General features: G+C 52.8%; 1 protein-coding gene across 1 annotated transcript; it reads right to left on the bottom strand.

Moving 5' to 3' along the window:
• Positions 1-1,582: 1,582 nt before the first annotated feature.
• Positions 1,583-48,154, bottom strand: LOC144720466 (E3 ubiquitin-protein ligase TRIM33-like). The gene is made up of 20 exons (XM_078597268.1): positions 46,764-48,154; positions 29,675-29,790; positions 26,743-26,890; positions 25,575-25,707; positions 24,829-24,945; positions 23,543-23,657; positions 21,451-21,597; positions 18,856-18,973; positions 17,337-17,938; positions 16,705-16,920; positions 15,030-15,099; positions 13,300-13,424; positions 11,364-11,502; positions 10,392-10,455; positions 8,620-8,863; positions 6,533-7,005; positions 5,993-6,086; positions 4,802-4,876; positions 3,808-4,008; positions 1,583-2,336 (listed from the first exon to the last, which is right to left on the bottom strand). Exons 1-20 carry the CDS (start codon positions 47,569-47,571, stop codon positions 1,818-1,820), a joined length of 4,524 nt encoding a protein of 1,507 aa, XP_078453394.1. The 5' UTR covers positions 47,572-48,154; the 3' UTR covers positions 1,583-1,817.
• Positions 48,155-51,680: the final 3,526 nt, after the last annotated feature.

The raw sequence follows: 51,680 nt of genomic DNA, 5'->3' as shown, positions 1-51,680 counted from the left end.
CGGCTGTACCGGTGGAAAAAGTTATTTGAGAGCAGATCCATCGCCGATGACCACCGGGGTCCATCTCTGACAGGAAAAACATCATGGGACCTCCTTTGCCAGTAACAAAATATGATAATAGGTTTTTCCCCTTTTTCTGGCAAACAAAACAGGTGTTAAGATGTTAAAACACCGAACTGAAACCTGACGCCAAAAGGCGTTACACGCCCTTTGGCGTTCTCTGGTCTAACACCGTTTGAGACGAGGCTAAAAAGAAAGCTGCCTCTGGTGTGGACCAATCAGTTTCAAGGACAATGCATATATTATCAGTGTTATTTGTTTGAATTCTGAAAACAAGCATTGTGCAGACACGATTCCTTGTAAAACGTTTCAGTTTGGTGTTTTTACATCTTAACACCTGTTTTGTTGCCAGAAAAAAGGGGAAAACTCTATTATCAGGAAAAATACACGGACGTCACTGGGCGAGCCTTGTTTTGGTTCTTGTTATCGACACAAACACAGTCTTGCAGTTCAATTACCCCCCCCCCCCCAACTAAAAACAACGCTTAAACCAGAAACAAGCTCCTGCTGCAGCCACCGACTACGGTAGAACCGTTCCGCGTCGCGCTCTGCCAGCGTCACACCACGAGCCGCCAACGATGCCGCAGAGAGCGCGCCGTGAGGACGCTTAACTAGCCTGCGCCTGCGCGCGCCAGTCCGTGTGTGCGTGGGCTTGTGCGTGGGCTTGTGCGTGGGCATGAAGACGAGGCCAGGGGGGGGCGGGGGAACAACGGTCGACGAAGGATGAGCCACGGGAGATGAAGGATCCTTTCGTCATTCAGAGAAGTCTCTCTCACCTGCAGCCCCGCGGTGGAGGTACGGGGGTGGGCGAGTGTGTGGGCGGCCGTGCAAGCGAGTGGGCGGGCGGGCGAGCGGGGCGCTGGCTCTCGTTGGGATTCATTAGTTCCAGGTCCGTTGGGAACGCGCGACGAGGTGATTCGAAGAGAAGCCAAGTGATTTCTCTGCCGAACGTCGTGATGGCGGGGTGCCGTACCGGAGGACGGCCGGCACGTGCGCACGTGTAGTAGCCGCAAGCTTGACCGAATCGAGTCCGAGTCTGTACATGGGAAGACGAGGCCACGAGGCCCCCCCCGCCCCCCGCTTGGCTCACGTCGCGAACTTCAGGTAAAACCCTGAAAAAATAAAAAAAGTTACAACCCGTCTTGGTCGGGGGACACGGCCGCTCTCCTCTTGGAACAAGGACGTGCCGGTGGGCGCGCTTACCCCAGCTGCACGGCAAGATAAATACACTCCCACCCAGCCCTGCAGCAAGATGGTGATAAAATAAATACAATGATGATAATAATATTAAGAATACAACTACAAAAAACCTTGTAACAATCGCACGGCTAAACACACACTTGGTCATGCGTTGGGCGCTAAATGTGACGAACGGTGCCGCTCTTCGCCAAACCTCCACGCTGCTCGTACGCTTTGATCGGGGTGGGCAGGAGGCCGCGGCGGATGCTTCCTGTGGCGGCCCCGCAGTCGCCGCTGCCGCGTCCCGCGGCCCCCCCCACCCCACTCCCGGGGAAGCCCCCCCCCCCCCCCCCCTACATTCACGCCGTGCAGCTCCCGCAACGCTCGGCAGCACTCGCTTTGGCACTTGGTTTTTCCCAAAATAGTCGCGCGTCCAAAAACTGGGTCTCGACGGGACGAGCGCAGGGTTCGGCGACGCGCACGGCCACTCGCACTTCTCGAGACGATCGTCAACCGCGGCCGCGAGATGGTTTCCCGCCGGGGTTCGTTGGGTCATGTCGCTCGGCGGCTGACAGCCGCTAGGGGCTCGGTTCGGCAGGATCCAGCCTGGCGCGCTTGGATTTCGGTTCGCCGCATTCGGCGTCGCTGTCCCCGCCCCCGTCGCCGCCCGCGGACGTCGAGACGTCCTCGGCGGCCTCCGCCGTCTCCACCTCCACTTCGGCGTCCTCAACCACGTCGGCTCCGGCGCCCTCAACCACGTCGGCTCCGGCGCCGGCGTCCGCATCCAGCGCGCCGCCCACGTCCGCGCTGCCGGCGCCCACGTCGGCGCACGCGCCTCCGCCGTCCGCGCGCGCGTCCGCCGTGCCGCTCGTCCCGGCGTCTTCGCTCGTCCCGGCGCTCGGGTCCCCGCACGCCTCTGCCGTGTCCACGGTCGCGAGCCCGTCCGGACACACGCCGGCAGCGTCCGCCACCTCCGCTGCTGCGGCGTCCACGTCGGCGTCCTCGGCCAAGTCTGCGCCGCACGTGCCGTGCGTCTCGCTCGGCCCCGGGAACAGCTCCCCAAGCCGGTCCGTGACGTGAGCCTCCAGCGCGCGGTGCTGTGGGTAAGCGAGGACATCCTTATTAGCCACGAGAAATCCACTGCCGGATGAAGGCCCGTCTCCAAGCTGTCACCATCTCGCACGGTCTGGCGCCCACATAGAAGCGAATTTCATCGCTCCATCTCTTCGCGGTGGTCGTCATCTCGGGCGAGTTTCATCCTCCCGCCATCATGTAACCTCCGCAAGCCCATTAACTTTTCTTGACAACCTGCGTAGGTTCTCTAATCCACGTGTTCCATTTCTTTCTGTCTGTGCAATCCCATGCAAGCGCGTCTCCATGCGCCTATGCGCACTTTTGAGTTTACGTTTCCCAAAGTCTTTAACCTACAAATGTTTTCAAATGCACGTGTTCCTCTTTCTGTTGCTGAACGTGCCCGTTACACAGTCTTAAGTTAACGACCACGACTTAAAGCAGCGGCAGTCGCACGGGGAGACCGACGCCAGGGGGCGCTGTTCCCTGTGGATGCGACAGACAGTTGGGACAAGTGCTGTGAACAAGCACCTACAAAGGCAGGCACGACACACCCGGCCACCTTTGTCTCCCGAGTGGCGATGTTTATACACTGCACCAGGTACTCGCTTGAGGCTGGGTCTACCTCGGGGAGGCCCAGCACCGGTCACGACCTCTTGAGCCTCCCGGCCACCTCCCACCGGCGAACGTTTTGGTGCCAAGGCAACGATCCCACGACTCTCAAAGCCAGATTAGCTGCTGTGTCACGGCCTGTGACCCGTGGCCTCAAATCACTACCCCCCCCCCCCTTTGACAGTGGAGCTCACTCGCTGGCATAAAAGAGACTGACGCTGAGAGAACACAAAAGCAGAGGCGCCACCCCCTGGGTGAATGAGCCGCTGCTCTTCAGAGACGCGGTCTCGCCGACGCGTCTGCCGTGTCAGCGGAAACTATCAGGGGCTCGGCGCTCTTTGTATGGCGAAGGCAACGACGTGGAGTCGATGGCGCGTTTCCTAGGACCGAGACGCTCTCCACATAACCGCGCAGAAATCTCCCTCCAGCAGTCCATGCCGTCGTCTCCCTGCCCAAGGATCAAGGGACCTTCCTTTTTCCCTCTGCCTATGATGACTCACTGCCTGTCTTTCTTTCTCTATAAAATAAATGTTTCTCTCCAGCATTCTGAGTTGCGCTCACATTCAGGCACTATTAAAATGAACATTGCATTGTATTGTGAGCACCAGCAAACACCAGCACCGGCAGATGTTGAGAGGCTGGGTTGGGGACATCGTGAGTAAACGAGCTACGTTGGCCTGGATGTGCACGGCACCGGTTACCCAGCGGCACTGGTTACCGAGCGATGGTGGCTGAGATGAGGGTATCCCTCGGTTAACGAGCCGTACGGTCTACGTGCGAGTCAACGAGCGCAGCGCGCCAGCGTGGCCGTGCGGCGCCGCGGAGCAGGAGGGGGCCGGGCGCACGTGAGGCTCGCGAGGCGGCGCTAGCGAGGCGAACACTCACGTCCCGGTGTGAGCGCAGGCCCGAGCGCAGCGCCGACACAAACTCCTCGGGGCTGCCGTACGGCTCCGCGGAGTCGGGCTGGAGTCGCAGCCTCACCGCGTCCAGCCAGCCCGGCAACGGAGCGTCGCCACCGTCGCCACCGTCGCCACCGCCGCCTCCGTCGCTACCAGCTTCCGTGCCATTCATTTGCTTTTCAGCTTCCTGCGGGGGGGAGGGGGGGGGGGCGATTGTCAGTGTGTTATCGTGGTATTTTCTTCATTTGAAAACATATTATTCATTCATTAACATGCTTTGGAGAAACCCGTCCTGAAAAAAATGTACGAAATGATGTACTGCTGGATGAAGGTGACGAGGGTTGTTTAACCCATACTTCACCAAGCTGCGCGGTGCAGATTGGGGGGAAGGGGGAGGGGAGCTGCTGGGAAAGATGGATAAATGATCAAAGCGGCCCGATTGTGGCGATTCACAGTGACAGGAGCACCTCCCGGTATGGGTTCCTCACGCTGGATTTTCTTCCTGTTTAAAATGTACCACCCCCTGTCCGTCTACTGCTGGGAGAAGGCTGCCCTGTCAGTCCTGGGGCTAGGTTGATCATACGTCACGACCATGGGTCGCTCTCACGTCGTGTCTGAAAGGGCTTATTTAATCTCCTGGTCAAATAAAGGAGACTCGCAGACTGAGTGACCACGGGTTGGTGAAAGCGAGCGCAGGACCAGTTCACTGATGTTAGTTAGCTGTGGCCAGGAATCGAACTCGGGTCACTAATTTCAAAGGGGAGTGCCGCGAACCTATGCACCACTGCTCCAGCCCACGCTGCAGCAGTTGTGTTGTCTATCTAGAAGCACCCAGTGGTTTACGTGACTCTTTCTGGTGGCTACATCGGTGGACTGAACAGCTGTGACGCTGGCGTGGGCCCTGTGGTGGGCGACGCTGGCGAGCCGGCCGGGTTGCCTGGTGAGGGTCGTTAGCGATCGGTCTCCGCGGGTGAACTCACCGAGACGCCGGTGCGCGGAGCGCTGGGCTCGCTGGTGATGCGGCACAGCACTGACAGCAGCAGCACCTCGCAGCGCTACGCACCACGCGGAGGGGTGATTAGCACCGCACACACGCACAGACACACACTGCGCACAGACAAAGATCCCCCGTACAGCCTTAACAGACTGTTGGGGCAAGTGCTGTCAGCGAGCACCTATGAAGGCCAGAACGGCACATGAGATGGTGGGTGGCCAGCACCACGCCCGACCACCTTTATTTCCCTAGTGCTGATGTTCATCACGGTTGGCTACGTGCAGCGACATTTCACTCCACTATTGTTATATTATTACTCTGCTCGTTTACCCAGGAAAGCCTCACCGACTCTCAAGGCTATTTTCAGGCGAGTCCTGCCACGTTTTCGCAGTAGGGGGGCGATGTTGCTGCTGTGTGTGATCGAGTAATTTGCAGAGTAATCTCTCAGCATACTCTTTGGTTCTTTCGGTAAAGTCACGTATCATCATCATTAGGTGATGATTGCTTGTGTTGCAATCGAAACGTCGTGATTTAATTTATTTTATACCTACGTGACTTTGCCGAAAGAACCAAAGAGTGTGGATCCCTGCAGTCACGAAAACTTCACATCTAGATTAATCTCTCAGCGTTGCGATGCTTTCTCCGATACCAGTCACACAGTGTTGTTGTTTTTAGCGATGGGAGTAGAGTGGAGAACCCGGAGCAAACCCATGCAAAACAGGGGAGAGAGAACATTTAGACTCCACGCACAGAGAGGCACCCGAGTCGGGAATCAAACCCAGGCCCCTTCTTGCTGAGGCGCGAGAGTCGCCGCTAGTTGGGGTACCGCTGTGGCGAGATGTTAACTACCTCGCCTGGTAGACAGGAGGTCATGGGTTCATGGGTTTGACCCTGACCCGGATTCCTGTATATTTGAAGTTTGCATGTTCTCCCCGTGGTCGCGTGGATTTATGTCCGGCTCTTCCGGTTTTTTCCCCTACATTTAGAATTAACGTGTGTATTTGGCTGCTATAAATTTACACACAGTACGCCACTTTATTAAGCTACCATTTGTGGCCAGATCGCTTCTGAAAAAGAGCTACCTGGTAAAGTAAAAAAAGTTGAACAATAGTTTTAAAAATAGTTGTGGGGCTCGTTTGAGAAGGTGAGGAAGTTAGAGGGCGGCTCGGCCACTCACCCTCCGCTCGCCGGCTGTCACACCATCCCGCGCCGTCTCCGCCGCATCTTCCTCGCAGTCCGGGCCGCGGCACAGGCCACAGCGCCAGTCCCCGCTGGACACAGGGACAACATCGGACGTCATGGTGCGCGAATCGCCAACGATCCTCCGCTTCCGGCCGTGTGTATGTTTTTTGTTACCCTCACAATGCTGCTTCAGCTGGGAACAGTGTTTGTTGATTTAGCAGAAAAACAGCTGAAATGCACAAACACATCTGGGCTGCAGAGTGCCAACGGACAGAAACACTTACCAACCACACTCACGGGCTGCAGCGGGCTGCCGACACGAAAAAATATCACGCATATTTCAACAGCAGATGTCTGCACATGGTGTCCAAGCGTGTGTGCGGGTGTCGGTGTGAGATTACATGCATGTTGAAAACTAATTTCTTTAGAACTGCTTCTTGTGTTTAGTTTTTTTCCTTCCCCCGTACCACCGATTAGCACGTTCGGCTACATCCGAGGGTGCGCGTGCGACTGTGCCTGCCACTCCATGCCGTACCCAGGATGCTCGGAGAGGACGGGCACGTGACAGGTCAGGTGATACCGCCCCCCGCACTCCGCGCAGGCCAGCACGGGGGCATCCGCACCGCACACGGCGCAGTCGCCCTCGGCACCCTCGGCCATCTGCTCCGGCGCCGGCTCCTGCGCCGCATCGTCCCCGCCGCCGCTACCGGCGGCGCCGTCGCTCCCCGCGCCCTCGTCTCCTCTCCGCAACGCCGAACTGCTGTCCGCGCCGCTGGCACCCCGGCCGGTGCCCTCGGCGCCGCGGTGTCCGGGCAGGCCGGTGGTGGAGTCGGGCTGGCTGTGTCGGCGAGGGGAGTGGCCGTGCCCGGCGCCGCAGTGCGGCGTGGAGCTCGCCGCGTAGTCGGCGCCGTCGAGCCGCTCCTCCTTGATGCGCACGGCGTGGATGGGCAGCGACTCGCAGCTCGGGTTGGACAGCGGCGGGGTGAGGATGCTGTCGGGGCTGCTCAGCTGTGCACGCACACACGGCGCGCACGGGGGCGCATTTCAGATGTGTACGTAAATACAACCTGCGCGGCTATTTTAAATAAGCCAAACAGGTTTTTATTTCAATAAAAGCAATATTTACTTATGTCCTCTCTCTTATAACCGCCAGACGACGTACAATGGTCCAATAAAAAAAAGGAAGGAAAATGTATTTTGAGAGATTCCTGAGCAGCAGCACCTCATGAGCAGGGCTTAACGTCTCACTGTACGAATTTCCGGGTTGCTGCTCGACTGGAGCAGGTCGTGGTCACGCTACCTGTCACACGACCTACGTGCCCGAAATATCTTTCCAGGTCAGCGAGCCGGACGGAGCTGAGATGACTCCGTGCTAGTGAGAGACATGCCGACCGTTTCCCTTGACACTGCCCCGGGTTCACGCATATTCGCTCAACAGCCAACGGCACAGCGAGCGGATCGCAAGCGCAGGCTTGCGAGGTCACATCCTGGTTGGGGGTTGTCTCTGCCCATGGTTGGGGTTCGACAAAATGATTATCACTTCGTGGGGGAAGTCAACTGCAGTTGTCCTAAGGATAGAATCACCCCCTTCATAGTAGCGTGGAATTTCCGCTACTTGCGGCTCAGGGCTATAAACAGGGAATGAGCACCAATGCCACAATGCTCATTCTGAGCAGAAAATCGCACCGACGTTTCTGAGATGTGGGTAACGTCGCCCAATTATCCCAGGACAGCCCCACCGAGTCTCAAGGCACTGTACAGAAACAGTGGGAATATTTATTTGAAAGCGTCAATCACATGCAGAGGATAACAGGTCTTGATCGAGGGCTTTTCATGAAGATCCAAAGACTTAAATAGAGACTAAAATTTACGAGTAACAGATCCACCATTCACATAGATCCAAAATGTATTGCATCAAGAACCCTCATCCAACACAACGTGGATTCATAAAGAGGGAGCTGCGTAGTGGATCGCCACTTGACATTCAGCCCAGAGGTCGCCGCCACGATTCGATCTCCCCGAGCGGCCATTGGGAAAAATGCTCCAAGCTTGATTCCTAATTCACCCCCCCCCCGCCTCTGTCCACCCAGCAAGCATGAGGGAGTTTACCGCAGCAGTTAGCCTTTGAATGGCATGTCCGATTAGCACGGTTATCATGGTTGGCTACGTACGGTGCGAAAGACGTTCAACACACATACATAGATGTCCACCACATGTGCACACTTATACTATAGGCAGAACAAGGCAATCGGTAGGGCTCGAGCCTGGACTTGAACGGAAGCGAGGAAATCGACGGCACGTGTTGGGCGGCCTTCGCCACACACACTGTACGCACCGCCGCCACTCTCCCCGGCAAGCACCGCCGGCATGGACGAGGCAGCGTGGCACCACCTCCACCGCCCCGTCCTCATTAACGGTGCCGTTGGCCACGACCGTGCAAAGGCGTCCTCTATTTACACCGCCCCCTCCCCACAACCGTTAGTCTCGTGCGTGCACGAGCGAGCGTTTAAATCCTGGGGGACGGAAGCCGCGAGCCAAGCGAGACCGCTGCCTCCAGGGGGGCTCCCCGTCATTCGCCGTCGGCGCCGGCGGCCGCGGTTTCCGCACGCTCCGCGTTCTCACCACGCAACAGGCGCTCCCGGCGGCGCCGCCCCCGCCGAGCGCCGCCTCCTGCTTCACGCTCACGCTGTTGGCGGACGCGGGGGGCGCAGCGGTCGCGGGAGTCGCCGATGCCAACGCGTGGTGGTGGTGGTGGTGCTGCTGCTGCTGCTGCCCCCCGCACGCCGAGCCCCTCTCGGCGAGCGCCGTGCCGGGCTCGTGCTTGATTCGCTCGAGGCGCACGTATGGGACTTTGGGGGACGCGGAGCTGTGGGGTGCAGGCACGCGCACACACACACGCGCACGCACACACACATGCACGCACACACACACGCGCACAATGCCCACGCGCGCACACGGGACGGCCGCGACGTCAACGATGCACCGGTTCGTACGTCAGTTCAAATAAATTGTCATGCACGTGCGCTTGTAAAAATCGTCAACAGCAGCCATGATCAATCCACTGCTGGATGAAGGCCTCTCCAAGCTACCACCCCTATCAGGATCTTGCGATGCAAGAGGCACTGACGATTTATGCGAATTAAAGGATCAGAGAGGTGGTGAAGCAGTGGTCAGTGCACTACGGTGTGAACCAAGTGACCTCAGATTTCTGGCCATGGCTAACATCAATGGTGAAAAATATCTGAACCGATCCCAGATAACTCCACCCCTTCACCAACCCACACTTGGTTTTTCATCACCATTTCAGAGCAGCATCTTCTTCAGCCAAAATGCTACATTAGCATGTAATAATACTAATAATTTATAGCCCTACATCAATCCACTGATGGATAAAGGTCTCTCCACGCCACGTGGGCCATGGGGGTTGTTTTGACCATACTTCACCCTGCTGGTCCATGCGGGTCGGTGAAGGGGTGAAGGGTACCCACGAACCGGTTCAGATTTCGCCCGCCACTGGCGTTAGCCGCGGCCAGGGTTCAAACTCGGGTCACCGGCGGGTTTGAAGCGCGGCGCGCCGACCCAGCGCGTGCCACCACTCCACCGCACACACAACGCAATTTAAAATCAACTCATCCGTCACAGCAAGTCTAACACCGCCCCCCCCCCCCCCCCCAATTTAAATGAATGGTGCCGCTCGACCGCGGGGGCGAATGAAAAGGGACGAGCGTCTCCGGCCCCGACCTGGGCGAGCGTGGTGGTGGTGGTGGTGGGAGGAAGAGCCCCCCCACTGATTGATGAACCCCATGTGCCGTTTGCGGCGGGGGTGGGGGGCTCAGCTCCCGGATCGTGGCAGCCAAAATAAATACGTTGGGGTCGCGGTGTTTAATCACACGGAGGGGGGACTCTCTACACCACCCCCCAGCAGCTGGTTCTCATCGGCAATACACACACACACACAGCCCCTTTGCTAACCGAGTTCGACTCCCAGCCACGGCTGACATTGGTGACGAGTGACGCCGTTAATCAGTCCTGGGGCTTCTCCAACCCGCACTGACCGGCGTGAAGTATGGTCAAACAATCCCACCGACAAGGCACGACGCGGTGAGGCCTTAATCCAGCAGCAGATTGACAAACAGATCCACGTGATTATTATTATTATCCCTATTATCATTATAAATCCCCATTCATTGTATTGCAGAACCTGTAAAGGTGCAAAATGGGGTGCTCCACTCTTGAAGAATCACTCGTGGGTGACAAGCCTGAGCAATTGCACGCGAAGGCAATCGCTCAGACGCAAAATCTCGACGGATCGTTTATTACTCGCGGAGAAGAGGATGGAGGGGGGGGAGGGGCAGGCGTGGGATAGCAGGGCGGGGGCAGCGTGGGGCAGTCACCTGCCGTGGCTGCCAGTGCTGGAGGCACTGGAAGGCCTGATGGGCGTCTGGCTCGCCACCGTCACTGGGAGGGCGGTAGAGGGGGGGGGGGCGAACACACGCACATGGACACGGACGCGGCAGCAGAAGGGTTATTCCTGCAGCGGCTCATTATGCGTTTAGTTTGTTGTCCTCCCCCCCGCACCGTCGCCTAGCATGGTTGGCTACGTTTGTTGCGAAAGAACTTCAACATGCATGCATACAACATGCGCTGGTGTGGTGGTTACGGTGGGTGTGTGTATGCGTGTGACGAGGGTGGTGCTGGCTACCCACCCCCTCGTGTGCCAGCCTTTATAGGTGCTCGTTAACAGCACTTGCCCCAACAGTTTGTTCAGGCTATACGGGGGATCTTTGTGCTGGACAAGCAAGCGAAGGTGCGCCGCTTGATGCATTACGTCAAGTCGTGCGCGTGAGAACCGAGTCGTTTATTCACAGCTCACCGAGTGGCCACACAGTGGTTGGCGTACGGCGCTGCAAACGCGGCGAGATGAGTTCGATTCTCAGCCATAGCTAACATCAGTGGGCAAGTGCTATTTGAACCGGTGCTTGGGCCTCGACAAGGTCGACTCAGCCTTAAATTAATGGCTGGTGCAGCATGCGTGCACACATGTGTTTGTCCGTGCGCCTGGAAGCGCACGATATTGCGTGCGTGCGTCTTCACGCCAGTGGGTGGCACAGCGGGGAGCGCAGGCGGTGCATCTGTTGATCATCTCAGCCAGTTAACCCGTAACACCTGGGTGTGTACCCGTGATATCCTGCCAGCGAGACCTTCCGCACTTTACGTGACAGCCTCAAAATGCATTGAGCCTTGCACAAGTCCTGCTGTTATGTCGCCCCGCCATTTAGCAGTGAGTGGCGGCTGTTGATGTTGCTGTTGCTGCTACTGCTGCTGTGGTTGTTGCTGCTGCTGCTGCCGCGGTGCACGCCACGTACCGGGCGAGTGCATGGCGGACCCCGGGGAGATGGAGAATGCGGGGGAGGTGAGGCGGGGCGCGGGGCTGGGCACACCGTCCGCTAGGGCCCCGTTGGCGTGAACCGCCGCCAGCTTCAGCACCGATGACACGTCCTCAAACTGCACGAGACGCGGGAGCGGCACGCACGCACGCAGGCACGCGAACACATGCGCGCGCACAAACACGCACACACAGATGCACGCAAGCACACACGCACACCGCCGTCACGCGCTCGCTAACGCACCCGACCGGACTGCTGTCCCTGCACGTGATACTCAGTCATACAGAAATGATAAAATAATTCCTATGAAATTGCTTTGATTTGTTTTGTCAATTATAATATAACCGAGCTGTGGGTATCAATTTCCATTCGGGAAAACTTAACAGCGAGCAGTGCACCACCGCGTTGCCAGCCAATGGCCCTGGAGGCTGACGTTTTACAACTCACTGTGAGGCCACTTCAACAGTCCTCTTCTTCCACACCAGGGGGTGGTGCTGCTGTACGTGTGGGCTCCAGCAGCTTCACAATGCCGCGGTATAACGCAGCACAGCGCTGCACCGGTCCTCGCATATATAGCAGAAGAACTCCGTTTTTGTGTCTCTGCCAGTAAGCCAAACAGCCGACGGGCATTCCAGAGCAACACTGTCCAGCAGCGTCTGTTTGGGCACCAGGGCTGCGCAGTGAGGATGTCGTGGGTGATCAAGTTTGACTAAAACTAAAAAGGAGACCAAATTCTGCACAGGTTTCCACTTCATGGGTTTCATCAGCAGTGTCATGTATGTACACGTAGAGGCAGAGAACAGAGTTCTGCTTGTATATGCTGTTACCCAAATGAATTTTGTGAAACAGAAATCCCGGGAGGCAAAAACCGATATTTTTTGTTTCGCAGGAACACGTCGGACGACCAATTAAATGTGCGCCCCGTCGCTGCACCGCGAGCCGATTGCCGCGGTGAAACTGAAGCACTGCCGGCACGCATCGACCTCGGCGGCCCGGGTGGCTGCGGCGGCGCGGTCGGCTCGCACCGTCGATCGCGCGAGCAGGGCCTCGTGCGGCATGGCAGCACGAGGCCCCGATTAGCGTCTCCTCCGCTCGCCCGATTAACATCCGCACGCAGCTGCTCCCCAGCTGCCGGTATGAGGAATCCGCGGGTGAAGACAAATGGTGCGTGGGGCGCGTTTTTACGCGACTGCCAGGTGCCACCGCCGAGCGGGGCAGTCCTGTTTAGTAAACAAACGGAGCACCCCAAACCAATAATTTTTGGAGGCGGCAAAGCATTACGTCGGTTACGATTTGTTTACAATTTATTTTACGTTCATGAAAGATACCAAGAGATCGCTGTGTGACATGCAACGGCCATCAACACGTGTCGGGAAGGTGAGGGCAGAGGAGAGTCAACTCCCTCCTTTACCCCGCGACCCCCTCCCCCTCCTCTGGGTGCCTGCATTGAGGCGAGCGAGGTTGGCACGGCACCGCCGCAGCAGCAGCCTGGCTCTACGAGGCCTCGTCAAACGGAGACACGGGAGGCCCGGCACCAGATAGTATTTAGAGCCCATATAATCTAGAGGGCCGGATCAGCATACTCTTTGTCATTAAAACTCCCCCCCCCGCGGTAGTTTAACTCCACAGCCAGATTGAATCACTCTTCTCGAGTCCGGTACTACCGATACAGACATAAGGCAATTGGAACAAGGTTGCAAGAATCCTTGACCAGATACCCTAACCCTGGATAGTATTCTGACCCCCAAATGGGAGTAATTTTTCCACGAGGGCATGGGGAGTCGTTCTGATGTCATCGAAGATTTACCCCAGGGTTGAAGCAATGAGCAAGCACTCACTCCAGGGTAAGAATTATACGGCAGTGAAAGTAACGACGTCAGAGCGGCCTTGCGCAGGCCTGGGGGTGAGAACCCACCTGTATCTGGGGTATGTGTGGCAAGGAGGGCAAGTTCTCAGGGTTGGTCACAGACGGGATGTGGTCGTAAGCCACCAGGGGGGCTGGCTTGGGGTGCGCGGGGGGCGGGGGGGGGCGGGTGGAGGCTCACCACGGGGAAGGGGCCCCCGAGGGGGACACTGCTGCCGGGGTGCTGCAGGGCAAGAGGAAGGAGGGGGGGGAAGGGAGGGGGCACAGGGAGGAGGAGGATTACATTCGGACATCGTCGCCCACAGGTAAAGCGCACGGTGGATCGAATGCGGCAGCTGCCGTTGCTCTACTAGGCAAGTCGCAGAGACGCACCGAATCATCGATCACGCGCAATGATTTGCGCGTCTAGTGATCGGTAACGTACAACTTATGTGAATGATACGCTGATGTTGCGATGACGATGCGATAGCGAACCAGTATATACAATGGAGACAAGGAATGACAAACATTAGGAAAACACAACATGATTTTGTACAGCGCTCTTCGCGCGCTGAGACTGCTGTGCGTAGCATGACCAAAACGACACCAACGAGTCGGTAAAACTGGCACGAGGCAGAAAATCGATTTGCGGGTCAAATTTGCAAAATCATGCCGTGACAATGGATGGAATTCTCTGCGGGAGTGCATCGTTACATCGTCATTACGTCATCATCACGTCGTGCACCGTGCCACAACGCGACACTGTCACAGCAAATCAACTCCAGCATCTTCCAGAATCAGCCGATTGCGATGCATAGCCTCGCTCTACTCACCTTAATGCGCACTCAGTGAATGACACGATAACACGTGCAGCCCCTTGTGAGCACACTACCTGGATGAAGTCTTCCCGACACTGTGTTAGCCACCGGTTGTTTGACCATACTTAACTACGCTGGTCAGTTTGCGTTCGTGAATGGGGGGGGCAGTGGGGGGGATGTCCAGCACTGGTTCGAGTACCACTCGCCACTGATGTCAGTCGTAGGGAAGTGCACAAATCACTGTGCCACTGCTCCTCATATGAATATGAAATGAAATAAAACGGTATTTTAAGTGGACTGGACGTCTCGGCCACTCCAATGCTCCAAGTCACTTCTACCGTTGTACGCGTGCACACGCATAGCCCCTTCGTCAATCCATTGCTGGATGAGGGCCTCCCCAAGCCATGTGGGTAACGGGGATCGGTGCGGGTCACATGATGGGGGGTGCCAACTCCTGCCCACCAGGTAGCCCCGCAACCACCTGTAACAACCTGCCATGCAAGGCGGTCCGCCCATCCAAGCACTTTCCAAGCTCAACACTATATTGCCAAGATTACAGACACTTAGAATTTCACAAGGGCAAGCAGGAAGTTTTAATGTCCATTAGGGCAACTCGCCCTTGAATTAAGATGAGCCGTGCATTTTTGTAGGTTTATCTTGTTCAACAAATGACTAAACTTACAGATCCACTTATACGGTACGAAGTTTGTCAAGCCTTCGTTCCAAGGCAGACAATGATGTTTCACGCGGAGACCTTACTCGCTTCCGAGCATCGTCAACGCAGAGGGCAAATGCGGGAAAAATAAAAATGAAACGTTACGGCCTTAATGGGCATGGCAAGCAAACCGGTAAGCAGCAGTTAGGTGCGGTGTGAGGGTTTATGGGCGCGAGTACGTGTGCGAGTGCTGGTGCATGGGCGTACGTTTCGCCTCGCCCAACGAAGCGAGACTAAAGTATGCTCAGACCACTCCCTTCCCCCCGCACCCGCCCATTCTCCGCCGTGAGCCCAACGTGCCCCCCGGCGGTGCCCGGGCCGTTGAAAATGCTGCCAAGCCTAACGGGACAAACCGGCGTGCGCTCTCCGCACCCCACTACGCACACGGTCAACCCGGCGGGCACCGAGCGTGCACCGTGCGGGCCTCCGGGCCGAGGAATAAAAGCGCTGAGCAGAGAGCGACGTAACCTTGAGGGTGTGGCTGCGCTAGTGGGTTGATCCCGCTCCCCCCCCCCCCCCCGCGCGAGCGGTCGCGGGTCGAGTACAGCGTGGGGCCCGGCAACGATCCGGCCACGTGAGCGAGAGGTCAGGCGGTCGGGACACGGAATGTCTTTAAATTTGTGAGAAGTGCTCTGTCCATTATTTTAAATGTATATTTTATTTATGTCACATTTCTACATTGAGGTTTTTGCTTGGAATTAATTAAATGTCTGCCAAATCACCATTGTATTTCACAAGCCTTTGTGGAACACGCTGGGGTTGAACCATAAAATATTTACTTCACAACTCAGAAGTTCACGTATTCTTTCAGAGAAAATAACAATCGGCAGCATTTACAAATTAAACGCAACCATTTCAGCATCGACACTGCCGACCGTGACCAACCAGAACCGGCCAAGCTTGGTGAAGCGAGACAGCCCCCTAGATGCGCAGGCAGCGGTGGACTGCAAAGAGGCAGCAGCTGTATTTGTACACGACATAGCAGACGCGCGCCACACACGCGGGTCGCTGCGTAACAACACAAGGCTCCCGTGGCACTCCCCGGGCCCTCCCCTCACGGCGACACCGAGGTGACACCTTGGTGACCCCGTGGTGACCCCGTGGTGACCCCGCGCCCCGTTCTTCTAGGAGCTCCTCCCATGTCCCTGTGAACCGCCTCCCACTTTCACCGCCTCCCCCTCCCCCGCTCGCGCTCCGTGACCTCACCACCCTGGGGGCTCTCCTCGCGTTCCGAGTGGCCGACCACAAGCTCGTGCGAGTTCTTTCACCGAGGGCTCCGATGAGAAGAAGGAACATTTCAACTTTTTTACTTTTACGCCAAAATTTTGCATCCCCCGCTGAACTTGTGGCTACGAATCCCAGACTCAGGCTCGATCTCACAATTTTCTTCACTCGCCACCCCCCCCCCCCAGATTTGCCTGTCAACCCGTCTCTGCTCATCTCCATCCATTCTCTCATTCATTGCCGCGCTCCCGTTCTGTAGAAGGCTCGCTGCACTATGAAGCAGGCAACCCGAGTTCGATTCGCGGCCACGACCAACCTCAGTTGCGCGAGTGATATCTGAACGGCTCCGCGGCGCCCCTCTTCCCCAACCTACACTGACCGGTGTGATGAATGTTCAAACAAACCCCCACGACCAACACAGTATTCAGAAGGCCTTCTCATCCAGCAGTGGAGGTCGACAAAGGCTTGTAATTATTGATCATCATCATCTTCAGCCATGGTCAATCCACTGTTGGATGAAGGCCTCCGCAATCTACAGACATTGCTCGCAATCCTACAATATGAAAACATTAATACACCGAGCACCTGCACAAGAGCTAATTTAATTGTGATTATTGTCATTTTATTTCTACTTCATTTCTACTTACTGCCCCATCTCCCCTTCCCACTGCCGGCAGTTCCTAGCTCTAGCGATCCAAGTCCCCGTGCTACCCTCCTCACCTGTCGGAGCGAGTGTGCCGGGTTTTGCGGGGGCCCCTGTGGTGCCCGCTGCTGCTGCTGCTGCTGCTGTGGCTGCTGCTGTTGTGGTCCCGGAGGCTGCTGCTGCTGCCCCCCGATGCGGACGCTGCCGGCGCCTTGAGCAACGGCGCGAGCTTGCGTGGCCGACAAGTGCTGTGTGGCTCGGTGGAAGGACTGCATGCTGATGAGCCGTGGTGGCTGCACACATGACCGAGAACACACACACGCAAATGTACATGGCAGGCGTCGACATACATAGACGGACGACAAATTTTTGACAAACATAGGTTCCAAATATGCGCTTTTATACACTTTTTGGGGTTATTGAAATGTATCGCGATCGTGCTGTCTGCGTCAAAGAATCCACTGGGATCTCGCAGAACAGTGGCGACCCGTCACGTCACAAAACAGTCCACGGAAGCGGATATCAGAGACGCCATCACAAGAACTGGTCTACACAGCAGAGGGCGGCACACTTTCCCTTCCGCAAAACGGTACGTTTAATTCTCCGAGCTGTCCCAGTTCGATTCAAGCTGCTGAAACTGGCTCTGCACTCTGCCCTCTGAGCCGCTCGGGCATCTCGCACCGTCCCACCCCTCGTAGCGCCCGCGCACCTGCCCGCCGTTGGTCGGAGAGAGAGTGGCGAAGGCCGGCTGCCCGGTAGCAAGGGCGGTAGCGGCCGCCACGGACGCAGACGAAGAAACTCTGCGGTGGGGTTGCAATGGCTGAGGCCTGGCCACCAGACGAAGCTGCTGCTGCTGTTGCTGCTGCTGTTGCTGCTGTTGCTGCTGCTGCTGCTGTTGCTGCTGTTGTTGCTGCTGCTGTTGCTGCTGCTGTTGGTGTTGTTGCTGCAGCTGATGCTGCTGTTGCTGTTGATGCTGATGCTGTTGCTGCTGCTGCTGGTGCTGCTGTTGCTGCTGATGCTGCTTGATGGCCCGCTGCTGCAGGTGCTGCAGACGGAGCTGAGCCAAGTTGATCTGCCCGGAGCCCGGCGGGCCCGGTGGCGGGGGCTGCAGGGGTCCTCCCCCTGATGCCTGCTGACGCATCGGGACCCCCGGCCCCGCGAGCGAGGCCGGGAGAGGGGGGCCCGGCGCGGAGGGGGAGGCCGGCATGTGGGGCACGGTGCCGGGGGGCGGCCGGCCTGCCTGCGCAAGCGCGATGTTGGGCAGAAACGCGTGCACGGCCCCGGGAGGAGGGTTCTCAACCACCAGGGTGCCTGCACGCAGCCGCCGCACACGTCGACGCAAGGACGGGAGGAATCGTTCGCGCAGGGTTTTTCCATTAAATTTTTCCAGTGGGTCCCATCACAACATGTACACGTGCTGGCAGGCCAAGTGACGTTCGTGTCACGTACACAGCCGTTAGAATGTTACGTGGCGTCGTGACGGTCATGACGACTGCACGCGTGTCCGCTAACCTGTACATACGGGCGATCTCTCCAAGATCGCCCGTATGTACCTTGTGTATCTTCACTCAGATGTATCACTCGTCTACAGCTCTCTCATCTCTGTATCTCCATCATCTCAATAATCAGTATCTCTTTACAATCTCAGTGAGCCCTCTATATGACTCGGTGGGCCACTCCGAAGGCCATCCCGAGCCAGATGTGGCCCGAGGACCGCCAGCAACTGTTGCTGGCAAGTTGCCCTGACATTTATCTTTGCCAAAAAGTGTAATTTCCTCAATCTGGACACATTTTATTACAGCTGCCATAGTGTGCAAAAGGGTTGGCAACTTCCAATCACATCACAGACAGTGGTCACATGACTACTCTGAGCCACCCAGCTATCCCATGTTAATAAATCAAAGGAATTAAAACTGCCACCCATCTAAAAAAAAAATCACACGCAAATACTGGTTGGGGGTTGGCTCAGCCCATCATCCCTCCCCTCTCAGTTGTCAAATGGGGGGAGTCAACAGCGGCTGTCTCGTGGAAAGACTCCGCCACCTGCCACAGGAATGTGGAATTTCCGTCACCGTCTCAGGGCTGCAAAGGCGAGACAAGCACCACCTCAGTACTCGTTTGAGCGGCACATCGCTGTGACTTGCCGCACAGCGGCACGGCTCTCGCTCGCTCGCTCTCCCGGATCCGTTCCCCGAGATTTGTTCACCCGCTGGGCGCTGGCGACGTACCGAGGTTGAGGACGTTCTTGGCCCAGAAGGAGGAATCGCAGTGGAACTTGACGCCGCTGCTGGCCACGGGCGCCGGGTCGCAGCGCGCCCTTAGGATGGCACGCAGCTGGTACGTCACCTGCCGTCGACACGAGCGCCGTCAGAAACCGCGAGCGTGGCGATGCGCACGCGGAACGTCCGGACGAGAGGACGCGAGTGGAAGAGACAAGCTTGCGGCGGAGGTGCGCACGCACGCCGATCACAAACTCATCAAAGATGATGAGCGACTCGACACAAATCCACATCAATTATTCATTAATTTCATGTCGTGCCTAGGATGCTGGCCAACTGCCCAGTGACACGGAGAGATGAAATGGCACAGTGTGCCTTTCTCTCACTGCACGCAATGTAACCTACAATAAAGGTGAAGTGATGGTTAGCGCACTGTAAGTTCAACACGGTGACCTGAGATCGATTCCCGGTCACAGCTAACATCGGTGTGCAAGTGATATGTGAACCGGTTCCTGGGCATTCCTCCTTCGCCAACCCGCACTGACCAGCGGGATGTATGGTCAAGCAACGTCCCCCCCAGGTACCCCAGGTAGCCTTCATCCAACAGCAGATTGATAAAGGGGTGTAATTTATTATTATTAATTGAACATTCAAATCGGCTGGTGCGCAGGTGCCAGGGGGATTATTGCACGGCAGGGTTGTGAGGAGAGGGCAATGCTTGGCGATGGCTTCAATCGGCAGCGGATTGATGATGGCCATGACGACGACGATGATAACGATGATAAGTCATTGCACGACAAGGAAGGCGTGCAGCGAGAAGTGTGTGTGGTAGATGCGGGTGGCCGTCTTCCTGCGCTCGGGGTAATTTAGCACCCCGACTGTTTACTTTGGGTGACATAAATTGCGTGGCAGAGCGGTGAGATTCTCTTATCGATTTCTTATTTTCCCGATCACATGCGGTTTCATTGCTTTAATGAGACGAGATTTACTCCCCCCTCCTGCGGGATTTCCCACCGGCTCTATTTCATGACTCAAAAAGCAGTTACGACAAATTTATCACAAAATATCACTTTAAGCTGTAACAATCAATTTGCTTTTTTTTTACCTTGCCACTAAAACTTTCAGCTCGAGTAATTTCAGATAGAATGAAAAAAATAGCAATTTAAATTGAGTAAATTAACAAGCTATTACTTTGTGTCTATTTTTTATTGCATAAGCATAATGCAATTTCTCAAACAGCCCTTCAATTACTGGTTCACACACTAATAGATTAGAGGCTGTTGGGGGAAAGTGCTATTAGATGACGAGGAACGAAGGAGTGATGTGGCCACCTTTGTCTCCCCAGTGCTGATATTAACACATTACAGCAAGAACTCATTTAAGGCTGAGTCGACCAAGTAACGCGCAGGACCGTTTCAAATAATCACAAAGTGATGTTGACGATCGCTGTGAATTGACTTCGGGCTGCTGGGTTTGTAACATAGTGCACGGACCATTATACCACCACTCCCAAACCACACAGCACACACACACGAAACACGCACGCATGCCCCATTCACCGGCCTCACAAAACCAAACCACATCCGCGCGCGTGAATCCCACTTGACGCCACTTTGCCATTTAAAGAGCAGCGACTCCAAGCCTCCTGCGGCTGTTGTTTTTTCTTCTTTGTTTGCCTCCCCGCGCCCCCTCCCCGGCAGACATGTTCTGCGAGCAAGCAGGCGGCGTGCGCGGAAGCGCCCGGCTAGGCCCCACTTTCGAAATGAGGCACGTTTGCTTTTCTTCTCTGGGCACATTGGCGCCCGTTTCGATGTTTTTCAAACGTGGGTTTTTTTCGAGAGGCGCCCTTACTCTGCAAGCCATCCCATATTAGCGTAAGGATACTGCACAGCCCTGTCTTAAAGGACACGACCTCGGCTCTCAATGCAACTAATCCCAGCCTCGCAATTTGGACGAGCCCTGCCCACAACACCATGCCCCGTACGTAAAAACCCTCACCACCGGACAATCTTTGCCGTAGTTTTGGCAACGTTTCGCCAACTCTAGTCCTTGCTACTCACTACGCACTGCTTTTGCCAACTTTTCCCGCTCCAGCCTTCCCATGCCTCCCCCATCACCCAGCTGAGCCTCATCGTCACCCCTCACCAAGCTCTCACGTGTATCAACCGTGCTTATCGGAGGTGTGGGGGGAGTTGCTGCCTGCCCGAGGGTTGCCACCTGTCCTGGTTTTCCCAGGATTGTCCTTTTGCCGAGGCAAATAATAACACACTCCTCTAGACGATGCAATTGCATGTAGTTCTGTCCCCTATTCTACTACGATGAGATGCTTAGTCCTGTGCAAACCGAACCAAGTGTAAATCTGCCAGACGCGTCGTGAAAACAATTGATGAGAGCGAGAGATGAAATCAACTCCGGCGCGGAGACCGAGGTGGGAGGAGAAGCAAAGAGAGATCACGGAAGAGGCGGCGACTGGGCCAGGAGCAGCTGGGGAGCAGAGGGGGCGGAACCGAGAACAACAACAAAAACGATTGCATATTATGTCCCTCACAAGTGGCAACCCGAGGCCGTGCACTCTCCCAACCTGTGACTCCGGGGCCCACTCACCAGCCGCTTGCTGTAGAGCAGGGCGGTGCTGTTGCCGCTGGCGACGGCGAAGCGCGCAAAGCTGAGGACGTGCTCCACGTGCCGCGCCAGCTCGCCAATCTCGTCCCGCTGGCGGCCCAGCTTGGCCTGCCGCTCACGTGTCACCGACTAGGGGGGGGGAGTGGGGAGGGGTGGGGAGGTGGGAGGCAGGGAGGGGGGGGTCATCACCAGAATAATAATGGTGACAAAGTGACAAAGCGGTTTCCTGCGCAATCAGCACGGGTTTGTGCTCATCTGTTGGCAGCCCAGAGCAATTTGTGACAGTTCCATATTCCTTATTGCAGGGGTGAACATTGCCATAGGGACATTATCAGCTGTCAAATATTACTTTTAGAGTTATTTGACATTCCACTGCTGGATGAAGGCATCCCCACGCTGTGTTCGTCATGAGGGATGCTTGAGCGTACTTTGCCACGCTGGTCAGTGTGGGTTGGTAAATAGCGGGACGCGTTCGCATATCAATCGGCACCGATGTTAGCCGTCTCCGGCAATCGTACTCAGATATCGGGGTTCACAGCACAGCATGCAAAGCAATACATGACCCACAAATGTATTTTGAACTTCTTTCGCACCGTACGTAGCCAAACGTGCTAATCGGTTGGCTAATATGAATCTTTAGGGTTAGTTAAGACAACAGGAAGTCCATGAAATAGCGAGAGAACCATCCTCACCCCAGGCGATCTTCCCAAGTCACACATCAGATGCAGCCCAGGATCTGCAACGCACTCAGTGGTTCCCACGTAGGCACAATCGCCACAACTACGGCAATGAACCCTGATAGTGAGGGAACAAAGTGCATCAATTTTGCACCAGGTAAAATTTTGTGGAAAAAAAAGTTTTTTACACAGTTGCTGAGCACAGACATGAAACTCAAACGGCCAGCAACAATCAGTAGCACCTGTGCAAACAGCAGTTTTAACAAAACAAAGATGGGGCAGGCAATAGCACCTCCCGCTGGAGGGAAGCCAATCCCCCGGCAGTGGCTCGGCCCAGCTGTGGTCACGGGACAAGCCGTTTGGTCCTGACCACAACAGGCACTCACTTCACATACGAAGGTCCTTGTTGCCGATTAGCTCCGGGGTTAATAGGTCAATCTGCTCGTGACGTGAATCGAAAAACATTTCAACAAACAATCCCTTTTCTTAGCGTACATTATTCATCTCAGCCGTGATCAATCCACTGCTGGATGGAGGCTTCCCCAATTTGTCACGACCTCTCACGGTCCCACGATGTAATAATCCCCCTCGTGCCTGCATAAGAGACGATTTCACCACTCCATCATTTATTGCCTCTCCATATTTTGTAACGCGCAGCTCCAATGGGGAGAGTTCAAGAGAGGGCTTGCGGGGGGTGGCGTCAGGGAGGGGGACCGAAGCGATGTCGTAAACGCAATGAAACGACGGAAACAACGAAGCCACCGGCCTCCCCCCCAATGCCGTGAGAAAACAAAACATCGGCAATAATTTATTCACTCGGGATCGCGGCGGGACCAGGAATGCAAAGCAACGTTCCGGAAATCCATAACCCAATCGATGCTCCGCGCTTGTCCAACGCGCTCCCCCCAATGTCCCCGCATGGGCGACCCTGAGATTTGTTTACCCGAGCAATTAAATGATCAAAATGACGGCGATGACGCGAGGATCGACCGCCCGGGGTAGCTGCACACCACCAAAGAGGTGAGCAACAACATTCTGTGGCGATGAGGAAGTGAGGTTCAGGGGCGGTGTTGCCAACTCAGCGATTTCGTCGCGAAGTCAAACAACTTTTCGGGTTTCCCTGGCGGGCTTTCTGGGACACGGACACAGTGCAAATTGAGGAACAATTTCTGCTTTGTGTTTTAAGGGTCCTGGATCGTTTTGCCGTGTGTAGAACTTGGCAAAATGCCAAATTACATTTTTGACAAATTGAAAAGGTTAATCTTGTGGCAACTAGCGACTCCTTGAGGTCCGCTTGGCGACCTTCCACTTGAAGGAGGTGGCAACACTGCACAGGGGAGAGTGTGGATGCACGATGTGGCAATGGGGAAGCCGGACGGGCAGACAGACGCAATCACCTCGAGCTGCTGCAGCAGCGACTTGCCCCTCTTGTTGATTTCGTTGACGAGCGTGAAGACGGCCACCCGAATGTCGTGCTCCACCTTCTTGTGGGCCTCCACGACCTCGTTCAGCCTGACACGGGCAAACACGACCTTCCGTTGTCTCGTAGGGCGGCAGGCTGGTGGAAAGGTAGCAACACTCGTGCCTCTGGTAGCAAGAAGCACCTGGGTTGGTTGTCTGTGTCGAGTTTGTATGTTCTCCCCCAGGTTCTGTATGGGGTTTCTCCTGGTTTCCTAGTTTCCTCCCATACTCACTTGGGGTTATACGTAGCAATGTTGCCCCCTACTGCGAAAAACATGTGTCAGGACCCTCCTCAAATAGTATCTTGAGACTCAGTGAGGAAATATAATGAAGTAAATGAAAATTCATGGGTGGGTTAATGTGAAACCCTGAAGCCCACTGGGCCCCAAGGCTGCTGGGCGAGATCAACAGTTAACTCCCAATAATCCGTGGGTAGGTTATTAACGGTGTTCGCAAATTAATAATATATTTAGGAGCGTGCTGGTTTAATTATTCGTCACTCCTAACTCGTCGAGGGTCAGTGACTCCGTCTACATGTGACCAGAAACAGATCGGCAAGGAAACCGATTCGTAAAAAATATGTAAATAACAGACGAGACATTCTGATAGAACTACCAGAGCCTGACCAAGGCTTTCTTGAATGAATTAATAAAGACAATTCGTAACACGGGGAGACATGGCACAGTGGTTGGCGCACTGCACGATGGACACAGCGACCAGAGTTTGATTCCCGACCGCTGTTAATATCGCCCGGTGGGCAAAGGGGGGCGAACACTCAAGCAAGCGCATGCACCAGCAGCTTGAAAGAGTGTTTTAACCTCAAATAAATTGGACCCCGGATTCCAAATACTTGATATTATTTGAACCCTGGGGTCCAAATCCTGGTTCAGCAATGACTCCTCCTCTGGAAAAATTAACCATCCACTACAGCCCACACCCTCCCACCGCACCCTCCCTGCCCCCTGTGGTGAGAGAGCACTCTGTCGGGTTAGGGTCAACGGCTCTATCCAGGTTCCGTGCAATTTCGTTCAGAAATGGCTTGTGGCTGTATTTGGGCGAATGCCCAAATAACCCAATTCGGCTGGTGGTGGGGGGGGTTAAACTACCACCACACACGGGGGGGGGGGGTGGTGGTGGGGGTCAAGTACTAGAGAGAATTTGACCCCAGTGGGATGAGCGCATCGTCTCACGCCGGCGCATCACCGCCGCTCGTGCCTCTCACCTGTTCTGCACCTGCATGGCGGCAAAATGCACGTAGTTCTTCTTCTCCTGCAGCTTGGCCGTAAGAGTCTCGATAATCACCACCTGCTGCTGCGAAGCCTCCTCCACAAATTGGTACCTGCACGCGTCAAAAACGAGGCTGCCCATCGTCCTGGTGGTGCGGCCGACATTCCGCCACACACCGCTCCCCGCGCGCCATTCCCACCTCAACGGGAGCTCGCTAACAGTAACTCCCCCTCCAGCAGTCTATTCTATAGAGCCAGGGTGGGGAACCTCTTCCTCAGGACCAGAGAGGACCTTTGACGGGGACCACAGTTTAACCACGACTCAAAGTGTCTTCTGTCAATGCAAAAGGCCCTGAGTGTTTTTGCTAGGCCAGGCACATCCCCCTCTAGTACCCGATTAGTGCAGTTAAGATGCTGACCGTGTGGATATCGTTTGCGAGCCATTTCCAAGTGGTAGCCCGTAAAAATGGCCCCCGGGGCCGAGGGCTCCCCGCTTCTGTTGTCTACACACGGGATCTTTTGCCTGCTGTGTATTTTATTGGTGCCAGACCGCAGGCCTCCCAGGAGGATGAATCTACGTGCAGGAGGGTAAAGAGGAAGATTACGAGTCGGCGCATTAAGATTAGGAGCGGGAGGATTATCGGGAGCGGGATGAAGATAAGGTGTGACGACGATCCGGCGGTGCAGGAGGATTATGATCAGCAGCAGCAGCAGCAGGAGGAGGAAATCTCTTGTGCCGAACCTGTGCTCCTTGTGTCCCAGCAGCTGACAGTCCCGGCAGGTGAGGCGGTCGCAGGTCTCGCAGAAGAGCTTCAGCGGCTCCCGGCGATGGACTGGGCAGTAGACGGGCCGCAGCGTGGCCATGCCCGCCGCATCTGCAGGCCAGCCGGGCAGGGAGACACGCGCCCGCCAGTCAACGCGTGGGCGGGGCCCCTACCCTCCCACCCTGTCGCCCGCCCATTCCCCCCCACCTCTAGCACGTGCAACCGGTGCTATTTAGACAGCAGTTGGCTCAGGAGGCACGCAGGATTAACACGGAGGGCATAAGACGAGTTGGCAGGTAAGCCTGCTTCTGCACGGCATCACTACTTGTGCTGATCTGCTGGCCGGGACGTTGATCCTTGCTCTGCGCTTACTCATCGAAAACAATATATACAAAACAGGCCATTCAACGTTTTCCCAGTTGTATCTTCATCATCATAACCATCATCATCCATGATTAATCCACTGCTGGATGAAGAACTCCACCTCTCACCGTCTTGGTACCTGCACATGAGCTCATTGCGTCACTTTCCCTTCACGTGATATGGGAATACACATACAAGCAACACTCACGGCCAGTTCAAATGCACCGCTAAAAAGATTGCACACAACCAAATTTTGACAATATTTTGATTGAAACGTATTCTAATCTTCAAAATATTTTCTCATCTATGAGTGGTATGCAGTTGGTTTTCCTAAGCTCTGCGGGCACAAGTTTATACTTTTCGATTTAAAGCTTTCGTGACTGCAGGGATTCATCTTCTTGGTTCTTTCGGTAAAGTCAAGTAGAAGGGAAATAATAAAATAATACAAATAAAACATAATAAAATAAAATTCTCAGACGTTTCGTCCACAACACAAGCAGCCGTCCTCAAGTGAAGAACAGGGCTGTCGGAAAGACAGCGTCCGAAAACGTTTATACTTGCACGATGGTGACGTGATTCATGAACAGGATGAATAATAACAATCCATCGAATAGCGAGGTGGGTGATAGAGCAATTCACATCTGGTCTCGTGATAAAAATACACGCAAGCGGGTATTGGATATTGATGCAAATTAGAGTACGCACAGATTTTGTACCAAATGGGTCGAGCGTCGTGGGTCACGGATCACAGATTTGGGTTGCCGTGGAATCCTGGACACTCACCGTCCTGAGCGTCGTCCTTGCGCCGGATGGCGTGGTCCTTGGTGAACTTGACGCGCTGGTGAGCCTCGATGCACGTGCGGCACAGCCACTCGAGGCACTCCACGCAGAACCCCTCGGCGTCCGCACCGTCGTCACAGCTCGTGCACGGCTGCCCCGTAAATGGCCAAGAGCGGGTCGGAGGTCAGGGGTCAGGGAAGAGCACGGCGTGGCGAAGGACAGGATAAGAAATTGCATGACATCGATATCAACTTATTCACACGAGCGCCTCTGCCATCTATCACACAGTCAATACATCGATTCCTTTGCTTCGTGGGTGCAGAACGCTTGAATAGCACAAGTATTGAGCCAAGCAAACCAGCGTGACCACACCAGGAAGAGGTTGAATTGAGTTCCGTCACAGAGAAGGTCGAAAAACCCCCATGACCTTCACCCAGCAGTGGCTTACAAAAGGGCAGTACATTTTTTATTTTATTTTACATTCTGTAAAAGGCTGAGATGATTCAACGTGCTTACCCAGGAAAGCCTCATAACTTTTCAGGAGGGTCCTGTTAAGTTTTTGCAGTCAGGGGCCATGAATGTTATGAATATTCTAATTGAGTAATGACATTGTGAACTTGAGAACACAGATCCAATTGCGGGCCCACAGGCTTGGTGCCTCCCTACGAGATGAAAGTCACTTTGTCGGCACTCTCGAGTCTGCGTTGTTCTTCACTTTGTGGAGCGGCGGCGCAGTGCTCGGTGGAGAGCACCTGCGGACGTAAACCTGACGGGCGGTCCAAAAAATGTACTCACAAAGATGTGAATGTAAGTTTCATTGATTTGGAGGACTGCTGCGTCTTGAAGAATGAAGCTTTAAGTGCGATTCAAAGCCTGCTTTTCATAGCACGGTCTCCAAAACCTGACAGCCTTTGTGCGCGTGTGCCCACGGTGGCGACCGCGATGACACGCGGAGACAGACTCTCGCTTCAAAGGCAATCAGAGGAGGGTTGCGCTACGCGGCGCAAAGAAAAAATGGCTCCCTTTGTCCAGAGTTGGACCGCGTTCGATCGGAGGTTTTCAATTGTGAGCGACAATCGATCGGCCCGCCCACCTGCCCGCCCGGCCGCGGCAGCACGGCGCACGCCCGGCGACTTTCACTCACGCGGGGATCAAGAGCCACCTCGGGCGGCGGTTTCTAAAAGACAATGAGCCAATCAGCGAGGGCAACAAACCTTCTACTCTGCACCCAGGTCACTCACGTGACGTGGGTTTCGGAACATTTTCCCCAGCAACTGGAGCGCCCCCGATCGGCCCCTGCCCACCCCCACTGTGGTACATTCAGTCGCTTTGGTAACCAATTAATTTTAAGCTAAATAGTGATTTGGTATATAATGCCTCACCGTCGCTGCCAGGTTATTTGATGAACTGTCACGATTCAAGGTCGTGATTTAATTAATGAATCAACTCGTTTTCTTGCCTGTTTGTTGACGCCATGAGCATCATGCGTGTCCCGTAGGTTCTGAATTCTACATTCCGTCTAGATTGCTCTGCCTTCTTTGTTTCTATTAGCCAAGCGTTATTTCACGAGGTGCCCCTGCGCATGTTTTAGTGGCCTGTCGAGAGACATGCCTGGCAGAGGCGCAGAGATGCATTTGAACGAGGTGAACGAGAAATGACCGACAGAAGCAGATGAGAGAGTTGAGCGAGATGTAACAACAACAACGGAGATATGAGGGGCATAAACACAAGGAAGGGGTAGATTTTTGGTCACACGTGTAAACATGATGCCATGTGATATCATAACATGTCACACGTGATATGATGCTGCCAAGCCGTCACACGTGACATGACGCTGCCAAGCCGTCACACGTGACATGACGCTGCCAAGCCGTCACACGTGACATGACGCTGCCAAGCCGTCACACGTGACATGACGCTGCCAAGCCGTCACACGTGACATGACGCTGCCAAGCCGTACAAACTCCACACACTCATTCACACTCTGCAGAACAGGGGGAGAACATACAAACTCCACACACTCATTCACACTCTGCAGAATAGGGGGAGAACATACAAACTCCACACACTCATTCACACTCCGCAGAACAGGGGGAGAACATACAAACTCCACACACTCATTCACACTCTGCAGAACAGGGGGAGAACATACAAACTCCACACACTCATTCACACTCTGCAGAACAGGGGGAGAACATACAAACTCCACACACTCATTCACACTCCGCAGAACAGGGGGAGAACATACAAACTCCACACACTCATTCACACTCTGCAGAACAGGGGGAGAACATACAAACTCCACACACTCATTCACACTCCGCAGAACAGGGGGAGAACATACAAACTCCACACACTCATTCACACTCTGCAGAACAGGGGGAGAACATACAAACTCCACACACTCATTCACACTCTGCAGAACAGGGGGAGAACATACAAACTCCACACACTCATTCACACTCTGCAGAACAGGGGGAGAACATACAAACTCCACACACTCATTCACACTCTGCAGAACAGGGGGAGAACATATACAACTCCAAGCAGAAAGGAGTCCGAGTCGGGAATCGAACCCCGGCGCTTCTTACTGTGGGGTACGAGTGTTACTACTGCGCCACTCTGCGGCCCACGCACAGAAATATCCCAAAGAGGCACTTGGAATAATGGGAAGGCACGTGCTTCATGTCCATGTCAATATATTTGTTCATCTCACTTTCATTGCCGCTCGTCTCTCTGTCTTTGTCTGGGCGAGTCATGATGCTCGGTGGGCCACTCCAACAGGACGTGGCCCGTGGGCCTCCAGTTGAAGAGCCCTCGGCTCACAGAACACATCGTGCTCATTCCGCGCAAAGCCAGCTGCTCAGAGAAGTCAAATTCATTACAATATGAATGCCGGCAAAGCGAGCAGCCCACCCCCCGCCCCCCTTGTTACCTGTGAGCTGTTCTCTGTGCCCGCCACTCCCCCCTCTGAGCCGTCCGTCACAAAGTAGTTGTCCACGATGTCTTTGGGCTGGCATCCTTGGTGGCAGATTGGGCAGCGCACGATGGCTGTGCACGCACGCAAAAGAGTCCACACACACCACACGCATCGATTGTCAAGACGGCATGCGGCGCGCGAACAAACCGCCGTGTCGACTCCCGCAGTTCCGATACACCTGCTTCACCCATCTAGAAATCCAATCATTTGTACATTTGGTGTTCGTGCCATTCTCACAGCGCGGGGTTATCACCAAGGAAGCCGCTGTTCTACAAGCCTGCAGGAGTTAACGCGGTAGGGGCCGATTGTTTCCATGTCGTTTCACGCGACTTTCACATTTTTCACAAATTTGTAGCATGACGCCAGCACGTGTGGCCTACCCTTTTGTGAAAAATCATCACCGGATTTTTGACGGCCACTGCGAAGCAGACGGACCGCACTGTTCACGGCTAATATACCTGCAGTATTAATTAATAATACTCATAATAAGTATTAACCAGAGCGGCCGCTGGGCCATAAACACGAACTGCGCAACCTCTGCGAACGAGCGGGAAAACACGGGACCGCTCCGCCAAGTCACCGCTCCACCGCAGCATCTCCGACAAAGTCAGATGCACACCGTCGCCGAGGCCCGCACGAGCGTACGAACTCGCCGCGCACCATGCAATGGGCCCACCCGAAACCGCGGTGCCCACCGCTCAGACTCCCCACTTCCTGGCCGCCAAGCGACACCATGTAGATGTTGGTCGACTGCGATCAAACGTTACCGGGAGGGGGTTTCGAACGCCCACAGGGTTAATGCTGAAAGCAACAGACCCTGCGCTGTTCAGAGAAAAGGAGGGGCACCCCCCCCCCACCACCACACTGGCTGGGATGAAGCATATTGCAAGTCAGCAGCAGGTGATGTGCACCTGCACGCAGAAGCGGCAGCATTGCGAGCGGACGCGTCGTTCACATCCAACTACGTTTGCACGCTCCGTCAAATGAAGGCGCTTGCAAATGCGCACAGAAAAAAAAGCATGGCGCAGATAAACCCTGCGCACCCTGGCAACCGGGATGTTCCATCTCAAGGGATTTTCCAAGTAAACGTCTTTAATAAAATAAAAATATGATCCTTTCGACGGCAGTAAAGATCTAAACATTGAACTTCACCAGAAAGATAAAATACTAATACAAAAAAATGCAACAAAATAAAACCGGAATAGGTTTAAGTAGCAGACTGCCATTGCGTGGTTTGAACCAATATCTACCCTAAATCACTTTGGCCACGAACATTTGTTAATATGTACACGCGACCGTCGAACTTGACGTGAACCGACTATGACCCACGTCGTGATGGAGGGGTAGAGGGGGTCCTCTGTTTCCCCTGCCGTGGCCTGCCTGCCAATTCCACTGGTGGCAATCACGCGTCGTCATTTGACTCGCCACCTCTCGCTGATAAAGGGCACTGTCAGATTCCCAAACCTCGTTTGATTCAGCATCCTCAGCAGCAGCATTAACAGTATCAACATTGTCATCATTGTCATAATGATATTCTTGGTTCTTTCGGTAAAGTCACGTAGAAGGGAAATAATAAAATAATACAAATATAAAACAATAAAAATTCTCACGACGTTTCGACTGCAACACAAGAAATCATCATCAGGTGTGAAATTTCAAATTTTCTTGCTGTGGATTTCACACCTGATGATGCTTGTGTTTCAGTCGAAACGTCATTATTTCCCTTCTACGTGACTTTACCGAAAGAACCAAGAATATGAATCCCTGCAGTCACGAAAGCTTTGAATCAAAATTCTCATAATTGTAATTTTTGTCAACATTTGTGGCGTTATATTCATCAGCTACAGCGATAATCGTAAAATCGTTACTAGACCAGTGCTCATGGGAAGCAGCATGAAGGCGAGATACCAAGTGGTGGAACGAGCTTCATTACAACTTGACAAAAATAAAAGAATGAAAAATACAGGGGTGATCTATGTATAGATACCCCACACATCTTAAGACACTTATTACATATTTAACTCTCTGCTCTGTAAGATGCAGAGCCATCGCTCGAAAACGATTCAATCGGCTGTGGAGAAGAGAATAAGAGGGGCATTATAAATGAGTGAGGCACCAATACATTTTTCACCCTGGAATTGAAGACATTAACCGCTCAAAACATACGCTACAGATACTGCAACGCACTTGAGGAGCTGTAACAAGAGAACATAATCTCCAAATGTAAGTGATTTTAAAATACGGCAAACAATTGCTGCCCGCTATTCAAAGTGGCAACGAGGTTATGTCTATGACATCACAGTGATATGAATGTGCCACTGTGTATGTGTCATTAACATGTGCAAAGTAATTCATAACGGGACCAGCAAGTGTCGGGAGTTGTTATCAAAGCAATGCGCCACTGCTGAGAAGAGCGAGCCCGAGGACTGACACAGCTGTGGCACAAATTGGAGAAATCGCCACAATTACAGCACAATATTTCACGCGATGTAAATTTTATCATGAGGCTTTAGACACGTGACTAAGATGTAACTTCCTCTCCTATGTTTGTATGCAGTATATTTGTTCATTGTAGTCGTATCCAAAGATTGCATCAGCAGTGACATAACAGGGTGCATGGAGTTGACTTATGTCACTCAGAGCCTCACTATTCACACTTCTGTCTACCAGAGACCCGAGACGCAGCTTTCTGCTCAGAGTCAGCTTGAAACCGCGATATTTAAAAACGAATTACAAGATGGTTCTGTCACTGTGGAAGCTGTGTCTGTAATTTATGGCTATTTTAAGCCAGCCGGTCTTGAAGCGGCAAGAAGATATTATGACCGGATCCCCTCCTACCAACAACCATGGTTTCATCACGGTGAAAGAGCTGCACAGCTCATCCACTTTCTCCAGAATAAATAAAGATTATTATTGATTCTGACGATTCCATCGGGCAGCCCAACCACAGTCGTGACGGCGTACATGGCCTCGCTTTGCCCAATCCGCACGTCGCCCCATCCTGGCACGACAAACGGAGTGCGGCGACGGCGTCGCACCACCCTCGCGTGCCGATGAGAGTGCACACCTGGGCGGTCGAGCCAGTGGTGATGGCCTGGCAGAAGATGGCCGCAATCAAGTTCTCACTGTCGAAAGGCACCTCCTTCAAAGACCTCTGCTCGCTAATCTCCGTCATATGCAGTCTGTGGTTAAGGATACTTGAGAAGGCAAGTAAGTGCCCTGTCAATGCACTGACATGCCAGGATCTGAACCTTCAGAAAAACGCAGCGTTATCAGGTGAAAGAGCATGAACCGTGATAATAGGTACAGGTGTAGCTCTGCAATTTTTCTGTTCATGCCACTGCTGATGGAAGCACCCTCCCCGAGAGGGAGCTCAATGGAGCCCCTCTAGATGGTATTTTGGCCTACTCTTCTACACTGACCAGATATCTTGGAAGAGCTCTGAGTACCCACACTTTACGCCAGCACACGTGGTCTTCCGATTGACAGTGGTGAACCCATTTACACTGTCGGGTGGACAGAGGCGACACTCGCCGTCTCAAACGCTGTGCCGGCAGTTAGATTGCAACAACTTCACCGTACCTACTGATAAACCACGATAGCATCTCAAAAATTACATACATTTTTTCACGTTGATTTTTTTTTTGCATAAATGAGTGAGGTAGGTTACTTGAGGTTGACATGTTTAGGCATGGAGAGAGTGTCAGAGAAAAGCGATGCAGCGGAAAAAGACTGCAAAGAGAAAATTAGCGATCAGCGGAGAGGCCAGGAAAAATTTGCAGCAATGCCGGACGAGGTGCAGCCAAGGGGAGACAAAAACTGTAAAACTGTTTTATACTAAACGGTTTTTATTTTAGCAGGTAAGGCTTACTCAGCTAAAAAGCTCTTTTTCAGAAGCGAGAATGGCCACAAATGAAAGCTCAATTTAGTGGATTATCATGTGGAAATTTATTGCAGCCAAATACTCTAAATGAATGATCCGAAATGTGGACGGAAAAATTGGATAAAATCAAGGCGACTACGGGGAAAATGTGCAAACTCCGAATATATAGCCGTCAGCGTCAGCATCGAATCCACGACCTCCTGTGTGCCAGGCGAGGTAATTAACATCTCACCGCTGCGGCGCCGTGAAGGGACTGGGATACCACCCACACACCAGCACGGAACCACGGAGCAAAGCCACCAGGCACGGGTCACCGACGTCCGTCTCTGGACCGGTAAGCATGGCCCTGGGCCTTCGTTTCTCACTCAGTATTTTTTTTTCATTTAAATGTTTCATGTGAATTGACGTCACAAGCGTTTGTGCATCTTTATTAAAGGCAGTTTATGTTAAGGGCAAGAAAGTTGACACCTAGCACTGACCTTTAGACTATTCACGCACATTTGTTTTGCGCACCACCACACACGCCACCGCAGTACGACGAGGACAAAATGAGGCGAGGTGCATATAGCGTGCCAACATCATTCTCCGGAGCGGTGTCCCGCAATATTCCGCTGAATTTAATTCAATTCTAACCATATCGTAGTCGGATGCACAGTCTCACCCCAAACAGAGACTTCCACAAATTCAAACCGCCGAGGCTGCACCCTTGACTGGAGCCCCTACCCCTCGTGCTGTTGTCTGGTGCCGCTACCCAGGGTAAAACCTACTCCACACAAGCGACCCCGGCCAGCGACAGATGACCATGGACAGTGACCTCCACTTCCAACTGACCGCTGCCCGGCACGCCCTGGTCGCTGCCATTCCATCAGCAGTGGCGTGCTTGTTGTGCCATCGTACTCGCAGCACCACGTTTTCTTTTGGACCACTCATTGATATGCTAATTTTTTCTAACCCCCCTCCCTCTCTCTGCCTCCGCCCCCCCTCTGTCTATTTAAGGCCACCCCACAGAGACGATCACCCCTCACTGTCACCTGTGTTGCTCTCGCTATGTATGTATCTTGTGATATCTGTCTGCTAATATGTCTGTCTATAGTTTTCTGGTTAGATATTATGTCGCTATTTCATTATACCTGATGATGATTGCTTGTGTTGCAATCGAAACGTCGTATTCTATTATTTAATTTAATTTATTATTTTATCTTTAGACGTGACTTAACCGAAAGAACCAAATAATAAAGAGATTGCAGGGGCTGCACCTTTACTTATTTCGATACATTTAAATCGTTGCGTTTTGTTGTCGTGACGGAAAGCCAGAATAAAGCGGAGGACCTCCCTTAATGCGCTGGCTCTCTCGCTTGTTATTGTTCCTAACGAACGACAACACATGTGACGACTCGCTCCACTGACAGACGTTAACATGTCCGCATCACTGTCGGTGGTGATCGACCATGAATCGTGGTCTTTAAAAAAACTGAAAATAGATAAAGCAGGCAACATGTCTCCTTCATATCTGTCTCTCCACTTAAAAAATATTTAAGTATTATTTTCACAACCCATTTGCCACATAGCCTTCTGAGACTGCATAATTTCAGCAGCATTGATTCAGCACAACAAAACCCTTTGGACCGGTTCGACACTCAGCATGCCATCATCAGTGTCAGACTAGTTTGAACCGATGCTGGTGAACTTCCAGATGTTATAGCCAAGGACCCACTCTTCAAGATATGGGTCAGAGTTAGGATACAAAATAATATAATACAAAACACAAAATAATCCTTGGCGTTAAAGATTAGATCACATTATCAACGCACATTTTCCTAACACCGGTTCTTGCAAAAGTCCAACATTGATCCTCAACCCTCACGTTCAACTGGTGGCCTCGGGGCCAAAACGCTCTTGGAGCGGCCCTGTGACCTACGACCCCCAAGACACAGAAATAACAGATTAGAAGCAAGACAACTAAATAAACAACAGATAAACATGTGACAGCAATAGACAAGAATCATTTATCCAGTTTCCTTCCCATTCATGTGCAAAACACTGTCTTCCAGCAGACGGGAAGAGATTTCTAATTAGCTAGGCAAGTGGTGGAAGAGGAGGGGGTTGATGGCTGATTGGCTAACAATGCAAGGAGTAACAAAGGGCCAAGTTCCATTGCTGCTATTCCGGAACAACTCTTGACGGTGGTTCCCCTGTAATCTATGTAAAATCGCAGAATAAAAAAAAAGTAACTTGCCAGAAGGAGAACTGGTGGCACGGTGGTGAGCGCACTGCCCTCTGCACCCCGCAGCCTGAGGTCCACTACCAACCACGCTCACATCAGTGGAGTGAGATATCTGAACCAGAGGTGAGAGCTCCACTTCACCAACCGGCACTGACCGAGCGTGGTGAAGTACGGTCAAAGAACCCCCATGATTGACGTGTGGCAAAGCCTTCATCCCAGCGCTGGCTTAACACAGCGCTGCAAATTAATATTAATTTTGATTTTGCGGCACCTTCAGTTTTTTTTGCCAATGACGTTTATTCGCCCAAATTAGCGCCTTGCCGGTTGAGAAAGTGCCCCTCCTGGATTAGCGTCGCCGCAATCGGGGATGGTGATGGGCGCAGGTGTAGCGCACAGGCGGCACGTACCGGAGATGGGCACCATTACCGCGCTCTCACCTCCACTGGGAATGCTCACACAATTTTATAGGTCGCATTTTAATTTGAATTAAGCGGGCGACTATCAAAATACGCGAGGTGCTTGGCAGCTCCTGGGATGTCACGTGCGCCGCTCTGTACGCATGTCCTCGGTGTGTTGTCATCTATTTAATATTTTTTACTTACAGCCCTTTGTCAATCCACTGCTAGATCAAGGCCTGTCCATGCTTTTCGGTTGTGGAGGTTGCTAGAATATACTTCACCAAGTTAGTTAGTGCGGGTTGGTGAAGATTAGGGACCAGCTCAGACATCACTCACCAATGATGTTAGCCGGCTCTGGTACAAGTGGCGATTGTATGACGGCAACAAACGTGAATAAAAAATACCCAATAATATCAATCGGACACGAATGAAATATTTATCATCACTTGTGAGCGCCTTCATGACTTCCTCAATAAGCTCAAAAGTCCAAAGACAATGTGTGCTGGATTTCAGCACCTCTTGATGTGTAGGTGCTAAAAGATAACTCACTTTCATTTGAGAATGATCACATCTTTAACACCGGTCAGTCACTCACTCACTGGCTTAAAATTAACTCTCCATATGAGACGAGCTATACTTTCTGAAGCAGAAACGAGGCAATATTTACGTTACATTGGGTGACAGGGTGGTGGCACAGTGGTAACACTTGTCCTTCACAGCAATAAGAGCCTGAGTTTGATGTTCGATTCGGGCTCCTACCTGTGTATGTTTCCCCCCTGTTCTGCATGGGTTTCCTCTGGGTTTTCCGGTTTCCTCCCATAAGCTAAAAATATATACAATGTAACGAGGTGCTGGCCAAACATCCCAATGCTAAAAAAATACCTGCAAATTACTCAATTGGGATCACACGTGGATAAATCTCACTCCAATGTGAAAACTTTGCAGGGCCCTTCTGTGAAAGTGGCCGCTGTCAGAGTTAACACATTTGGTACGTGTATTCGGGTTGGTTGGTGACATGTAAAAGCTTTGATGTAAAATGTAATTTTCCTCTATAATTTTTGCCTCATATTTTTTTTATATGGTATACATATTAATAAAAAAGATATCTCTGGATAATGCAGTATATTTATATTTTGTATTGATTGGCATGCCTGTCCCAAGGCCCAATGTTCAATGACCTGAGTTCCCATCTCAGTGAAGCGGACAATAGGCCATGGAGAAGAGATCAATACATGAGCAGGCCAAGCATTGCGGCAAACCCACAGGAAACCCTACAAAAACAGAGAACACCGCGCGTTCTAACATCAGCGCTGGACCAATCTCATCAACGCGAGACATTAACCCGGGACGCTAAGTCCATCTCGTCAAATACACGTGTGGATTAATTGAACAATCTTTGTAGAATTAAAAAAAATCTTAATTATGCCAGTCCGAAGGCTTTGAACAAATTTAATACAATTTAGATTCAAAATAACTACGAGAAAAAAAATCATCGCATCTATTAATCCCCAACATAATCCGAATAACAAAAGCAAAATGTTCGGCTGTCTTCTCTTAAGCCGCGGTTGAAACTGGAACCATTTAACCATTTCAAAGGGGCTCGGCAAATGTTCCATGGCTTTAAACTCGCACTGCATTTTTTATTTCTCAGCTCTTGTCTTGCGCCGCAAAAGGCTTCCCTCAAACGCACCGCACCCCCAGCCAACACGAGCGCCCCCCCCCACCCCGAGCGGCCCATACCACGTGCTCACAGCCCTGGGACACAAACCATGTAAAAAGCCATTGCCTGCGGCAGTCAAATTGGAACCCTGAATTATAAAAAAAAACAGCCATGAAAATCCCAAGGCGGCTGGTGAAAGGGGCTGGAACCTGCGCTGGCTGGACAGTTCCTGTACTGCTGCTGGTGTGTTCGCCAAGTCGTCACCCTGTCACCCACCCCCCCAGGGCACACATCACATGTGTCCAAGGCTATCAATTAGTAACTGAGAACTGGCCAGTGTTGCCCAACACTCCAGAACTGCAGAAAAGCAATTGTTCGAATCAGATTCACAACCTCAATGCCTTTTTTTTCCCAGAAAGTATTTTAAGAGCAAATATTTGTCTGCACTATCCCCTCCACACCCAAGCCAATGCCGTTAATCCATGAATACATTTCTGATGGGGGTGCGATGGGTAACGTCTCAGATTACAACGGGTGCTTTAATCTTGATAGCTAAAGCAGTAATCAGTAATGGATGTTGTTGCTTTGTGGTCAGTAATTTGGTTGAGCTTTAACTTTAAACATTTACAAGACCTTATCATGATGATATCTCAACGATTCTGGGTCACCGCCTCCCAAAACCCCCACCTCCCCCCCCCTTCACTTTTACATCAAGTTCTGCTTTTACGCCTATAGCGGCCCACAACAACGCATAATGAGTTTGCAAACAATCTTTGAGTTTGCATGGAAGCAGGGCCCCGTGTTCAGATGACGTGCTTTTGCCATTAACATCCGGCAACCCGGCAGCATGTGTTTAACGCGCATGACTGCTGATGAGACCCAGAAGGTCGAATCCTGTCCAGATTTCGTATTTAAACAAATGCCTTTTGATAATGTTTGTCTGATGAGCCAATACGGTGTTGGACTAAACAAGTTGTATTGATATGCAGAGATACAGGCAAGAGTTCTGCTTGTATTTGGTTGAGCTGTAACTTTAAACATTTATCTCAACAGTTCTGAGTAATCCCTCCCTCCATCTACTTCACCACCCGACAACGCTAACCAGTGCGGTGAAGTATGATCAAGCAACATCCTCTGACTGACAGCTCAGAGGCCTTCATCCAGCAGTGGCTTGACAAAAGGCTGCACATCACATTCAATAATGTAGATTCGTTATAATTGCATCCCATTTGCAGGCATATAAAAAACATAAAATATCAGAAGAATAAAAAAAGATGAAATTAATAGTTCACTTAAGTTCCGACAGAGTATTTATAATCTGTGACGGATGTGCCACGCCGAGGCGTGAGACAGGCGACGGTGGCGCTGTCACACGGACCGTGCGGTGCCACGTGAGGTGCCACGTGCGTGGCCGTGCAGAGCGGCTGCATCTGACGTGACGGCACTGTACGTACTGTGCCACTGTGCCCTGACTTGTGACCGACGCCGAGCGTGTCACATGAGTAAGCGTCAGTGGTGTAAACATCGTCATCAGCTGCAGGAGCCATGGTCAATTCGCTGCTGGATTAATGCCCATCCGAGCCGTGAACTCTTGAGTATTTTTTCTGTAGGGTACGTTTAGGAGTGAGATTTGCCGACGGCGTGACGATCTTCTTGACCGCATGGTTGATCTTGATGAGCAGCAACAACGACAATTCTACATCGAAGCGGCCGAGCCAGATAACTGCGCCAGGAGTAGCGGAGAGTATCGCTGTGAGGCATAGCAATAAAACATGCTCTGCAAATTTAACCAAGGAAAACATCAACAATTTTAGGTTGTAGAAAAACATGGTAAAAAGATACATCACTTAGTGTATATATATATTTTAAACCAGATGAGAGCTCATCGAGACTCTTTCTCATAGACCCATCCCTTATGCCGATCACAAGTCAGCATCTAAAACAACAAGAGCCGTTTTTTGTCGAATTCGGTAAAAAAAGAAATCAATATTTTAAGAGCGGCGAAGTATGTGAAGACGAGACGGTGGTGCTTGCAAAAGAACGTCGCGAAGCAGTCCTTAAAAGAGCCGCAGGTTGCGACCCCTGGGGACTATCACCTCTGGCAGTTCACCTGTAGTGATTGAAGCAAGCCTGACTGCTGATGGGACACCAAATGTCAAAACCTATTTTTTTGTAATATATTGAATCAATGCTGCTGAAATTATGCACGCATAGAAAGCCGTAAGTCCGTTGGATTGTTGAAAAAAATAATTGATCTGAAGAATAACAATGATTTGCTTTATACAGCATCACCGCTTATGAAAATTCCATCTCACAGTCGCTGAGTAACCACAGCCAAGTCAGACAGCAGCCAGGCAGTGAGCAGGCGCTACCAACAATTGCCCAAGCGCTGCAGTCCTCTATAAATTAAGACATTTTCAGCCAAGTAACGACAGTTAATATACGTGGGAGAAAACCCCTACATGCGAGGGGGAAACACTAGACCACACAGGAGGGATAGATGAAATATTAGTCTGCACTTAGCCATTCCGCCTTCTCCTGGCGAACCAGAAGTGCAGCTTCACAACATGTGTGAGAACCACCAACCCTCACATAAACAGTGCTGGATTACAGGCCACGCGCAGAAAGCAACCACCGCAGCTGATTTGTGTGGCGAGACAGATATATATGACAATGTATTGTCTGCTTATCTCTATTTGCAAGGGAGACCTGGGTAAAAACGGAGCAAAATAAACCATAATACAAGGTCAACAACCTTGTAATCAGTTGTGCCATGGAACTGCTTGTGCAAATACAACTCTTACACATTTATAGTGCCACTAAATAAAACAAACTCAAGCCATTTGGCCATGATAACGAGGTGATAAGAGTCCTATCTGCATTTAGTCAAATATGCCCATCAGAAAAGAATGCGTGCCTTTTGCATGCATGTAACATGTAAATAAAGCATGCATATTGGAACCTACTTGTTGCAAAAAACACTGGCAATGAAAATGAATACAATATATACTGGTTGAAAAAAACATATAACTTGGCCAAACCAGAAAAATCCCCACATTGCTCCGAGTAGTTGAGCTGCACATAGTGCAGGTTTTGCAGAGGAGTTTGGTCAGTGGGGTATGCCGCTACATTTCTGGCTTTACACGTAAAACCATGAGCGAGTGTTTGTGTCTGTGTGTCACCAGGAGATTGAGTGGCTGAGTGATTGTGAGCCCGTGAGCGAGCCTGCTGGCATTCCACCGTGTGTCGGTGTGTGTGTGAGATTGAGTGCTTGAGTGATTGCAGGCATGAGTGTGGCTGCCTGCTCGCTCCAGGGGTGATTGAGTGTGCGCCTGTGTGCCTTGGTGTGAGTCATTTGACTGTCTGTGGTCCTGATGCGTAATGCGGGCACGCGATTGGTTCCCCGAGCGCCGCCCGGAAGGGCTGATGGGATTAGCTTGGCACGTCCGCTCAGGGCGGGCTCCAACCAGATCCAACCGCTCACGACTGGCTCAAACCGGTTACAACCACCCACCGGGGGGAGGGGGTGTGGGGGATTAGGGGGAGGAGCAGAAGTGGGGGGTTGCAATGGGCGGGGGGGAACGTCAGAATATCCTTCCCATCTGCTCTCAACCACCACGGGGGGGGGGGGGCCTCTGGCAATTGGCAGTGAAGTTCTGAACAGATGGGGGGGGAGAGCAATGTGCAGCACAGCCCGGGTAGAAACCACAGCGGGGCGGATTGGTGTGGGGACCCGCACGCGTGAGGACGAGAGCACATGGGCAGCACACAGGTGGCACGCACAGAGGGCCCACGCACGCGACTTGGTCCCCCAACTACTGCGCCAAACCCCAACTCACTAATTATATGGCTGGGTGCTGGGTAAATGCGGCTAATTAAACGTGTGTTAAAAGTTCACACGGCCAATGTGATGACAACATTCATGCAAGTGGAGTACGCATGACAAATGAACCAATTACAACCCCAAAGGGAAATAACCATTTGTCTTACAATGTATTAAAGTAAAGTTTTAATTGTACAAATAGGGTATGGCGACGGGAGGCTAATGTAAGATACGCAGGATGTTTGTTAATTTTGTTGGTGTAATTGCAATTGCTAGACTACAGCTACCAAGCGCAATGAGGGGGGGAATGGTTGTGGACTGCAGTGAGAAGCCGGCCAGCTGAGTTCTAGTCCCAGCCAAGGCTAACACCAGTGGCCAGTGAGATCTACACCGGTTCTAGACCGCTCTCTTCACAAACCCGCACTGACCGCCACGGTGAAGTATGGTCACGCAACTCCATGGCAGAAATGTTTGGGGAGGCCTACATCAAGTGGCCTTCACATTATGATGTATTAATCTTACATTGTGTGGTGATACTGTGTTAGCAGAGGTACACAAGCACAAATAACAACAGACTCAGTCCATAGAGGAAGGCTCCTCTCTGGCCTTTGTATTTTCTGTGAAGGGCCCATATCCCAAAACGTCGCCTATTACACACGTCTCCTTTTAAGGCCACGGTGCTATCGATGGATTCTTCACTTTGGATTGCGCATACATCCACAAGGCGTTATGTAACACCGGGGCTGATGGGTGTTGCTAGTGGAGTCGCACCGATGACGATGCAGCTTGGCGACCTGCCGCGGAGTTGCGATCACAAAGGGCAACGAGACACCGAGCGCCACCACCACCACCACCACCGTGCGTCCCCCGGGGGGTTACGTTTCACAAGTCGCCACCCTTGTGCAACCCACGGCGGCCGCCAGGGCCGTGCATAGGGAGGGTGCGGGCCTGGGGTAAATCGCACCGTGTAGGCAACCCCCCCACACCGACACCTTCAATCTAGTCCAGAAGTATTACATCTGACGCCGTGATATTGAAGCCCCGTGACCCCCCCCCCCCAAGCGCGGGGCCCAGGGCGGTCGCCCCGATTCGCCGTACCAGTAGGGACGGCTCTGTAGCAGCGGCAGCGTCCACAACTGCTGACACCACCAATGCTGCACGAAAGTAATGGGGTAAAGCTCCACCGCATTGCAACGCCAAAAATTCTACAAACGGAGATGGCCGCGTGGTAACACCGGCAAAGTATCTATTAAGGCTGGCACATAAATATTCGAGATGTCAAAAAACCCACAACGAAAACGTTGTGGGCAGCAGAGGGCAGTGTCATAAAACAGTGTTGCACTGTACATTCAAGCTCCCACGTCTCTGCTCTCCGCAATCATCAACCCGAATGAGCACACATCGTGCAGCTCTTTCGGATGAGGGCCTCCCCATGCCGTGCCGATCAGAGGGGGGTGGTATATGAACAAACTTCACCACGCTGATCAACGCGAGTTGGCGAAGCTGGGGAGAGCACAGACATGGAAGCATAGACGTACGGTACAACAACGGATTTTGCTGCCTGTGCCCAACTGTGCTACACGCAAAGTCACCTCGCAGCGGCCTCTAACACCTCTTTGATGCACGGCGGCCACCCATCCGAGCGCTAACGAGGCTCAAACCTGCTTATCTTACGAAATCTGATATTTCTACATTCCAGGTGATTTATTCACACAGAATGCAACAATATACGTGTTACCCGTTATGTGTTTTGACATTTCTAGTATTTACTTGCCAATGGTAATAATGAAAGTTCTGTTGTTTCAATGCAGAATTCCCCGACTGTAAACAGCTGCTGCAATTAATAACTTGGGGGAAGGCGTGTCCACACGAATCAGAATAAGCACGTGCGTGCATGCTGGCTTGAGTCACCCCGTGGCGTGATACGCCAGCGCAGAGGTCAGTGACAAAGCGGACCTGGTCAGGGGTCACTGGACCCATGGTGCACAGGGGTCACTGGACCCATGGTGCACAGGGTAAGGAGGTGAGAAGGTCACGGGGCAAAGCGCACGATGGGTCTAAGCTCCTTCGGGACCGTGAGGTCCCAGGGGTCAGAGGTCTCAGCCACTGTTCAACAACCAGGCAAAGCTGTTAAAAACGAGCAGTGGGGTGTTTTTAACACACGTCACATCGTCATTGTAAAATAGTGTTAACTTAGAGAGTTTTAGCAAATCCACTACAGGATGAAAGTTTCTCCACACCATGTTGGCCACAGGGTTTATTTGACCATACTTCGCCAAGTTCGTCAGCCCGGGGGCTGGTGACGGCAGGGAGCATAGAAGTACAGCTAAATAGATTTTCTGTGCTTTCCACTGCTGCACACCACGTAGCCCCATGCCAGTCTCGAAGACAACCTGTTGGTGCATGGTTGGTCTCCCATCCAAAACTATTCAAGCTTAACCCTGCTTAGCTGGAGCTTTGACGAGACAGAGTTCATTTTGGGTGACTTGGTCACCTCCCGAGTAAATCCTTAACAATGATTAAATACATTGGTCATTTAAATAGTTTCAGTACTGTATACAGGCAGAGCTGTGGCGCAGTGGGTAGCGCGTTGCGCTATGAAACCGGCAAACAGATTTTGATTCCTGGCCACGGCTAACATCAGTGGGCGAGTGATTTCAGATGTCACAAGCGGTCCTGCTTCACCAATCCACACTGACCAGCGTGGTGATGTATGGTCAAAGAAACCCCAGGATCAACATGACATGGGGGGGGGGGCATCATCCACTGGTGTATTGAGAAAGGCTGGAATTTATTATAATTACTTATTGTATATAAGTTTTGCAAATGGAAATTTTACTTTTTTCCCAGGACCCAGTAGTGCTGGGGTCAAGCCATGGGGGTAGACTGAGTGGCACTGTATGTTTGAGTGGTCGTGATGTCCTTGCTCCCAAGAGATTTGTCACTGCCGATGCCAAAACAGCAGACAAGCAGGCCAGGAGGAGCAGCACGCTACCCGCTGCGCCACCACTCCCGCCAACTACATCCCTGCAGCATGGACGCTTGCAACTGCAGTAGTCCTCCATGCGCACTGGCCTGCACCATTACAGAATGTGGATTCTTCTAGCAACTGCATGCGACCGCGTCTCAAGAAGCGGTCCGGACACAGTGGGAATTTCGATTTTGTCAAGAGGCATTCAGTGATACGCAGACAAATACAAGGTAAAATTTGAGCCTGGAATTAAACAGGGGCAGGGAATCAACTGCACAGATGAATTATGGAAGGGAGTTCCTGGCAATAGCGGGAGCAGGGAAGAATGAGCGACCTCCCAATGAAGGGACAACTGGAGGCATTGAAATTGGAGGCATTGAAATTAAAGCCTTGGTTGATGAACCGGAGATGAGAGGGGAGAAGTAGAAGAGTGCATGGAGAGGAGTAGAGTGAGATGAGGGGAGAGGGAGGGGAGAGGGAGGGGAGAGGGAGGGGAGTGAAATGGGAGGAGAGAGATAGGTGAGTGCATGGAGGGGAGGAGAGTGAGATGAGAGAGACAAGCGATAGGCATGGACGAGTCCATAGAGGATCTTGAAGACATCAGTGAGTGCGATCTTTAAATTGCACCGAGGATTGAATTGGGAGGCAGTGCAGGGAATGGGGTGATGTGGCCGCCTTCACGGGCGCTGGTGAGAGGTCTGGCAGAAGCATTTTGGGTCATCACCTGCATCGAAACGACCTGCGAAATGCTCTCTTACAGACTGGTTTACCTGCCACACGCTCACCTATGCAATTTGTTCACCTGCCTCTGTAAACCCTATCACATGCTCACATTCATACGCAAAGACTCAATAAAGAAACTAACACAAATTCCACCACAATGCCCTCCTGATAAGTATATGGACTCTGAGAGGATTTCCCGCTTAGAGATCGGAGAATGAGGATTTGGCGATAATTCCTTGCAGCACAATCACCTGCAGCCACAAGCCCAGCGAGCCCTGCAGCACACTCACCTGTGTTTACCTGGCCTCACCTGGCCATGTGTACGCGTGGGTTATTGCGCAATACCAAGACACATATGTTAAGTGCAGTGCAAGCATAGTCAAGAAAGGTGCACACACACACACACATCTCCCTGGACACACACATCATACTTAACCACCTGAACATACACGTCACGCACACACACCTGTGCACACTTACACCATTCACATAATCACACACACACACACACACCTGGATACATAGACACACCTGGACACAGTACACACAATTTGTACTTGCACACCAGAACAAGCACAGGTGCTGTTCACCACCAAGTGGCGGTGAGGTTACCATGGGGCTTGTGCCAGGCTAGGTGCACACTGTGGATGTCAAGTGAAGTGTGGAAGGCTCGCTTGCTGGCAAGTCAACACCTCGTGCACACAAAGACAAATACACACAAAGTACACCGACGAAAACACCATCACACACACGCAACGCAATGCACACCAAACATTTTAACTGGCTTAAATTATCCGAATATAAAAAAGATGCAAGGAGCATGCTGAAAAAGGTAATTGGACTAAGTGTGGCTTTCTTGTGTAAATAATCATCACACGAGAATCATTCGCATACAACACGTGCACAGTGCACCATACACACCTACACCCACCTGCACGCACTGTACATCTGCACACCGAAAACGTAAACCAATGTGAACATACTTTACATATACAGTACCCCACGCCAAGCACACTTGAATATAGCAACCTAAACACATGCACAGCTCAACATGGACAATCGAAACATCTCAACACAAACACACCACACACACACACCTGTAAACACAAACACATTTGCCGTCCAGGTGCAAATACCATGTCACCACAACAAACACCTTCACCATTACCATCACCTCCACCATTACCATCACGTCCACCACCACCACTACCATCACCTCCACCACTACCATCACCACCTCCCACTACCATCACGTCCACCACCACTACCATCACCTCCACCATTACCATCACCACCTCCCACTACCATCACGTCCACCACCATCACCTCCAATGCGACCCCCACTGACACGACCCCACACACCTTGCACTGACATGGGCCCCACAGGCGAAGGTGGCTGCTGCTGTTGCTGCTGATGATGCTGCTGCTGCTGATGGTGCTGTGGATGCTGTTGTGGGTGCTGCTGCGGATGCTGCTGCTGGTGGTGGGGCTGCTGGTGAGGCTGTCCATTCATGACCGGCCCCGCCATAGGAACGGGGATATGCGGCTGCGGCGGTGGCACGCACACGGCACACAGGGAGTGGAGGCATGGCAGCAGCTTGGGCTCCCGCCTCTGCAGGGCCTGGCCACAGGCAGCGCAAGACTCCAGGAGATTGAGAGGAGGAGGTGGAGGAGGTGGTGGTGGAGGTGCAACCTCCTCGCCGGGCACGGCCTCCTCTTTGTTGCTGCTGCTGCTGTTCCTGCCGTCCTCCTCCTCCTTGCTGCTGTTGTTATTGTTGACGATGTTGTCACCGTCAGACGCTTTCTCCGCGTCGTCGTGTTCAGGCCCCGCGGGCCCGGCCGCCTCGGAGGCCGCCTTTGTGTGGGAGCCCGCGGGGTCCGGCGTCAAAGCGGGGCCCGCCGACAATGCGGCCTGGTCCGGGGGCGAGGCGCGGCCTTTGTCATCTCCTCCTCCTCGCGGCCCCGCGTCGCCCTGGCCGCCGCCGCCGCCGTCTCCCGCCTCCTGCTCGTGCTGCGAGTGGAGGAGAAGCCGCAGCTGCGGGTGCTGGTTGAGGTGGTTGCTGCTGCTGCTGTGGTGGTGGTGGTCGTGGATGTGCTCGGCGCCGACGAGGACGGGCACGGCGATTTCTCCGTTCGCCCCGGTCACGCTGACCAGCACCACGTCGTCCATGGCCGCTCCGACACTCCGGGGCTCGAGGCCGCGGCCTCCTCCGTCTCACTCCTCCTTTCTCCTCCTCCTCCTTCACGTCGTTGTCCTCCACGTGCTCGCACCTCGTCAACCACCACTACCTCCTCGTCGTCGTCGTCCTCCTGCACCGGAGTGGCCGAGCTGAGGCTGGGAATCCAGCCCCGTCGCCCGAGACTCGCACACAACCGCGCGCTCTCTCCGGCTGCTGCCCCCACCGCCGACGCCGCCGCCATCAACGTCACCCAACTCGGCTGCACCCGCGGCGCGGAGAGAGCCACAGCGCCCCCTGGCGGGCAGCGGGGACGACTCACAGACTCCACACAACTCTCAGACTCTCACAGACTCCACACAACTCTCTACAACTCTCACTGACTCTCTCAGACTCTCTGACTCTCCACAACTCTCACACTCCACACAACTCCCCCAGACTCCCCCAGACTCCCCACAACTCTCTCTGACTCTCTTAGACTCTCCTAGATTATCCTAGACTCTCCAAGACTCTCCTAGATTATCCAAGACTCTATTAGACTCTCCAAGACTCTCCCAGCCTCTCTACCACTCTTCCAGACTCTCCCAGACTCTCCCAGATTATCCAAGACTCTCCAATACTCTATTAGACTCTCCCAGACTCTCCCAGATTATCCAAGACTCTCCAAGACTCTATTAGACTCTCCAAGACTCTCCCAGACTCTCCCAGATTATCCAAGACTCTCCAAGACTCTCCACAACTCTCACACTCCACACAACTCCCCCAGACTCCCCACAACTCCCCCAGACTCCCCACAACTCTCTGACTCTCTTAGACTCTCCTAGATGATCCAAGACTCTCCAAGACTCTATTAGACTCTCCGAGACTCTCCTAGATTATCCAATACTCTATTAGACTCTCCAAGACTCTCCCAGCCTCTCTACCACTCTTCCAGACTCTCCCAGACTCTCTCAGATTATCCAAGACTCTCCAAGACTCTATTAGACTCTCCAAGACTCTCCCAGACTCTCCCAGATTATCCAAGACTCTATTAGACTCTCCAAGACTCTCCCAGACTCTCCCAGATTATCCAAGACTCTCCAAGACTCTCCAAGACTCTCCACAACTCTTCCAGCCTCTCCCAGCCTCTCCTACTCTCCACAAACCTCCCACTCTCCACAACTCTTCCAGACTCTCCCAGCCTCTCCACAACTCTCACAGACTCTCCACAACTCTCCCACTCTCCGAAACGATGCCAGACTCTCCACACAACTCTCCCCGTATCTCCCCAACTCTCCAAGAATTCTCCTGTATCTCCCCAGCCCTCTGTATCTCCTAGAATCTCCATACTATCAATGTCTTGTCTATTGCAACTATCTGTCCCGGTCAACCCGTCCTGTCTCTCCCAACGCTCTCGGTCTCTGCCAACTCTCCTGGCTCTCCCACTCCCCGTTCTCCCTCCACACCTTCATCTTCACCCTGTCCCAACGGTGTCGCTGCCGAGTGTGCAGGCGGTGCAACTGCACCGGGGTCCACGGACCGGAATGGCTCAGGCGCCGTGTTTTGAAGGTGTGGGTGGGAAATTGATAATGGGGGCCAAAATCCACCGTATCCCTCTCCACCACTGCTGGACACGCACTCTGCAGTCTCCTCTTGTCCCCGTCGATTCTTCGACCTCCTCCTCCTGGACCCCCTCCCCGCGGACCGCCCTGCAGAGCGGCCATGTAATTGGTAACTCTTTACCCCAGCGAGGTGGCCCGCTGGGCTTCTAATGGACACGTGTGAGTCACGGAGACGTTGACACGCGGCGCATTCACGCCGGGGTTGCCGTTTACCCACCACCCCCTCGGCATTCTCACAGCCCCCCCCCCCCCACAAAGTTACAGTCTCACACTGGGGGTTCCCTGCAGCCGTGTGCGCTAATTGCCCCCCCGAAGGGCCTCATTATGCAAAGCTCTGCCAGCGGGCAGGATGCCTGCATGCCCCCCCCCCCCGCGGCTACTCTGCCGCGGGGGGGGCCGAGCAGTGACCTCGTTGAGTCTCAACACTTTATCAGGAGGATTCCGCTGCTACATCGGCACGCTTGGCCAGTTCCGTGAATACAAACCGCCTGGTTTCGCACAGTGCGGGAGGATATCGGAGCATCCGGTGAACATCAACCAGGCAGAGAAGGGGCCAAAACAGACGGGGCGAGGAACCCACCTACCGCACTGCCACCTACCTGGCCGCCTCGCAGGCCAGCGGGATATATCTCACGAACCCCCAGGTGAACCGGCAACCCTTGCTACAATGCACCGGGCCGGCTCAATCAGGATACATTCTCTACATTCAGGAAATCCCCTTCGCTACCAGGGACGGTAATGGCTAACACAATATTGGACCGCGTTACACATTCCCACAAACATCCTGGACACAAGAGTGAACGTAAGATCCTTTCAATGTTTACACGTCAATATAACACGTGACGTTTGTGTTCAGTACTCTGTACGGCAGTTCCCATCTCATTAAAGACTGATTGTGTCAGTGTGTCCTTGCCGGGTAAATTCAGGTTCACGCCATACGTCCATAATAAAGGTTGTTGGGTGAGATCACGTTAGTATAAATGTGTCGCAACCCTTCACCACCCGACACGGCCAATCAATAAGACATGTGTCACGTTAACAAGACGCCAATTCGTTACTTCTTTAGCCCACCGGTGTGTTTGAAGAGCGAATCCACAACATTTACATTTCAGTCCGATTCACTCTTCAAACACACCGGTGTGACCTAAATTCGAACTAAGACCATTGTGTGATCACCACCACGGAGTAGCCAGGGCTATTCTACTCCTTTTGCAGCGGTTTCAACCTTTTGGGTCTCATCAGTAAAATTCGGAGTCAGGCCGGTTTATTGAACCGAGATGGTCGAACCTGTTTAGAATTTGCCTGCTTCAGTAAATGCCGTGAAACAAGTCCGGAAGGCCCATAGGCTGATGGACCTGAATAACTTTTTTTAGACAGAGAATGATCTTATAATTTTACCCGTAATGCTTTGCAGCAGCACAACATCATCAACAGCCATGACCAATCCACTCCTAAATGGACTCTCCAAGCCATCGCCATCTCGCATGGCCTTGCGATGGTCAACACACCTAGCACCTGCACACGTGGCAAATTTCATCGCTCAATCGCTGGGAAGGTGGCTCTCGTTGTGTTTGAAATCCGAGGTAATTATTGGGTCACACCGCACCTGCTCCGCACCTGCACACCACACTTGCACACCACACTTGCAAGCACCTCTAGTCGTAGACAAACAATGCGAACTCATTTGACAACTCACCCGGTTTTGTACTTGACACCCAACTATCTGACCTGTCTGCGTTTAAAGTTACACACCTACGCAGGCCATGTGTTGTTCATGAGGAGCGCCCTTTATTCTTTCACGGAGAGTCAGGTGGAAGCGTTGAAGGAAAGGGAACCCATGGCAGGTGACAGGTGACCAGGGCACATCCTGAGAGAGCTCATCAGGCGGCGAGGCGTGACAGGGAAGGTGAGGATGTCCGTACAGAGCGGAAAGAGGCGAAACAAACCGACATCAACACCGAGAAGCGAACACAAAAAGTGGAAATGGGTCCTAACCAAGTGCCGCTTGGTTAGAGGTAGGGGGTTTCGGTTAATGGGGGCTTTACTACCAGCTGATTGGTTAGTCGGTTGGGGTTTTGGATAAGGCGAGTACTAGTGACTGGAATGATTAGTTATGATGGTTAAACTAGTAGTGAGTGGGAGGGCTGGAGCTAGTGGCTGGTTGACGAGTTAGGGTTAGATGCCGTGTTTGGTTGGCGAGTGTACTCTACCCCAATCCTGCTTGTTCCTCTTCGCCCCCTCTGGCGTCTCCTGCCTGACCTCCTGCGCCTCTATCGAAATCTCAATGCACTGCCTGCCACTAGGGGCGCCTCAACACTGCGAAAGACGATATGGCATTGTGGATAGCAAGGACTTAACAATACAAGCACGTTTGTCCAAACACCCAATCCTGCCTTCTGTCAAGCGGACGGGCTAAACATGCAATCTGTCACGAAAATGTCATCAGCGGTCGGGCACAATGACGTGCAGCAGCTGATATGTGAAACATACAAATCATACTT

Source organism: Lampetra planeri, chromosome 8 (genome assembly GCF_965212315.1).
Source record: "Lampetra planeri chromosome 8, kcLamPlan1.2.h2, whole genome shotgun sequence".
In the NCBI taxonomy this organism is placed as follows: Eukaryota; Metazoa; Chordata; class Hyperoartia; order Petromyzontiformes; family Petromyzontidae; genus Lampetra; species Lampetra planeri.
This window is presented reverse-complemented; position numbering and strand designations above follow the sequence as displayed.

What these genes read in the sequence shown, in the direction of transcription:
- LOC144720466 (XM_078597268.1), bottom strand. Translation starts at nt 47,571, where the DNA reads ATGGACGACGTGGTGCTGGTCAGCGTGACCGGGGCGAACGGAGAAATC. An exon ending in GTCCGCCATGCACTCGCCCG is followed by an intron (nt 10,456 to 11,363) that starts GTACGTGGCGTG and finishes CCGCCCTCCCAG; the next exon opens with TGACGGTGGCGAGCCAGACG. An exon ending in GCCTGCGCTCACACCGGGAC is followed by an intron (nt 2,337 to 3,807) that starts GTGAGTGTTCGC and finishes GCTTACCCACAG; the next exon opens with CACCGCGCGCTGGAGGCTCA.